This window comes from Drosophila erecta, unplaced genomic scaffold (genome assembly GCF_003286155.1).
Source record: "Drosophila erecta strain 14021-0224.00,06,07 unplaced genomic scaffold, DereRS2 tig00000126-arrow-pilon, whole genome shotgun sequence".
Classification (NCBI taxonomy): domain Eukaryota; kingdom Metazoa; phylum Arthropoda; class Insecta; order Diptera; family Drosophilidae; genus Drosophila; species Drosophila erecta.
The window spans coordinates 10239900-10293599 of record NW_020825209.1 but is presented as its reverse complement, the minus strand read 5'-3'; the positions used below and the strand labels follow the sequence as shown (position 1 = coordinate 10293599).

At 42.8% G+C, this 53700-nt stretch overlaps 1 long non-coding RNA gene across 1 annotated transcript; it reads left to right on the top strand.

Moving 5' to 3' along the window:
* The first annotated feature begins 16202 nt into the window (after positions 1–16202).
* LOC113564511 lies at positions 16203–48823 on the top strand. The gene is made up of 3 exons (XR_003408056.1): positions 16203–16930; positions 18652–18783; positions 48753–48823. It is a non-coding gene; the product is annotated as an uncharacterized LOC113564511 (long non-coding RNA).
* The last annotated feature ends 4877 nt before the right edge of the window (positions 48824–53700 follow it).

The window sequence follows — 53700 nt, the reverse complement described above, 5'->3', positions numbered from 1 at the left end:
AAGCGGACTTACGGTTGCCGGTGGAAATTATTATTATATTACTATAGCTTAGAGTTGTGTGCTCGCGGCAAGCAACAATAAATAAGTTTATACATAAGCCCACTGCCCATTCAACACGTTAGCAACATTGTATTCCGTTTTGATTTCCGTTTTACTGTGCCATTACGCGCCCAATGACTTTTATTTTCCCACAACTGTCGAGTGTTTAACGAAAGTCCGTTGACTTGAGCACATCCTGATTGCATGGCGTAAATAGTGCGGCGGCAAGGAGCAAATGTCCTGGATATTCTTATTCTCCTTTTTCAGCTCCTTGCTTAAGCCGGGCACATCATAACGTAATCACTATACGTAGCCGCGTAATGCGGACAGCAAACACCCATACATTCCTACGGCATTTCCATATGCAATTGGGCGCATTAATTCAATTGACCCGATGACGATAAGGACGCGGATGCCAGGATGTCAGGATGGCAGGATGTCAGGATGTCAGAAGGTCTGGCTGCCCGAATGCCAAGCTACTAACGTTAATGAACCGGGTGGAAAAGTTCCGGACAGAACAATGCGCGAATGGCATCAAATAAATAAGCATAATTAATGCAGTCCTTCGACAAGTTCTCCGTTGTCCTTGACGGGAGGCGATGCCTATCTGTACATCCTTTGCCTAATTTATCCTGATGCCGGACCTGATACGCTTCGCTGTGCGCAAGGAGACTTGGCCAAGTGGCACCCGATTCCCGGATACTTTATAAATATGACTGTGCGTCATAAAAATGTATGAGGCTGAGTTGTCGAAGTGCATGAATTTTATGCGGGCCTGGCTGTGTTTTTCCCCATGCACTGGGCAAAAAACTAAATCCATGTACTAAAAATAATCTCATCGACAGATGTTTGTACACTTTTTGAAATAATTATGCCAGCTGTAAACGGATAAAAACCCAAAGTAGTAACAAGTACTAGTGCTAGAAGCATATTTTCAAAGCCATGTCTTTCCGCTGCTCTTTTCTCCATGTGTATGTGGCAAGGACAGTCATTACGCGTTGGTGTTGTGAAGCAGCTGGGACAACACATCGTCCCCTGTCTCCCCCGCCTCCATCACCATCTCCATCACCATCTTCATCCCTGTCCTCGTTTCCGTCCACCTCCGCTTGTCTACATCTCTCATTCCAGATCCTCCAGTCTCCAGTCCCCAGTCCCCCAATCCCCATGCCTTATAGGTGGATTCCGGATTGGCAAGTAGCCCCATCGCCACGTGGCCACGTGTTTACATGCGTTCCGGCCATAAAGTAACGCCAAGAAACGCACTTTACAGCCTCCAAAAAGTGGCGGCTGGAATATGGGAACATGACTGGGACGACAACCAGCGATTGGCGAACTCCTGGCGAAGGTGGCTTCAGCTAAATTTTTAATGAAACGTCGCATAGGAAACGGAAGAAGTTGAAAAGTGGAATTTATGGCTAGCACATGAATACATGGACATGCGGAAGCTGGGTCTCAAATCAAATTTTCAGTTTAAACAACATTTAATTTAACCATATACATATAACAAGCAGTTTATCAGATTGATTTTAAAGAAATACCTATGATCTATTCTACAAATACTCTAAAATATATTTGTACATTTAGTTTAATTAGAGTCTATAGTTGGAAACCCTTTTTTCACTATATATATGTTAATATAATAATAGGTATCATTTAGTCGGTTCATATGTCCCACCTATCTCCTTCTGTCCCTTTGGCCTTGAAACCTTTTTTTTTTTTCTTTTTTTTCTTTTTTTTCTTTTTTTCTTTTTTTCTTTTTTTTCTTTTTTTTCTTTTTTTCTTTTTTTTCTTTTTTTCTAGACGGTCACGACTGGTTTTTGATTAGCTGCGATTGGTCGCAGTTGCTGACGGCTGCTTGATGGCTCAGAAAAAAGTGACATGGGATATACCCTTTTCGATTAAGAGGTGAAAGAAGTGAAGCCTTTGTGAAAGGAGGCAATGTGATTTTTTATTACGAATATTTTTACTATTAATTAGTGTTATACAAATGTAACAGCTTGTATTTCTTTCCATAATGACCCACCAATTCAATTCAATTTCTGTTAAGTGGTGAAGAGCTCGAAACTTTCTTAAACAATACAGTAAACAATAAGCCCATGAATTATAATTAAGTGAAATTACGTGCTGATATATTGGCTGCAGTGGGTAATTAACCCTAATTGGAAGCGGAACTCAAACGTCGACTTACTTTCCGTCACAATCAATTTTAATCGAGAGCATTCAAGGTTGAGTCATATTTCGAAGGTTTATAAGTGGCAAGTGCCGCTGAAAAATCGCTGCGATGACAGGTCAGATCAGCGAAAATGGAGCCTATATAAGTGGGCACGCCCAAGTTGCTCGTTTAATTGTATTTTATGTGTATTTGAATTTTAATTTTGTTTTTTTTTTTGTAAACAATGTGCAAGTCGATGGAGATTCCTAATTAATGTTAATATATTGGAACTTCTCTCTTTTGCCGTTCGTAAAACTTTTAATTGCTTTTAATCCATGAGTACTTATAATTGTCATGGTCGTCGTTTATTGTTTTTTTTTTATACTCCTAAAGTTTATAGTTCTTCTGCTTGAACTATTGTATAAGACTTTAGAATTGTGTTGAACATTTTTACGAACGGAAAATGGCTTTTTCTAACTTTTTTAAACAATTTTTTTTTATTTTTTTTCCCAATTTCTGCCGATGGACCAGAAAATGTTGAAAAATGTGGAAATTTCCGCTAGCTGAGTAACGGGTATCTGATAGTCGGGCAACTCGACTGTAGCATTCAATCTTGTTTTTATATTGTTTTCAGTTTGTGCACAAAATGCAAAATTATGGGCTCCAAATTCGAGCTTACAATCGATGAGTCCGTGCAAATGGACTCGAGAATGTTCAGCAGCCCTTAAAGCGGGTAAATTAGATTTGGTAATCCGACCATATAATTCACTTATCTGTCTCTTCCACAGCTCGACCACGCCCCCTTTCTGGGCCGCCCCTTCATCGGAATGCTCCATTGTAGATTAAGGCCTTTCGTAAACAAGCATATGTATATATACGGATTTGCACAGATATATGTATGTATGTGTGCAGATGTACGAGTGTTTCGGCAATCCCCAAACGATTCAATAATAAATGCCTTTTGCATTGTTTTCCCAAATGTGCCGCAAATTGCGAACATTTTATGCACTTCGAGCTACTCATTAATACGCCGGCACACAATTCGCACGGATGTGTTTGTTTGGTATAGTTGGGTTTCACATACTGCCAGCTTGATTGAATTTGACAGTAAAATATTTTATCCTAAATCATTTGCCCATTTCCTTCACTGCTGTTCTTTGGGGCTTGCATTTTGAGTGCCTCGCAAATCAATGGGAAATTTGCTTAGCCAATTTGTTAAATGCGTCAACACGCATACACACAAGCACACACTCATATGGTCGGAAAACTGAAAACAACAACCATATATATATGTATCTTTGAATATCAGTATATCTGCCTACACAGACGAGCCGGCGTATCGGTCAAAATACCAAAAAGTGAACAGACACTGCGTCCTGTCATGTCCTGGTGTCCTGGTGTCCAGATGTCCCGATGTCCTGGCTGTTAAGTGCAGCACGCCAAATAAATCATAAAATATTTAGCCAAAAATGGCATACAACATGCTAAAGAGTGTGGCATGCAACGGCGCCAAGCATTCAAGCTACTGGCAATCAGCCAAGAAATCTTCACCTACCACCGATCTATCGCAAAGCAATTAAGTGCAACTTCTTCTTGGGGCCTTAAAACGTGGCAAGGATGAAATTTACTCGAAATCGGCAGCCGCATCTTTGTGGTGAAATGCAAATTATCAAGATGCTTGTTGGAAAAACGTATCAAAATACGTTGACAAACGGTGGGTAAGAAAAAAAAATAATACACAGAAAAAATCTATGATTCAGAAAGAAAAAAATACACTTAAAACTTATTTTGCTTAAAATTACTCATGTGCTAACTAAAAGTTATTACAAAGTTATGTGTTTCGTGAAGCATTCAGGCGGGATTGGGAAATATATTCAAAACTACCTATTTCGTTCAGTGTAGGCTGCACCTGGAGAAGACTGCCGCTTGTGCTTATCAGCTACATTCCAGTGAAGAAACCTCCAGTGAAGAGCATTCAGCTGTGCGGCTATCGCCCATCCTTTTGGCCATAAACAGACATAAAGAGGCCAACGAGAGCTTAGAAACGCAGCTAAATAATGCAGCAACTCAATCAAAAGGGCAGCTGCCAAGCAAATTAAAGGAAATTAAATGAAACTCCAGATAGATGTCAGTGCTTAGTTTTTATCAGATTTATATTGTAAGAAAGCAAATGTTGTGGGAGCAAAGAACATTTGGTTCTTGCTGCCTAATTCCTCACACACTTTCCTTAAAAACTGTGCGGATTTTAATAAACAAATTGTATGTGCAGCCAGCAACAACACGCTCGTCCCTGTTGTTGTTTTAATTTGTTGATTGAAAACAGTGGGTGGCGAGGGGAGGAGAGGTGGGGCAAAAAAAGAAAAAAATTCCAAAGTGGCAAAAATGAAACATCTAGAATATCAGGGCAGACCACCATCAATGCCACATCAATGATGCACCCACAAACTCCATTTACAACGGGGCACAACATTGTGGTGGACTTTCTTTTTAACTAAACAAATGCAGAACGTAAATGGATCTACCTATAAAAATAAAATATATTTCAAAGCTTGCTCTTGTGTAATATAGTACAGTTGTAGTTCTTTATTATGTCACTATGGGAACATACCACCTATACTCGCAAATGCTGTATTATTTACTTTTTAATTAATTAAAAAGTTGCATTTGCTTGGCCCAAAAAACATTGTAAATTAATCATGACTACTATTTAATTGGGAATATAATATACTAGTAGTAATGAGACTAGGACGCAAAACACTTCTCTGTTTCAGGGCCATTTAAAATATATATTATAAAACTATTTTCTACTACTAATAATACTACCACTATTTTTTTGACCGCAGCTGTGCGTGCAAGTTCGTGCGAGTGTTTGTGAGGGAATGGTCAATACCGACTAATTGCGCTTAACAAGCCAAAAAAGGAGGAGCTCTCGAGCGAAGAACGTAGTGTAAAATGCAGCTGGGGAAAAAAGAATCCAAAGGCAGACGAAGAAATGGGAAGAATCGTTGCTCCTGCGGTGGCTGCAAAAGGGATGTCGCTGCATGCGCTGCTGGGGTGTTGGGTTGGATGATAACATGCTCCTAATGGACTTGACATGCAAATTGTCGTCATCAAGAGTGACCCAAACGAGCGGCGACAACACCCCCCACAGCCCCCCCCCCCCAAGTCCCAAAAAAAGGGCACGCTTGGCCACGCCCACACGGCCAACGGCTTTGGACTTTGATTGTTGATTACCTTGGCTCAAACAGCAGCATCTCCACCTCCATCTGCATCTCCATCTCCATCTGCTTCCGCATTCGCATCCCTATTCGCATCCGCATCCGCATCCGCATCTGCATCTGGTGCAGAGTAAATTGCATTAGGCAAACAATTGATTCGGGTCCCGTTGGGAAAATCGGTCGGTTAACAAATTTTTAATGCATACATTTAGGGGCAGTCGTTGGAATCGAGCCGGCCACATTGGATTCGTTGGCCTAACGAAGTTACCTCCGTTTCCAGTCGTTCATCAGGAGCAGCATAATCCAACGATGGGAACGAAATTTAATTATAATTGCAGTGGGGCAGAAGATGCCGAAAGTGAGTACAAGTTTTATTTATTTACAATTGCAGGCAGAGGCAAAGTTGCATGTTCAAGTATTAGAAAATGCAGTTGAACTTTGGTAAATGGCAATTTTTCAGGCATAGAACATGGTTTTAAAGCACATAAATCCGTGCGAAATGTAGATACGGATTGAGCTTGAATGCTGAGCTATTAGCACATAATTTATAATAAATTTCATGGATTTATTAAGTGTTGGTTTCCTACATTTAGTACCAAAACTGGACTGATGGGCGTTGAGTGTTGGAAAACGCTGAACTTGCCACCTCGAAAAGCCCAACCCCGCGTGACTGTGAACTTCCCGAAAAACGCTATTCACTTCGCTTTGTTCTAATTGAAAACGAAAATGTAATTAGTTCGCCTCAAGCGACAATGTCGGAGGTGGCACTTCAAACGAAAAACGCACGCAAATGTCGCAGAGTTTGTTTAAAAATTACCAAGGCAGTTTGAGAAGGCAGCCGGCCCAAGTCTGTGGCAACAATTAGCGGCAAACAGGCTCAAGGAATTGGCACGGCAGCTTATTAGAGAGGACTCCCTCAGATTCCGGCAAGCATACTTTATGCATATGGTGGCAAACATTTGAACGGCTGAGCCGCGAAGCCAACCTAACCAACTGGCAAAGGAAAAGCCAGTGGCACTGCTGAAAATCCAGTGGGCCAATGTGCCAGCCATTGACATTCAGCTGACTACACAGAAAACAAGTGAGGTGCAAACTATGAGTAATATCTAGCAATGCCTGATTAACAAGCATTCAATTTATAAGGCTTTTACCTTAAGTATAGCTGCATTTTTCATTATACTTTATATATCAAACGTAAATGGAATGCAGATCCCGCGTAAGCAAATCTTTGATTTTTTGGGCAGTGACTCCTTCTTTTCGGCATGTGGCTGGGATCTGGGCGGATTTGGATGACCTGGCAGAGGGAGAACTGGGAGCCAGGCAGCTTAGGTCTTCATGGAAGCCGGGGACACAAAAGTGGTATCATGTTTAAAGAAGCTTTCGAAGCGATGCCGAAAAACAATTGCAAAGTGGTAAGTAGCAACTCTGAATGTCGCGCTTTGACACGGGAGAAGTTTTTCGGCAGCTCGTTTGCCGCCCCCACCAAATTGTGAATGGAAATATAGCTGCTGGTTTTAATCACAATTAAATGGCAGTCGGGGTAATGAATGAATGGAATGGAATGGAATGGAAATGCTCTTTGCGCTCGCCTTGCTGCCTCACGCTCATTTCCAGTAAGCCAGGCCAAAACAACGACGACTGACTAACTTGACAGACAGCTTTACTCCACAAACAGCAATAATATGGCAATGGGTATGTTGATTAAGTAATTACAAATTAGTCATCAGCTAAGGCACTGCTTACTGGAGTATACAGTTTCAATAACTACTACTCTTTTCCAACTTCTTGAGCAACATTTATTTTCTTTTGTAGTTGAAAATGTATGTTTACCAGCATTTTAAAAGTGTAAAATTTGAAAGTAGTCAATGTTCGTATTTTTGTGCTCATTATGCATATGGTTATCCAACAAGGAACGAATTGTAGGTGTAATAATATTACACATAGGTAAACGCAAAGTTTGAATACTCACTTTCCAATTTATTACGCTTTAATGTACAAAAGTGGCAGCTCCGCGTTCAAAAACTTCAGTTTTCAAAACCGAAACAAGCGGCTGCTGCATAATGTGTTCGCCAACTAGACCGTTTTGGGATTTGGCCCTGAACTGCACTGAACCGAGCTGAAATGAACTGTGAACTGTGGCAAAGTCGCACTCGAGCGGAGAGGTCAGAGTTCAGCCTGTGCGCCTAGGTATTGGAACGCGGATGGCAAAATGGCAGGACGTAGGTGGTCGGAGGAGCAGCAGGATGGAGGTGGTCATGTGGCGCGGCGAAGTGACCATAATTGGTCAGCAGGCGGCAGAATCGCATCGCACATGGACTTAGCTGCTTTTGCGGGACCCAGTTGCAAAATGTCTGAATGGCTGAATGCATATTGCACATTGCACACTGCACACTGCACACTGCACACTGCATGTTGCACATTGCACGTTGCACGTTGCACGTTGCACGTTGCACGTTGCATGTTCCATGCAGCATGATGGTTCGCATTGAACCAACGCAATGGCAATTAGCAGAAATATCAATTGGTGGACACATTATGCTCGCAGCGGCGCTCGGGCCAGAAACTAAAACGACACCATTGCAATGGTCATGGGGAATCTACTATTTTTGGATAACTAGGATAACTATCTGTATCTATATAATTACATACTCGTTCGCCTCACAGTTTTCTCTTGCTACTGAACTGATGAAGTCCTGTTAAAGATGGAGATTGAATAATAATTTTGGTTTGCAAATTAAAGCGTTTTCCCCCTCTGAGTTACGAGGACTCCAGTCCTTTGTATGTTAAATGCAGTAACGCAGTGCATCTATAATATTACTGCTATGGCACAGAAATTCAACACTCTAAGAACTGAAAGTTCGTCTAATTATGGCACAGAAATTCGACACTCCAAGAACCGAAACTTTGACTTGGTTCCAACGAATCCAATTCAATTCAATTCAATCCCATCCGGTCTGATCTCTCGCCACTCGACTGTACGCCCACTTATTAACGTCGCATGGGGCGTGGCATGTCCTGGTCAACGTCGCTGACCGCAGAACGCGCCGCTGCGTAAATGTAACAGCAATGAGCGGTTTTACAGTTGAGTGAATTAATCTGCGCTCGTGTGAGCCCCGCAATCGTTCACAATCCCATAAACATATGCATGTGCGGCATGCAAGCATACAAGCGCGCTGTGCACTGCGCAAAAAGGGCTGCAACTTGTTTTACATAATAGTAATTTAATACAAGTTCGATTTCTGCATCGAGCTTGTCTCTTTAATTTATAAATCAATACCAAAGTTTCTGGGAGAATGTCTTTTAAAACTAAATATACAAATAAAAATACAAATAAATATAAAAAAAAAAATAAATAAATAAATATAAATATACATATATTATATATAGTAAATTTAATGTTTAGTATGTGTATTTTCGCAGTGCACAGTGTGCATAAAATGAGCAATTAAATAGTGTTTACTTTAATGCTTAGAAGACTTTAATGCAAAATAATCAGTCACCTTTTTTCAGCTGATTGGCGAAGTGGTTGCCATCGCTGAAAAATAATTAAAATAATGCATGCGTATTTGTTCAAGTTCTGGCGAGCAGTGTAGTGAGCTCGATGGATTTGTAGACAAAAGTGCTCAATTTGTTGTCTTGTGTTGACTGTTGGCATTATAGGAACAGCGCAGTTCTGCTCGGTGGTTTTCGGTGGTTTTCGATTTTATTTGCAGTGCACAGATTTTTCGCACTCACTCGCACAGCGACACCCACACACAGGTGAGACCAATTATCATGTTTCAATTTGCATTTGTAAGCACTGCAGTTGAGTTCAGGTTTCGCATGGAGCCGTTGAGCCGATTGCCACTGATGTCGTTCGCTGCTCCCGCCTGCTTTTGGGGCATTTCGCATTTATTGCAAATGGCCGACACCGTTTGCCCCCCCCACCCCCCCACACCCCTTTCCAGGCGCACCGCCCACCTGCCACTCCCCCAGGGACATGTACACCGAAAATGGCGTCATTTCCGCACCTGACGCGTTTTACAAATCAACGCAAATTTCTCAAAAACCTTTCAACACACCCGGCAAAAAGCGAACACAATAAATAGTTTTAGAAGGGTTACCTCGACTAACTGATACCCTGCGAAGTGTCCCTACTGCTGCTGTTTGTGCACATTTTGTGACAAGTTCAAGATCCTTCTTCGAGCTTCATGTTTTACCTGAGCAGTCCGAGAAAGTCCTGAAGTCTGCGATTCTGTATCGAATATCGTGTACCCAGGAAAGCTCCGATTAGCGGTTGCAAAAATAAGACGAATCGCGTGTATATTCTGTGATTTTGTGCTGTTGTGCGGGTATTATTGTTGCTGCTTTCTGCTCGTTTAGCATTTTGGCCGTGCTTTGCCGTTTTTGTTTGCCATTGTCGGCCGCTGTTGCCGCTTAGTTGTTGTTGCTGCTGTTGGCCGCCGCTTCTGGCACTGCCATTGTGGTTTGTTATTGGCCATTGATAAAATCATCAATAAATTAAAAATGAAACTAGGCGCTGGCCGGCTGGGCGGCTGGGCGGCTGTTCGGGCCACGCCCCCTGTCACTCACTCGACCATAACATCCGTTGGCAGTTAAATGGCAGGACGTTGGCGGCGTCTGTGGCCGGCGCCTGTGTGTATGCAACGGTATTTTTTATTCCTGTTTGCAGCATACTCTTCTCGCAAACGGGTAACTAACTTGCTTTTCTGACTATTGCGAGGTACTCGAAAATGCAGCAATCAGCTGAATGTTGTGTCGCTTTTCTGTGTATTCCCAAACATTTTCAAAGGCTGATGCCAAACAATGTTTCCAGGTCATAATGCCAGCTTCCTAGGGGAAGCTCGGCGATTCATTTTACGAAACACCGAATTTTCACGCACTTAGGCTTTCTCAAAATGGTAATTGGTAAATGGAGTAACTTGCTGATTTCATTTACAACGATTTCCACTCGACCACGTATCTGCATTAACCATATTCTTTTTGGAACTCCGAGTGTAGCCTACTCTCGTTTTCCTGCCGCCGTTTGGCTCAATGGAGGACCATATTTCTTTGTTTGCTCACATTTTCACACTCAGGTGTGTGTGCGTGTAGCTGATGTCCCTGTTTTGTCTGTTTCTGTGTGTTCTGTGTGTTCTGTGTGCTTTGTGTGTTTTGTCTGTTGCAACCCGGCAACCCGGCAACCCAGAAACCCAGCGACGCCATCCACAATAACTGTGGGCCAGGCCTGTACCACAATGGACAGTTTTGCATAACGCATTAGAGTTGCATTCAAATAGGCAGGCAACATCGCGTATACGCCGCGTGGTCGTCGACACGCGTTCAATGGATTTTCGCCCATACTTTTTGGGTTTAGTTGAGGTTGAGGTGGAGGTGGCTGCTGCTGCTGCTGCTGCTGCTGCTGCTGCTTTTGGCACGTAATAATAATGGAGGCAACAAACAATGCAAAATTTGTCGAATTCTGATTATTTTATAATAAATAGTGGATGGCGCACACATGGCATTGATGATGAAGACGATTCTGCCTATGATAGATAGATGGATGGGCAGATGTGCGGATGGATTGTTCCAGCGGTCATTGTTTTAGCCCTTTTGTGGCTTAAACCGATTGAATGAACTCGGCTGCTAACACTGCGCTTATGTGCATGTATGTTTATATATTTTCCAGTGTTATCCCCACGCTAGAGTGATGGATATTAATTGTAATGGCCTTTGCTGCAAGTGCTGCTGTTCAACAATTATGCACTTCATTCTCATTTGTCTTCTGCTTAATTAACTTGCTGCCGAGGTCCTTTTGTTGGTTTTGTTTGCTTTGAAACTGCATTGTTCCACTCACCATAAACCAAGAATTTCGGTGTGGTATCTGATGTTCAATGTATTATCGGAAGCTTAGTAATTAAGTAATCGCATCGAATTGATTTTTGAATATTTGTGAAACGCTTATTGTTCTTGGCTTTAATTTCAGTCGGATCTTGCCATTTTCCATGTCATTTGCAATGATTGATTACCCAAGTGGCAAAAAAAGGCTGTGAAAATTTACATTTCTGAATTTTGAATTTCACCAAAGCCCTGGCTTAAAGCGTTGATTAGTTTGCAAAATATGCTCCTGTTTGCAATCAATTTTATACTCACATAATTATCTTACCATTTACGTTATGTAATTACGTAATTTACCTTATGTATGCGCGAAACACTAATTATTTTTGCACACTACAATCAAGTTTGATATTTGATATCGTATGTATTAAATTACAGTTCGTAAAATCATTTAGTTGCAAATCAGGCCTTTCTTAAAGTAGTAGTGCAAGAACTTTGGAATCCTTGTATTAAAATTGAGTATTATATGTGCATATGCCACGCATACTGTTGTTTCATAACGCCCTTTGGAACACAACTAGCTTCTTTTTTGTATCATAATGACAGCTATTTTCCGTACACACATTTGTTTGGACAATGCATAGAAAGTGTGGCCTACTTTCCGCAAAGAATGCCACTGCTTTCTGTTTAATCAAACCCGAAACGCTATTAAAAGCGCACATCGTCACGTCGTCCAGTTGCCACTTGGGTGGCAATCCAAGACAATGGGCGCCCGTCCGAAAATGTAGCACTAATGAGGCACATGCCACACGCACAACCAGCCATCCACCCACTGGCAGCCATTAGGAACACCCAATTTTAAACACCCACAACCCCTTAGCGCCTCTCGCGAAGAAGTTGCGCTCTGTAGTCGCGCAATTGTCAACAGCAAAACAATATACAAATAAATTGTATTTTATTTCACTTAAGTTGAAAGGCAGCAACGCAAAGAGCCACGCGCAGCGCTGTCTTTTGGCAGCTGCACTGAGAGAAAACTCGTTGGTAGTCATGCAAGTTTTTCAAGCGAAATGTATATTCTTCGTTGCCGAGCTTGATTCATTCGAATTCTATTTTCTATTACTATTTATTACAAATATAAAGAAGCCACGGAATTTTCCGCTTTTCTGTAGTATTAATTTGTTAACTAGTAACTAGTAACTAGTAGCTAGTAACTAGTAACTAGTAACTAGTAGCTTGGTATGACAGTCTCAGCTGTATTTGCTGCAACCATGATTTAAGCATTAATGTAAATTGTATTTCTCCCGAACACAGTTTGTTTCATCAAAACATTGGCAGCAACTACGATGAATACCCGTAATTGTGTGCCGTGTAGTCGAACAAGTCGGCAGTGGGACGAAACGAAGATGTTGCAGATGCGGGACTTGGGACTCGCAGGATTCTCAAATGCGGAGCAGTGGGGCAGTGGCAGTGGCGGTGGCAGCGGGGAAGGACCTTGAGGAGGCGACAGGAGGCGTTCAGGTGAACGTCGGCACTGACAATGCCCCGTCTTCGTCGTCTTAGTTGCATTTCGTGGCTGTTGCACTAAAACAAAGGGGGCTGCCAGGACAATGGCGGCAGGATAAGCAACAACCAGAAACTGCACAAAAGCCAGGACGAAAATAAGAGGGGTGCTGAAAGCCAGTGGCGCCTGAAAAGGGGTATACGTTTAACCCATTGGTGGACGCCGATTAGTAAATCGATGCTTAAGCTAGTATAATTGCACATTTCTAATTAATCGACATTTTAAGCGAATTATAATGGACTTCCTTTTGCAAAGCGCCCGCAGGATATTTTCCATGTTTGTCTGCCTACAATTTTTAAGTTAATAAGCCATTGAGCTGTGTGCTTTGCGTTTGAAAATTAAGCAGTTATTGAACACTATTATGGCTAAGGGCAATGTTTAAAATCTGTTAATTTGTGTAATTCTCAGGACTATACATTATACATTTAGGGTCTTGCAAACGAGACTCCATATAAATTCAAGTTGTTTAATGCACATTCAATTCAACGTGTTTCTCTCTTTCACTTTCCTTGGCATGAATAATAATCGAACTTATTGAAAAGTCAGGCCTCCATGGGGATGGCAAAAGTTCAGGGACAACTTCAGCCTATACATTCAGATATGTATATTTTGAAATACGCCGCTTTCCATTTTTGCGAGAACCTCAAAATACAAGTATTTTGCTTATTGAAGAACCGATTCCACGGGGGATACAAAAGTTCATGGACATGCCACATCCCACCCCTGAAAGGCAAAATAGATAAATATAAATATATAAAAAGAAATTTACATTTAAGAGTGAAGGGCAAATGCGTGGTGGTAGTCTACATAAAACGCTTAGCAGACTGCTCTTGATTTAAATGAGACCTTAATGGCTCATAGACTGCCAGTTTCGCAGGGGTCTGTGTTCTACGTCCTAGCCATATCTTAAGCCCCTCAAGACAGAGGATTTTTGTGGCAAGGTGGCAAGGTGGCAAAGGATGGAAGGATGAATTCATTGCAGCTGCTGCTACTGTTGCTGCTGCGGCGTTTCGCATAAATGCAGAAAGTTTCCTCCAAGGTAGCCTTGATGTTGCCACTGCACTTTTTGTGCCGCATGCCGCAGCAAATTCCCCTCGCCTCGCCACGTCCAAGCAACCCGCAACTTTTGCCCACCTGCATGCAACAGAGTTGCAACAACGCTTTTTGGCTCGCTGAGTGCAATTTTTTAATGACAACTTTCGCCGGGGACTGGGTGAGTGGGTGAGTGGGTGGTTGGGTGGGTTTGGGTTGGTTGGTCGAAAATCAACTTGATGCTGCTCGACGATGCGCAAACCGAGTGAAGTGAGTGCAAAGGGCTTAGGACTCTGGCTGCCAAAAGCAGCAAAAACATGGCAAAAATCAGGGGAAAACCATCAGCAGCAACAACAAGGACAACAACAACGGCGAAAACCGTTCAAGTGAGCAGCCATAAGAGACTTCCCCGCCGCACCAGCCAAGAAATTCGAATCCGAGTGGCAAGTCAGTGCAAAAGTAAAGCAAAGTCAGCAAAGTGCAACGCGCAGGGAAAACAACCTGAAAGCAGGATGCACCGGAAGAAAACCACACCATAAAATATATTCAATCAAGCAAAATGTGTGACAAATGTGTAACAGTTAAGAATGAATCATTCCTAGAAGGAAGCAATCCTATGATATTCATATTTTTTGCCCAATTCAATGAAGAAGTACCAAGAAAATAAATACAAATATTCAAAAAAGGCCCTTTCGAATACGTTTCTGCAATATATAGTAGAAAAATCTGTTCTTCCGAGCGAATACATAGAGTGCGTAATCATTAATGTTAATGGTTGTTTAGCAATTCGGTTATTATAATTTTCTTTTACTTGTAACTGCAGCTTAGAAATTTATGCTGAAAATTCAGCTGATATGCAATAATCATGCATAACATGCATAATTTGAAGAAGGAAGATGGTGGCAGTCGGATCCGCAGGCGGGGTGACACACTGGCCGAGTTCAAATGCCTCGAGTATCTGATGGCGAAGCTGAAGTCGAAGTTGAAGTTGAAGCTGAAGTCGAGGAAGTGCAGGAAGCGGGTGCGTAATTTATTTGTCGCGCGAACGGAATTCCCTTGAACTTGTCCGCTGGCATCAGCATCAGCATCAGCATCAAAAGCAGCAGTAGCAGCAGCGGGCGAAGCAGGAGGACTTGCAGCGTGCAGCATGCAACATGAGCAGCAGTCATCAGTCCGTCCCGTGTCCTGCGTCCTGTGTCTGTGCCACATCGTGCGTCTGCCGACGACGCTGCGCTGGGCTCTTCGTGCCTCCCGCTGCAGTTGCAGCGCTGCCTGCCTCTCGGCCACGACTGTCGCTCGGAGGCGCCACACGAGCGGAGTCAGCTAAATGGAGTCCACACAGCGGACCGCCAGCGATGCCCCGCCCCTTCGATAACAAGTGGGCGAGGTTGCCTATTTGCAATACTGTGAGTATGGAAAATAAGTAGTAAACATCTTATTTGATTCATTATATTCACATTGTACATTGTATCACAACTATAAATTGGCGTCAAATGTTGAAATGGTGCATTGTTTTTAGCTCAAAGCAAATGTGCAGTTCTTCAATAAGTAAATCCTCAATAAAGTAGTACCACAAGAAGTTTTAAAAGATCACCGAACACAAACTATGTACATATACACGATTCGCATGTTTACGAATACACAGATGTGCACAATAACGGAGAACAAGAATTGAAATGAAATTGACAGAAGAACGAATAAAACGAAGAACGAATGGAAGTAAAATGTGGGTACCAAATCGCTTTCGTTATCAGCTAAAATCAGTGGGCGAAGCGAAAGAGACGTGCAAGACTAACAGTTTACAGTTCTTAGGTAAATTACTTTGAATTTACCCTGCTTTGTGGAAATGTTAAAACTTTCGAGAGTGACATACATACATATATCGGTAGATAATGGGCTGATGCTACATACATACATATGTAGGATCTGTAGGATTAATGTATCTTCTCATTGAAGCAGTGGGTGTGTTTGTTTTCCACCAACCCCCCTGCAATTGTTTATAACATTTCGAGTGCGAAACCACATTACACGTGCTTATAAATTTTGGGGTGGTTCGACCCCTGGCGACCTCTGGCCGGCATTTATCGAACTTTTGCTCATCTCCCGTGCGAATGCAGTCCACAGTCGCGTTCCTCACGCGCCTGCGCATCGACCGAAAACGGCACACGAAGCGGATGGCATTGTGGTGGAGCGGGGAGCGGGTTTGGAGCAGCATCGACGAACGCACACCGACGCACGCACACACCCACACGCATCCGTGTTTACGGTGCCAAAGGTAAGTGCGCGCGTGTATGCAAGTGTGGAACTCGTGGGCCGAGACGCTGACGAACGGCCACGAGGCGACACGAAGCGTTGGCCGAGTTTTGAGCTTCGAGTGCTTCGGCGATTCAGTTTCGTTTAGGTTATCGAACGCAACGGTTTGTGTCGCGCTACTGAAGGCGGGATATTCACTGCATTTGACTCGACTCGACTCGACTCGATTCGATTTCTTTCGTTTCGTCTCGTTTCGGATCGTCTTGCCTCACAACTCGAACTCGAATGCGAATCCTCGAAATATGAATTCGCTCCGATATCAGAACTGAAAAGCACGAGTAATTCAAACGCTGCAGGAACGGCAGTGAAACGGTCGCGATCGCGATCGCCAAATTGCAATTGTGGCTGGCTCGTCCTGAACGCCCCGCGTCCCGCGTCCCACGCCCCCGTCCGCCACCCACGGAACGTCGACCCCCCACCGCGCCGCCCAGCAAGTTAACCCCCTCAACCGCCGGCAAATTCAAAACGCGTCGCGTCGGGAAGCGCGTGCCGTCGCCGCCGCCGCCGCCGCCAATTGCATCTGTTGTTTGTTGTTTTTTTCGGTTGAGTGTGTGAGAGTGTGCCATCTATATTGCATTGTTGTTGTTTCTCTTTTTGGGGTTCTCCTCAATTGACAAGAAAAACACGAAAACAAGGAAGGCGAGAGACGTACAAGTGAAACGTAAACAATGAAAAGTGAGACGACGGCAGGCGGAAAAGTGAAATCCAGTTGATTGCAATTCGCTGGCAGCAGCTGCAGCTGCAGAGCGAAAGCGAAAAGCTTAGCATACTTTTGGGCCTGCCCCAATAACTCAAGCCGTAAGTGTCCTGTGTGTGCTTGCACTTGTGTGTGTGTGCGGGTGTTGTGCGTTGCTATTGTCGTGTGTGTGTGTGTGTGCGTGTGTGTTTCTGTGTGGGGATGAGCCTTTTAAAGTCCCGAGGCTGTTGCTGCACAGCCTAACCCAATTGAAGAGGAAATTCATTCAAGAAGCGCCAAAAACGTTTCAAAAATAAATAACACTACTAAAAATCATACTTAAACTTTTGAATTAGTGGGAATTTTGCATATTTTAAAGCCCGCTGGCGTAGCAGGATACTAATTATTACATAAATATTATTATAGACAATAAAACTCATATGTCCCAAAGCTCCTGGTAAAAGTTTAAAATTTTGTAAGGGCAATTATTGCAGAGTTCTAACAACAAACTTAAAACGTCCTCAGAAGCTCAAGAAAATTAAAAATTTAAGGAAACGCCAAAAGTGTCAAAAAGTTTGATCTGCGATCTCAAACTTGCACCAATAAATATATGCTGCCACACATTAAATTTCTTTTTTTGTATCTTGAGCTGCCAGCGTGCAAACTTGTACCAAGAAATTTTCAGATCCTGAAAAGAAAAGGACGAACAAAAAATCCACACCTGCGAGCTGAAAATTTCAAGTTGCTTCCATGTGCCGTCGCCAGAGAAGATGGCAAAAATGTTTAAGGCGAATTGCGAACTTTCACTCAATTTATTCGAACTTTTCTCGCCTACTTACGGATTTGCTTTCATTTTTTTTTTATGCCTATACACATATTTTGTTGTTGCTGCTTTTCTTCATTTTGGGTAGCAAAAATCGAATCAACGAGCCAGGAGCAACAGCAGCGGGCCAAAATAAAAATATATGTATACAAAGAAAAGGCGATAATTTAATCTGGTTAAAACTGCGAAGGCTATGGCCAAGCTATATAGCTCGATTTTCCCAGGAGTAAAGCTGCTATGCAGCACACTTTTGGTCGCGTCTAAGCAAATTAAAAACTTTTGCTCCCGGGTTCCCGCTTCCACATGCTCATTTCCCTTAGCTTTTCTTTTTTCGGTCACGTCTTTTCGGGCTCTTTTCATTTTTCATTTTTTTTGTTTTTTTTTTGTATTTCAAGTCATGTTTAGTATATTGTATACGCATAAATTGTGTTTATGCAAAAAAATCCAGCCGGCAATAAAGTATGCCTTCAATTTTGCGCAATAAAACGGGCAAATGCGAAACAAATGTGACGCAGCTGACGGATACGAAAAAGATCTTTTGGCTATTGGAAGGTTGCAAGATGTCAATTGAAGTGGCTCCTTGGCATGAAGTGCAAATGGTATTGTATTGGGGCTCAATACAATCCATGTGAGTTGGGATAATACACGAGTATATAGGTATGTGCTACACGTATGTACTGACTGGGTCATAAAAAGGTGGCATAAAGCAGCGCCTAGATGGAAATCGAGAGAGACAGGCGAGGCTTATAAATATGCGCGACTTTATGGCCTTTTGGAAGTGTTATGTGCGAATTTCCCTTCGCATTCGCATTCGCATTCACATTTTCCCTTTTCCTGGTTTCTGGTTTCTGGCCAAGTAGCGGCAGCAACACCTGCCCCCTTTTTACACGCAGGAAAAGCCGGAAAATCGACAAAGAAGCAGCTGGCATTGCTGATTAAAGTGCCAGTCGCACACACCCACACACACAGAATACATACAATATATATATATTTATATAGTATATATAATCATACATAAAGCAGGCACCACACACCACGCACCGCGCAAAAGTCAAAACTCAAACTCAAACTCAAAAGTTTCCTGTGTCGTCGCGTAGTGAGCGGCCACGCCCACGTGCTCTCGAAAAGAAGGCGGCAGGCGCTAAGTAGCAGGTAAGTGCGGCAATAAAAATAAATGGCAATCGCGAGCCGCGCATCAACTTTTTCGCACATTTTATTGGCTACGCCACGAAAAAAGTGCACAGGGAGAAAACTAGATCGATTTCAGCTAGACTTTTGCATCAAACTCTTAATTAACTTCTATGATAAGCCAGCAAAGTACATATGAATACAGGGTATAACTAATTTCTAAAGCTCCACCTAACATATATCTGAAACAGAAATACCCTTGCGTTAATAGCAGGATTTACTCAAAAACGCAAAGGTTCCTTAAAGTTGCTTTGTTTTGCATGCGCCGTAATAATAAAAAAATAATATTACTTAGGCCCAACTTACATGGTAATGTATATTTTTTACTGTGTGGGCATAAACGGGAAATCTTCAGAGCCGTAGAGAGCTATTGAATGCGGAGTATAGACACTCCTAGAAATGGAATAGTAAGCCGAATTTTTGATAGAGGCTTGTAAATTCACATGCTAACTCTTTAAGTTTGATCTTCAGTCAGGAAGTACATGTAATTGAAGAAGTTATGGAGATTATGGTTATGGAGATTATTTAAGATTTTAAAGCCTTCAAGTTTGGAAATAATCTATACTAGTTTGTAATTCTTGGATTATATTTAGCGGGGATTTCCTTTTTCCAATTTCCTTTTAAGAAATTAGTACGACCTGTAGTTTAATCTAGCTAATGAAGCAGAGCACTTCGTTGAGAAGATATGCGCTTTAAAACTCGGAAAATCTACAATAATGTTCGCATGAAAGCGCGGTCCACTGAAATACTCAGCGAAAGTGCGTTTTCTCCATCGATTGAATGTGCTCCTAAATATTTCAGAAAGGCGAATAGCATTTTTCCATAGTTCCCTGGCCCCCAAGGCTAGTTTAATTTATTTCGCTATTTTATTTCGAGCCGAGCCACTTGTACTTGTATACCTTTAAAACTTTCTGTCTGTCTGTCTCCCAGGAAACGTTGTTTGGCGCGCTTATAAATGCCATAAAAAAAAGAGTCCATTACGGGCTAAATGTGTTTGCCGTATGTATTCCGTTACGTCGAGTGGGTTACGAGTTGCCAACTCCGGCGGCCATATGGGCAATAACCCGCAATAGCCCGCACTTCCGACCTCCGAACTCTCCGACATATTTGCATTGTAATGCGAGCCGGGAGCGGTGATCACTTATGGCAGGTGTCGACAGTTTGTTTTTGGACGGCCATACAGCAAGGAGTCAGCCGCCGGAGTCCTTCGAGTGATGAAGATGAGGACTTAATGTTTCGGTCTCTGTTTCTGTTCCTGTTTCTGGTCTTGTTTCCCCACCTCGTTTCGGCCTGTCGTCATTCGCCGTAATGTGTTATGTTATGCGTTGCAATCCACGATTTGATTGCCCCAGATTATGATGGTCTCTTTGTTTCGGTTTTTGGGTAGTGCTGCTGGTGGAGGATACGGATAAGAATCCACATGCCACAGCTGGATTTGAGTTCGCTTCCGCAGGGTAATTGGTCATTACAAATGCATTTAAGCAAAGACGGAATTCACTGGACACGTTTCAAGTTAAAGAGATATTTACAGAAATGATACAATAAAATATTTTTTTGTTAGCATTTTGTATGTTCTTAAGCAAACTATTAGATATTTATTGCAATTTTATAAGAATGTGATGCGCTGCCCTTTCAGATAATATTTTATCATAAGTTACTTGGTGTAAAATCGAATTTGAAACACCGCACAAATAATATATTCAATATTAGCAAGAGCCTATTTTATAGTTCGGACAGATTAAAAGCTAATTTGTTGGATTTAATGCAGTTGTGCGTGATTGGCTATGCACTCCATCCATTTTATCCACTCGCTATCCATCTGTATGGTATCATCTATCAATATGCTTGCCCATTATTTGACACTACGGGGGGTCTTATCCATTTGCCATCTTTCAGGCTTTTAGTCAAGTGGAATCCATAAATCTGCCGGCCATCCAGCTAGCTACCTACCCCGCATTAAATTTGAATTTGCCACGCTAAATCTTTAAAAGTGCAGATGCTGCATATCGGATCGAATAACCGACATATATCATGCCAGTAAAAAGTGCGCCAATCGGACACTTTGGACATACTGCTGCTCCATTCAGGCATCTCATTTCGTTTTCAATCCCTCTGGCATGCCACGCCCTGCCTCTAAGCCCGCCCCCGCATCCATTTAGAAGGCTTCCTGACCGGAAAGACCGCGAGGACAACGGGAAAAGCAATAAACTTGTTTGTATTTGTATTGCACTTATGCGCTGATTGCTTTTCAGCGCAATTTGCTTTTAAGCGATTCCTAGTGAGGACTGTCGGTTTTCCCCTTTTCTGCCACGCCCCCAGCTCGACGCCCACCTGCTCATGCCCGCCGCACCACCCGATTTTGGTTAGTTAAGACGCAGCTCATCAGCGTTCTCCATTTTCCATTCGCCGGCTCATTACAAGATGAGGAGCACAGTTTTCAAGACAAGAAAGGAAAAGCGGAAAAAACACAAACCATTGAGTCACCTTCCACACACACACGTACAGGAGCATACACACACTTTTCCAATCTGCCCACACACACACACCCACTCACATTGACTCTTACATCCTGGCACTCAGCGGTGTTTGCTAACGCCTCCAACGCTTCGAAGTGCACACAATCCCATACATTCCATGTTAGGTTCGCAAACCATATCCACACTGGAAAAACACTCCACTGCGTTTGGGGCAGCAACATAAATCTCGTTGGTCTTGGAATTATTTGGTAAAGTATGCCAAACTCTATTAGCTACAACGGTGTGAGTAATTTAATAGTATTATTTAGCATATAATAGATTTTGATTTGCATCAAAGTCATCGTAAACCGGATTTAATATGGAAATACTTATTGTTTTAATTCACTTATAGTCATATGTCATATGTGACTTTAATGGTTTCTTAATATAATTATTAATGGAAGCAAAGCTAAAAGTGCAGGGAATATATCTTTCACAAGACACAAGTGCTTGGATGTATACTTTCCGGCCGTAGAGCCATCAAAAAGCGGATGCTTCTTGTTGGAAATCCGGCAATTAGAGGAAATTCGTTTGTGTATTAATTGGTATGGTTCCTTTTGTTTACTTTTTATCGCTCTGCCACCCCGATCCATTTAAGACTGTTTACTTTTCGCTCAGTGCAGGTGAAGGTCCGGGTTCGGGTCCGGGTCCGGGGTCTCCGTCCGGGTGCCGGTCATGTCCGTATCCGTGTCCGTGTCCTTGTCCGTGTTGGTGTTGGTGTTGGTGTTGGTGCTGGTGTCTCTGTGTCCATGTCCGCTTCCCATGTCCATGTCCGTGTTCGCTCCGCTTGTTCATTTTCAATTTCGTTTACAGCATAGAAAATTTGAGTTTTTTCTCTGTTTGTGCTTTCCATTTTATTTCATCTTCATTTTCATTTCAACGACTTTGATAGCGTTGGTACTGGCTCGCCCCCTTTTTTCCCCCTCAGGAATTCCACTTGTTGTTGTTGTTGTTTTCTGTGGGGTGTTTTGAGTGTTTGGGTGATTTTGATTGTGGGCTGATGGGCGGATAGGTGGATAGCTGGATAGCTGGCCGACTGGCAAGGAACCTCGCCTAGTTACTTACTTTAAAACACATCTATCTCGCAGATACGGGACTCAACGAAATCGAGCTGCTCCGTTGTTATCTCGTTGCCGTGGTTGTATTTTTAGACCCCGGCCATTGTCATCGTCATCTGATTTGCCGTAATTGTTTTTGCTGCAACCAGACCAGAGCAACGAAAGCAAATCGGTTATCTTTCCATTCCGAGCCGTAATGGTCCAGTCATCTGGATTCGGTATTCGGGTTGCAGGTTACGGGATTCTTGATTCAGGATTCCAACTACAACACAGACAGCAAAACAAACCGACTAAATGCTGGCAGGACATTGTTGTTTCAGATCCGCACTGGAACACGGTTTAAATGGTGGAATGTCATTTAAAAGGATTAGGCATCCTGGTGGCTTGTAATCTCATCGCATGCAATGTTTTCTGGTTCTTTTGGGTCACTGATATCACCACTTGGTGGAGCAAAGTATTTGGTTTTAATGGAAGTGAACATCTATTTAAAGATTTTGAAAAAATATTTTTCGATTGGTTATTTATTATTATAAAGTGTGATTTATTGAGTATCGCAAACTAAAAAGCCTATTGCTAGTGCAAAGTTATTGGCAGTTTCGTATTCTGTTTGAAGTGCCCTATCAACGGATTTCATTACATTGCAAAATAAATCCGAACAATTGAAAATCCTTGAACCTTGACCGATTTTCATCGGAATCCGAATGCATTGTAAATGGCATGCACATCGATGATATTTTAATAGTTGGCCGTAATCTATTTGCTGTCTTGCATAGTTTATAATGATTTGTTGCCAGGGCTAATCTGTTGCCCGCTGTTCACCACATTGTTTTTATAATTCGTTGGCCCTGGATTTCCTGAAGTGGGCGATTTCAGCTGGTGGTGGTTGTTAGCTCACAGAGTTGCTCTGAAAAGTATGCAACAGAAATTGTTGCCATTGTTGCCATGCTGCGAATTCAATAAACGAAAAACGCAAGCGAAACGAAGAAATGAAAAGGCCAAGCAACGAGAACAGAATTTCAGCATTTCAGCCATACCAAATTGCCATTCTCGGCCATTCCAGCTCTGCGACCATCTTTCCATTTCACCATTTCACCATCTTACCAGCTTTCAGTTTTTCAGTTTTTCCAGCTCTTTCGGTTTCTTTTGGTTTTCGCCCAGTTCAACAGTTGTGGCTGCTGTATTTTTGTTTATTGTCATTTCAGTTGTGCCGTGCTGCTTAGTGTAGCAAGGAATCCCGTCGCGGGGTTGCAATTCCTGCTGCATTATCCTTTATTATATTGCCGGCATTAACGTTTCCGTTTGTTCCTGCCACATGGAGAACACCACAAGAGCCTCGTTCTGGTGCAGCGAGAAAAACGGGTTTGTTTTCGAAATCAATGCAAGAATGCAATACAAATAATATATTGTGTAACCACTTTTGAGTAACACACACAATTATGAAATGCCTAAAGTGTTCTTATCATAATTTCTAAATCATAAACTCATTGATGGTTTATCGCAGTGCATTTGGATAAAATATGCATGTCGTTGTCGAAGCTGCAGCTCAGATTCTGGTTTTCATTCCGTTTCTGTTTCTGGTCCTGAGACGGCCAATAAGCCCAACGATCCTTGGCCCTGTTTATTTGTTGCTGCTTCTTTTGCACCGCTCAGCGCTGCTTATTGCCCCTCATTTGGTTTACTCTTAACTGATTTCTGTGTGTTATTTTTAAAAAGGAATTTCAACAATTGCACACGCAATCCAGCCCTTAAATAATAAATAAGCCACGCCACGCACACGCACACGCACACAGCTCAGTGGGGTGAAGACGGGGAAAGCGGCACATGGCCAAAGCCGCAGGACGATTGTCCTTTTGGCCAACTCAGCTGGAGTCTGGGTTAAGTGCGGCATTAACAATCAATTACAAGCATTACGAGCCGTAAAACTGACGCATTGACCAAATACCAACTCCTCATGTCCGGCGAATGCTTGCTCGCTGGACATGAGAAGTTGCTATTCGTATGGCCATGGACATGGGACATGGGGCATGGGTATGGGAACGGGTATCCTTTGCTGAGCGAACGAGGATGGCATTACTCACACACACCCATACACCGAAAATAGCGTTCGCTGTGAAAAATGTTGCGTGCGAAGTAAGCCCGGCGGGCAAAAGGGAATCAAGAAATGGAAATGGAAATGGAACTGGAACTGGAGATGGAGATGGAGATGGCAATGGAGCAGGAGCTGCAACCTCAGTCTCAGCGGTGTCTGAGTTACGGTTTGTTGGCTCCTTGTATAATAAGCCAAGGGATATGGCCACGAGGAGAAATGGGAGCTATTGTCTTACAGACGGCAGCCGCATTCGTGCAGGGATATATTTTCTGGATCACTCCCCAGAAAGTCTTGGAAAAAGGTTTAAAAATGCAATAACATGTAGCTCGAATTGTTTGCGAATTATAAATGTATAATGCTATCTAACTAGCAAATAACAAGGCAGTTAAAGAAGAAAATATGCAACAGTACGTATACGTAATCTTGGTCGCTTTCTATGATTATTTCCAGCGCCTCTGCTATTTTATTTTGTTTCATCTGTGGAAGATATTGTCAATTGGCCCTGAAAATAAGGTGCTAATGAAAACGGGTTAAGTTAAGCTAGATAGCCCCAATGCACCCAACTCATGTGCTTACCCAAACTAGATGAACAGATGAGCCAATACAATACAATAGCCAATCCTATTAAGTTCGTTTTCGCAGGATTGGGTCTGCAATTTAATTAGCTCAAATGACACGGGACACATGGCCCAAATGAACCTGCTCCAGCCTTGGGATTTTCCGCTCATTAGTTGATGACATTTTAAAGCGGGTCACAGACACTTTTTTCCTTTGAAGTGCATCTGACAATCGTTTCGTTTTGTCTTGGTCCTGTCAAAAAAAAAAACGACAAAAATAAACCTCCTGAAAATGTGTCTGGGCGCCCTTGCTGCTTTGTCTTGTCGTTTCTTTTAATTTTTATTTCGGGTTTATTATTATTTTTATTTGTTTTTTGTTCTAGTTCCATGTTGTTGCGTTCGCACTTGAGCGACAAAACAAACGATGTCGACGCCGGCAAAATAATACAAATAAATTTTATTGTGGTCAAGTTATACACGCACACTTGCCCATTACTAACTCGCACAGTTGCAGATGTATAGATACAAGCACGGATACAGATGCACTGCGAGAAATTGCAGTTGTGTGAATACATCTACAATGTAATGCAAATTATGCATTAATCACATTATCTTGATTACATTATTTCATTTAACCTGCATCTTGTCTTTACTTGACCATATTTTCCTGTCACTTGCGGAGTAATTTTTATTTATTTTTTTTTTTGACTGCAAGGATATAGAGAGTGAAACAGAGGCGACCATCAAGCAAATGCCAGACGCATTGTGCACAGATTTATGCCGCCTGTCTCCCCGCCCAATTTTCCCACCCACTGTTGGCCATAAAAAATGAGTTGCCGCTGGTGGTCGTCAGCTGCTCGACTCGACCTGCCCCAGTGGTCTTACTCCCCCTCCCCCGCCTTGCCAGCCGACTTTTCCCGCCCCCGCAGCACTTTAATGGCCATTGTTATGACCGTTATGTTGATTATAAGCTTCTCATACAAACGGGGCTCCCCTTCTCCCCCTGCCCTACCCATGCCCAACCGACCACTCCGAACTTAAACAAGCTAACTGCATAGAAGCGTGTAAGCCTCTGACATTTTTGGGTCTAAACCGGAGCCCACTCACCTCCGCCCGCCCCCTTTGAAAATAGAAAAACAACAAGAGAAATGAAAATAAAAAATTTACTAAATTTGAATTTTCCAACTGCGCCGAAAGGTGTAAAGCCTGATGAGGGTTAAGCGGTGTCCGACTCTGTGCGTGTGCGAGTGTGTGTGTGTGAGCGGCGGTGCACTGAGAGAAATGCCTTTATAAATTTATAAATTAATAAGATATTAACTAACAAGTTGCTTAGGCAATCTCTTTGTTGAATAAAAACTATTATTCATGATCTTGCCCATATTGTATGTATGTATTTAGACTTTTATAGTTATACATTATGCTTTTATGCTTTTTTCGTCGCTTCGGACTCTGACAATAATGTCAGTATCGAAAATATTTAGTTCGCCACACCGATTTCGGGCAGTGCATCCGAGTGTGCTGCGCCAGCGGAAATGTTTTTGCCTTGTCCGCTGACGGAGCACAAACCAAAAAGGGGCAAAGCTAATGGAATGGGCACTGGGTGGCTGAACAGGGGAGAAGATTAAAAAAGTGTATATAAACAACATTTCATTGCCGGCAACGTTCAGCCTTCCCCGCCACTAGCCCCTTAGCTCACCCAACCCACTGAACCCACTGAACCCCCTTTTCCCCATACCATGTTCCCCCCCTCTCCACCCGACGACCCACCTGCCCGCTTTATATTGAAATATTTCTGTGGCCATGCAAATTTAATTCGCCATATGAGGAAAACAAGCGAAAACCGAAACCGAAACCGAAACTGAAGCCAAAGCCAAAGCCTCTTGGCCCCATGTGTGCTAATTGGCGGTGCCGCCAAAACCAGCGGTTCCAGGGGCGCTGGTTGAGGGGGGCGGCGGGGTGGGGTGCACATGGTGCAGTGGTGCGGTGGTGCGGTGGCGAAAGGGAGCGTCACACAAACAAACGCAAACAAACACGGCCGAGTTAGTTAATTTTTTAAAATGCCGCTAAGCTGCAAAACCGTTCAGACGGCATGCATGCACTGCAAATAAATCTATATTCCCAATAATCACAAGCTAAATATGTTCTCTCGACTCTGAAAAGGTATTCTTATACCTATAATACTTTATTAGGCCTAGCAATGATAAAATTGATATTGAACTATATATTTCATTGATCAATTTCAAATGCGAGCATGAAGATCCATTTATCAAAAATATACAAAAACGGATCTTCAATGGCCAAATCCTTCATCATCTGCTAGCTGTTCTCTTGTCGAAACTTCAACAGTTTCGTTTTTTCCCTCCTAATGCCTTGATTCTTGTCCTGAAAGGCTGTCACACCTTTTGGGGGCTGGCATTTTTTGCGAGCTGGAACATTTTTGGGCTGGTTTGCTTACTCAAGGCGGCCACGCCCCCAACCCCGTTGCCGTCCATCTGCGGTCGACAAAAGGACGTCGGGGTAAGGGATGCCTAAGGCTTTGCGGTTTGGACTGTTGTTTCTGTTGCTGTGTTGGCTCCTGTCATTCCCAGAATGAAGCCGAAAAAGCCACTGGATCAGGAGCAGAATTTCGCAAGGGGCAGCGGCGGACCGGAAGCGCTGCACTGCGTTCACTTCCGGCCGTCTGGCCATCTTTCTTGCCATGCTTAGGATGGCCAAACCATATCCAGCCCGCCAGCCAACTCAGCCTTCATTTAGTTATTCCCTCTTGCCACACCGTAGCCCTGTTTCCAGTTCATTTAACATGCCATTTGTTGGGCCATATCAAAATGGATTTATTGTTGTAGTTGCTGCATAAATTATGGCGCTTTTACGCACTTTTCACCACGGTGACCGGCTAAAAGAGATTGGCTTACCGAGAAAGCCAGCCTATTTTCCCGGCTCTTTGTCTCAGTGCCCAAGTAAATTGGCTTTGGATGGCGGAGTGGATTCGATTCGAGCCACTTAGGCCGGGAATGCAAATGGGGAGTAGGAAATCTCCTTGCACCACTTGCAGAGTAGAAAAAGTCCAGAAGACCCGACTTATGTTCCCCTTTAATGCGATTCGGTTTTCTTGGTCTTTTTCAGTCATTTTTTATTATATTTGCTTGCCAATTGTCAAAATGATATGGGGAATCTACTGGATCATTCCAATAAACGAATTTGTTTATACAAATGTATGCCAGAGAACGGTTTATTAATTTTAAAAAATAATCCTTTTTTTGGCTACAACAACACATATATTGGCCCAAATATGGCTTCTTATTAACTTTCCAGTAAATTGGTGTTCATATATGATCATTTTTTTAGTTGTCTTTTTTTTCCAAAATTTAATGCGAAAATTAAAGAAGGAAATATTTTACCCTAGGCTGTCACAAAGTGACACTATTATTATATTAGCTGTATATCAATTTTTAGCCAAGTTGCGATCAAAGAACTGATCAGCCTGTCTGCCCAAAAATTTGAAATAATTAACCAAAGAAAATATATATTTCCCTTGAATTAATTGGTAATTAGCAACATAAATCAGTTATTTGTTGTAGCTGTAAGGACACTTTTACTTAGCTTTGCTGTAAGATCTTTATTAACCCAATTATGATACAAGCAAATGTCTATTTTGTAATACTCATTTTACTGGCTAACCAAACTAATCCAGTTGCATGGTTTGCATTATAAAGATGCCCCAGTTTGCCTGCTTCTTTATCTAAGCCAGTTTGGCTCTCCGTTGCCGTCGATCAAACTCGTGGCCATATCTAAAGTACGGCCTTTGTCAGCCATCTAGTTCTATCGCAAAATCATTGCCTGAAAATCCCCATTTCCCCATTTTCGGGGTAAACAAAGCCCATTTTTCGGTGCATGCTATTCGCTTCCGTTGAACGTTGAACTTTCCCCAGCTTTCGAAGGCAGAATGCAAATTGCTTTCGAAATAATTGCACTGACAGGGGTAGCAAGAACAAAAAAAGAGAAAAAAAATGAAATTAGAGGCTGGGATTTTACGGATTGAGTTTAGATTTGGGGCTAGTCACCTGCAAAGAGCTCAAATATTTTCTGGCCATTTCCTTTTGCTGACAAAATACATACCTACATACTTGTGTGTATGGATAGTCAACTTCTGTACCCTGTAATATCAAAGAAATAAAATATATAAAACCACTAAGCGAAGGGTGGGGAGAGAAAATTCGAAACAGATTTCAAATCTATTTAAAAGTTATGGCCGCAACTATTTGCGTCCTGCAATGTTGATGCTTTTGGGCTAGAGGGACGCAAGGACAAAGGATGGCAGGTGTATATAGTATATAATATATGTATATAAATGTATATATAAATGTATATAAATGACCAGAGGCCAGAATGCAAAGTGCGACATGCAAAATTGCGCAAACCCTTTTTGCCCCAAAATATCTTTCGATGGCCACTGAAAGTGGAGCTGTTGATGATGCCGGGTGACGTTGCCCAAACTTTTTGACACTTTAAAAACTTTGCCCACACACTCACACAGACACACACACTGAGATACAAACACCACCTCACACATACTAACACTGACACGCTCACACATATTTGGCAAGCCTGGCTTTGAAAGTTACGTTAAATGGTTTTAAAGGTTTCGGTTTTAGAAATATGCCAGGGTTGCCAACTTGTGGCTGCCTCTAAAGTTGTCCATGTCCCAATGATCCTGGGATGCGAATCCCTTTGCAGGTGTCGGTGGCTCTCTCTAATGAAATTCTGTATTTTTCTACTTGCTTCAAATGTGAATTAGTTTTCTGCTCTCACGCCTATTTCTGCCAGCTTTTCCCATTTTATTTGCTGACATTTTGCTAATTTTGCTGCTTGTCCCCTGTGTTTGAATTCACATTTGTCAATAACTTTCGTTTTGCAGCCACATTTTTCTATTAGCCCAACACTTGTGAGCCCCAAAACGAAGGTGGCTGTTATATTTACATACACATTTTGCCATCGTAATGAGAGTTTGCTGGTTGATGAATAAAGTTTGCTCTACAAATGTTGAATGACAGGCGAGTAGTGTTTGTTTTACTAGTTATCCACGCTTTCAGCGATGATTTCAGTATTTATTCATAGTAATTGTCGAAATAGCAGCCAATGATGATGAAATTGACAAAGCTTCTCAAATTCAGGAAATACTTTTGTGGTTTTTGGTTTTGTGAAGATATTTGTGCAATAAAAACAAGCTATCGTGTTTATGGACTCTTTAATGCCAAAGTGAAGGCTGAACAACATAATTTTTTTACTTGTGAATTATTTAAAACCTTCTGAGCAAATTATTGCCGCGCCTTTTGTTTGAATTATCCTTTTGGCACAGAGGAAAAACCCTTTGTCCTTTATCTGCGTCTCACCTATAATAAAAACATGAGTTCCTTTTGCTCTTGCATATTCATAGCTTTACTTTTGCGGCACAGATCTTCTATTACTCCTTTTAAATACGGCTCTTTGACTGGCTTACATTCCATTTATTTTTTTTATTTTTGCCAGCTTATTCCAGTTTGCTCCTTTGGGTTTTTTTGATTAATGAATCTATTTCGGCAATGGGGAATTGTGAAAGGAGTCTGTGAGTCCTGGAAGTCCTGCGACTGCTCGGCTGCATTTTGCCTCAATTTGTCAGAGACGACTGCGATTATGGGGTCTCAAATAAAGCGAAAAAAATGTAACGATGTGCACAAAGCGACAATTTGGTGCTTTTCTTGGCCAGAACAGAACTCATTAAGGCTAGAGCTTACAATCTCGATGAACACTTGCCACTTCTTTTTTTGGGGTTCGACGCACTCTTTTCTTTTCATTTTTTTGTATTCCCATTTTTGACGCCTGACGAAATTTTACACTTTTGACATTTTTCAGCATAATGAAAAGCAATAACATTTTTATAATATTCCGCCTCGCACCCAGCCAGCAGTCCATTTTGTTTGAACATCATTCAAATATTTGCCCGAATGATTCGTTTCTTTATTCTTTGTGGTGTTTTATTTATGCTTTATGTTTTTGTTCATGTTTTTTGCTCGTTTTTCGAATGTACAATAAATAAAATGTGGAGTGAGGGAGAAATCTGCAAATGAATCGCTCTATTATGGTTGTGTCCTGTGATGTCCTGTCACACACACACCCAAACGTATTCGCATGATGGGAGATGTGAGACTGAGGAACAACTACAAGCGATGCCATTTTTTATCGACTGTCATTTATTTATTATTTATTTGATATGTTCAACTCGATTTTTTCACTCGCCAAACGATTTCGCCTTACAGCTTTATCCTGTCCCGTCACTCTCATTTCATAATTTTTTGTGTTTGTTTTATTATTGTTTTTGTTTTTGTTCTTGTGGCTGGTTGTTTGAATTTATGCTCAATAATTTAATAGGACATCAGTTTTATGGCTTTGCTGTGGCATTAAATTGGAAAGGGGTTCTTTTGGCCACAGAATCCATGCTCCATACATCATATACCCCCCCTCCTTCCCATAAACAGAACACCCCCTACTTTTGCCGCATGGCCTACGCACTAGCATAAAATTTTATGACTGAGGCGATGCCAATTTGCGAAACGCAATCAAACAAATAAACAAAAAAAATAAATAAGGCCGGCAAAGGCGAATGCGAAGTGGTTGCGGAAGTGTGAGAGATGTGACCCCGGCAAGTTGTAAATTTCCGTAATTTACTTGATTGCCCCGACAAGCTCGACAACCCTGGCCACCTGTCGTCGCCCCCCTCATCGTTCTGCCGGAGCCCTCAGCAGCCCCATCATCAAGGTCCTTGTGCTCCTTTTGGTCCTCAAACTCCCCGGCAGGCCGACAATGGCACATAATCAACGAAATCGCGCATATTAAAATTGTGAATGAACGCGCATTACGACTTCACACGTCTCGAGGACAGCGAAAGGTTCACAGGATCATAAATCCTCTGATAGCCAAAGTCGAAGGGTCTTGAAAATGCAATAAAACAGAAAATGTCAGCCAAAACAGCCGTTCAATTATTTAATTCAATAATGGTGGAATAAATAAAATATAAACTTGTTCACGAAACAACTCACCTACAAATACGATAATAATAATGAAAATCAATGCCAAGCCGTGATGATTAGAGCGATTTTTTCTGAGCGGTAAATTTAAGAAATCAAAAAAGAGGCAATCCGCTTCAGCCCGATTAGAGCCAGTCAAAATCCCCCAAAAGGCGCTACCAACATCGTATCGCTGGCAATAAACTCGGGTAATTGGAAATGCTATTTCTATACCAGAAGCACTCATATCGCGTATACGCCACCGTCGCCGGTCTTTTGTCAGTGGATTGCTGTTGATATTCCGACGGCTTGTTTGCCGCCCTCAAAAACGGCGGAGGGAGGCAGGGAGGCAGCGGGGCTTTGATTACAAACACATCAACATTTAACACAATTTGCATTTTCATAGGTTCTAAAAAGCAGCAAAACAAACACACACACACTCAGCGAATTGGCGATGGCAGTGAAATAAGAAATGAGCCGAAAGTGAAACAAAAACCCAACCAAATGTGGGCCAAGTTCGGGGCGGCAGGAGCGGAACGAAACGAAACGGAAGCGGAGCCAGAACCCGAGCGTTAAAGAGCTTTCCTTCAGCGGGCGGACGGGTGCAGAGGGGAATGCGGAAACGGAAGCGGGCGCTTGCATTAGCGGAAGTTGTCTTACAAGCGACAGGCGGTATTTCTGGTCTGGCTCTTCTGGCTTCGGGGATATTACGAAAATAATTCACGAAATGAGAGAAGAACCCAGGCAGCAGCCAAAAAAAACTGCTCCAGAGCATTTCGCACTTCACCTCCTTGGAGACTCATGCGGTTGATTTGGCAGCGCCACGCCCACCTCCGCAGCCGCCCCCTCGGCTGTCATATTCATAACAACATTTAAACATGCGCGCAATTCGAAACCAACTTTTAGTCACGGCTCGTGATGTGGGCAAGGCATTTTGGGCATTCTGTCCAGAAAACCCAATCAAAAACTTATTTTGAGAAAACATCTTAATCAGTTCAAGTTAATTTGATTTTTGCCAGATATATATATTTGTTGATATTGAAAAATGTATTAATGCAAGTATTTAAAAGTAAAGTTTCCTTAATAGCAAAAAATGTTGAAGTTACAGCCCATTTCATATTAATGGGTACCACCCATTCGATCCCTCGTCATGCCAGACTGTTGTGTCATGTTTTTTGAGTTAAAGTTTACGTTCTTTGGTGTTGCTCGACATTGTCTTCTGGCTCCCTTTGACACGTGCGTATCGGCGGTGCTGCCAGCCAACACCACCCACCCTATAGGGTATGCTACCCCTAGCCTACCCTACCCCAGCATAGCCCTCCTTTTGCCAGGACCCTTATTTATGATGTTCATTTGCAGAGCTTAGCATAACTGCCAGCGAGTGAGTGGGAAATGGAAAAGTGGAAAAGCGCGAGGCAGCGGGAGCGCGCGGCTCATAACTCAGGACATGAGCTGGGAAATGGGTGGCTTTTCCTAGGGGGTGGGGGATAGAGGGATGCCGTCTATGCTTGGACCAGGTAGTGCTATAAAAAGAAGTTACAATGCCAAAGAACGGAGCCAAACGGAACGCTTGCTGGCCGTAAACAAAGGCGAATTGTCGCTGCCTGTCGCCGTTTTGTCATCGCCTTCTAAATTATGTCACGTAATTAAGCTGCATTAATGTGATAGTCCACAGACAGCACATATATATATTGTATATATAAATATGTGTATATAGATGCAGGGGAACATATCTATCCATCTCTGTCAGCGAGTGCGGCCCCAGTTAAATGCGAAAAGTATTTTAATGCCGAGGCATTTAATTAAAATATGCTCGTGGATCTCTAATAGCCTGACAGCCTTGGCCCAAAATCATCATCATCATCATCATCATCATCCGGCTCGACTGTCGTTCTGATCCATGAATCCTTGGCCGAATCCGTTGTTCATTCAATTCCAGTTGCCAGCTTTAAATTCGCTTTTACTTGTCCCCGCTTTTCGTGCACAGCGACAAACTATGATTAAATATCTGGGACTCAGTTGAAGATGTTTCATATTAGTTGATCTATATAAATTTGCAAAAATATTGAGGGCAATTTATAATTGATTGAGAACAAAATTGAAATCAGTTGATCAGTAGGTTCTATATTACACATTTATTAATTTAAGTTAAAGTTTATTTAATTTAGGTTCCAGTTTACATCATTGTGCTTTCCCAATAGCAGTAGCTAACAAAATATAATATATAATATTCACGGAATAATTTTTCTCTCTGCACCGACAGTGCTTATCTCATTCCATAATGTTTCCAATTCATTGCCTTTCCAAATTTTGATTCATAGCAACAACAGCAACAACTGCAAGAGCAACACGAATACAGGACTTTGAAAATTTTCATTAAATTTTTAACCTAAGCTGGCCATAACAGGCGGCAAGGCAAAACAAACCACAAATTGCTAGCAGCCGACAGCAAATAGCGACTACTGCTACAAATTGTTATACAAAATGGCCAATTAAACTGCCAATCGCCGCCAAACGCCGCGGGTATGAAAAATTCGAGCGGAATGTAGATGTTTCACTCCCCCCCCCCCCCTGAAAAAGAGCGACATTCGGCGACCAACCAAAAGCCAAATTCTAATTTCAATTGCATTTAATGCACAGGCAACGCAGGGCAAACACTCCTGGCAAACAAACAAAGTAGCGGGCTGCCAAACAGAAATAGAAACAAAGCGAAGAGCGGAAAGCAAAAAGGAGATGGGGGAACGGCAAATAGCAAATAAATAAACAAACAGTGTGGCAAGAGCCTAATGCAAAATTTAAAACAATCAAATGACGAAAATTGTCTCTCGGTTGTTATTGTTTAAATTTCGGTTTCAGTTTCCCTCCTCTTGTTGCTGCAAATGCCAACTAAAGTGTCCACAAGTCACAAGCCTGTCAGCCCCACACACACACATACACACACACACACACACGCACACACACATACACACGCATGCATAAGTGCCGTGCTCGCAATTTGACATTGCGTATACGCCGCGTCGGCTGGTTAAATATAAAAACGGATTTCCATGGAAAGTGGGTAAGAATCCTAATAAGTCTGGCGCGTAATTAGACATTTGATGGTCAGAAAGGCAACCCCCAAATGCCTTACCCATTTACCCATTTAAATGGGTAATTTTTAATTGTTGTGCATGTTTTTTTGGGTATATATGTATGTACCGGTTATTTTTGGAGCGCCTTTCAACCCCTAAAAGAGCTGCTGACGTTATTCCCATTAATTATGTGCTATTTTCGTTTAATATTCCGCTTTAAATAGTTGCCACAACCTGGAGGGCTGTGCCGAAAATGAGGTCAATATCTATTGATTTTGAGTCTTGGATTCGTGTTGCCCAAAAAGAAAGCAGTTGCGTTGTGAATTATTTATGAGCTCGCAATCCGGCGCAACAATAGATACTTCATTACCCACTTAATACCTGCCTGGCAGCCAAACTCATACTCCGTCTGAGTATGAGCACAACTCAGAACTCCAGACAAAGGACGAACTAATTTTTGCACCCCCACTTACGGGGCGTGGAGCGTAAACTAAACATGGAAGTTCGTTTTCAAATTTGTAGTGGTGGGGATAACTCACCCCTGCCCCTTTTCGCAGAGACTTTGTTTTTGAGATGTGTGTGAACATTTCACTTGGCGCACAGCTGAGTCAACGCTGCGTGTGTGTGGGTGTGGGTGTCCACTTGGCACCAGGGAAAATATCCCTTAACCACCCACTTGCAGCCCATTTGATGGTGGCATTGTATTTTGATTGTAGCCAGCGTTTGTTATTTCAGCCCTGCTCGCTCTATTCTTATTTCACAGTTGCATATTTTATTAACTTTTCTTCGCGTGCAGCGGCAAAATAGAAGTATATCTCTTGCTGTGTTTTTTATTTAAACGCAAAAAGTGTTTTAATTCCATTTTAATTTCCATATTTCTATGCGCCGCGCTAAAAAAATATTATCATTGTTGATTTGCTGCTTTTGCTCCCCCCTTTGCACGAAATGAAAAATATCTCTAAATTGCGTTTGCGACTGAAAATTAAATGCTGCTTGAAAGCGCCTTTCCCTTGAAAAAGAAAAAAAACATGAAAATATAGCAAGCAAACATGGGCCAAGGACCCCTCAACTCACCTGAGCCGCGGGCAGAATTTTGTTTTTTTTTTTTTTTTTTGGGGGGGGGGGGTGCTATCCAAACAGGACGCCCTGCAGCTGTTTATTTGTCAGAGTCTAAATGATTTTTAATAGCGCAATTGAAAGAGTCGCCAAGTCGACTCAACTCAAGTCACTGCCCGCGGCTCAGCTGCAGGTGAAGGGGGAGCATTGGGGATCGCAGGCTGGGGGTTGGGTCGATTTTTGGCCACGGGGGCGACGTCTTCGCATACCCCGTACTCATGCGAGAGGTGGGTGTGCAGGTACTACGTCTAACACAATGAAAACTGCAAAAGTATTTGGACGCTTTTTACTAAAATCTGAATATATCTTTAGAGTCAACACTACTTAAAATAAAAAATGTATGTTTACTTTACTGTAAAATCAAACGAAATCAAACGAAAAAATTCCCGTCATGCCAAAAAACAAACAAATATTTGTAATCGACATTTCCGTTTGTTAGTGATTGGTTTAAGAGATTTCCATTAAGCCGAATAGCTTGCTGTACACCATAGAACTTTTAAACAACATTTAAACTATCCGAACATAACAAAACGCATATAGTAAGAGGTTGTTTTTTGGAAGCGCAGATCATGGAGTAGACTGGATATTTTGACACAATTCCTAGTGGCTTATAAAGCTTAGAGAACTCAATCCATTGAGCAACTAAGCACCTGGGCAATAGCAATTTCTGGTCAGCAGCTCGAGATGCAAGAAGTCAGGTATCTTGAGGTCGGAACTCTGAGTACCTTTGTGTTCACTTGTTCTGCCTGGCGTTGTTGTTGTGCAGCACTCGTCCTGTGTTGTTTGCCCTTGAATATGAAATGGAAAACTCAATGGCGCAGGCAAACAAGCTGGCAAACAAACAGACGAACAGCAGCCCGCTGGGGGCAACACTGGCAGGAGGAGAGGAGGAGAGGAGGTTGAGAAGGAGGAGCAGGAGGAGGAACAGGATCAGGATGTGCCCAACAAGGATGCGAAGGAGCAGGGCAGAGCAGCAGACAGGACACACCTCAGGGTTGTCAGGTAGCCGTCGTTGTCGTCGCCAATTCAGCCGCTCGTTCAGCCGGTCGTCGTTGTCGTCGTTGTCGTCGTTGTTGTCTCATTGTTTTTAGCCCTGAATGACTGACTCCTTCAAGGCGATGGAATGATGTCCCGGCGCGCTGGCCCAGTCAAGCGGAGGAGCAAGTAGCTGTCATGAGCTCGAAATGCTTGGGGGCCCAGGATTCATTACATCCCAAGCCAACCCGACGAGCAGTGTCGATACCATGACATGGAGAACAAATAATCGAAGGCGACATCTTCACGCTCCTAGTTATTGGAGTGGACCACACGATGATGTGGTTCCCCAGCTGAAACTGGCACCGGAAAAATAATAGATTTGTGGAAAGGCAACTTGGTTCCTATTGAAATGATTTTATCACGTGGCGAGCGCTTTAGAAATCATATATTTGTTTTTGAATAAATATGTATCCTTAATGCGTAGGGGATTTAGTGAAAATCATCGACACATCGACTTTAGCGCATTTTAGCACTTGTCTTATCAATTTACATTCCCCCGATTTTCCCCCACCCCCAAGCACTTAGTCATCGCTTTCCCCTCGATTGCACACCCTAATATACACACACAACGCACACACACCATTTTCCATCCGCACTTTTCCGCGGGCACTTTTCCGCACTCTAATGAGCTTTGATGAGCGATAGGGTGTGTGTGATTACGAGACTCCCTTTTTTCCCCTGCCCCAAAGCCCTAGGCCCCAAAAACCAGATGAATGATGAATTTCAATTGATTGTGCCTGCATTTGGGCAGAGCATGAAAATTAAATCTACGTAAACAGCGGAGATACGAGGAATAATAGCAAAATGCTAAATTTCGCATTCGGGATTAAGACGCATGGCGACAATCAGTGGAATGGAAAAAAATATAAATACAAGTATACATGACTAGACAAAGGAAAGGGGCCTCCACGGAAAGCAGCTGGCTTGATTGATTGATGGATGATTGGCAAGCTTGATTGATGCTCTCTGCTACCCGCGCTGCTGCCCAATTTGATTGACAAGTCGCGTGGGATTCGTGGAATGGGTTCGCCTCCAAGACGAGGTCCAAGTTGAATGGAATGGAGAAGTCCTAGCAATCTTAAGTCTAGACTCATAAGCCAGCTGACTGAGCCCAAGGTGAATGAGTTGCTCGATTGGGAAAGCGGGAAAAGCGGGGAAAGCTGAGAAAGCAGGGTGGCAAATCGATTGTTTGAACACCGCCAAGTGCGGTGCTGCAAAGGTCCACAAACAAGTCTTTGACTTTCTTGGCCAACACGACAGCAAATAGACTGGGCCAAAATGCCAAGCAAACAGTTAACAGCCGTGAGACGCGAGGCTCCGAGTTAAGCGGGCAAAGTGACATCCGATATCGGTTCTCAGTAAAAGGTTAACATCCTGGTTTAACCCACAGCCACATGATAATGAAGCCATGTTTGGCAGTGCAGTGGATAGTTAATGACTTTGGGGCAAACTGAGCACACAGCCAATTTGTTGCCAAACATGTGAATGGTCATATTATAAATATTAGATATTCATAGTAAAACTACAGCACTTATAAAATGGTTTACTCCTTATCAATTGGCCATGTGGCGCTTGGTTGAGGGATATGTGAGCCGCAGAAACCTCTGCAGCCTCTACAGAAATGGAAAACTCTGGGAAAATCCGGCAAATAATCGTATTATGCGACAGGCCACACTCGCAGATAAACTGGCTGTGCTGTCGGTTTGTTTGTGGCAAAGACAAACACAATCTTGCATCCAAATAAAAATTTAAGGGGGGCGCGCACAGAAGAATAAAAATAGGATAAAAAATAATAAGTCGACTGTTAAATACCCTCTACACGGCTGAAGGGAGTGCGATGATAATTGGTGTTTCGCTGGATATTGAACGAAAAGATATGTTATACATTTTAGAGATTGAACGAAAAAATATGTTATAAATTTAAGTGATCCAGATCAAGATATATGTGCTTTATAGGGTCAGCATCCTTCTACTTAGTATGGGATTTTCCTCTACGAGTAACGGGCTTAAAAAAAGGAGGGAAGATAAATAATAAAAGCGGGGAAAGGCAGCTGGGCAAACAATAATGGAAAACGATGCCCCAAACGCGAAGGAAAATCGCTAAGGGCCTGTGGCAATTACCACATGCAGGCCCTTCTCTCAGCCGCTTTCCCCTCTTTGCCCTTCCTCCCATTACTTTTTCTCTGGGCCTTTCGCCGGCACTTTCTCCCCCGCGCTTAATGGCTAGCAAAGTGTTAAAAATGCTTTAAATCGAATGGGAGCAAAGAGGGTTGCAGGGAAAAGGCCATACTAACAAAGCCAATCTCGTTTCGCGAATGTTTTGGCCCAAAATCAAAACCGATGACAACTCGTAAAGGACATTCCGCTGCAGTATCAGTATGTGTGTGTGTGAGTTTTTTTTTTTTTTTTTAATTCGCCAACAGCTTTTTAGATGCTATAGTAAGATCTCAAATTCGATAGTGGCTGAACAAGGAGTTCTCCAGGAGACTGGAAGACCCCTGCGATCGTCTGTGGGCACACATCCTTCCTCAGTTGCGAGTGTGCGAGTATTGGTGCGTACTCGCAGATTGGAACACTTGTTAAGTCATACGCTCGATTCGGTCGTAACAAGCCACAGAAAGAGGGGAAAAAACGAGAAGATGGAAGAGGGGGAGGCCCACTCAGCCACCCAATCTTCTTATGGGTTCTCAGGTTTTCAAGACCTCAGGACCTCGTCCTTTGCCTCGCCCCATTGCGTTTAAAGTGTTAATTTGAGATCCCATCCCTGTGGCATAACCAGCACACACACACACATACGCATCCTGGAGGGGCGATATGTGCCTCCATTGTGAGGATGGAAAAGGAGGCAGAGAAGAAAGCCATACAAAGAAAGGAAACGTGGAAACGAGTTGAGTCTACTGGAGCCCAGAGTTGATTCCTTTGGCTCAAATGCTGTCAACGCTTCGCTTGCCAGGACACTCACACCCCGAAATCCCACTACTTCCCGCATGCTTTTTGTTCGGACGGGTTCTTCGAGTGCTCCATCACTTCCATCTACCATTCCATAGCATGCCACCGTCCTCATCTCGGGTGTCTATCTTATTCTGTGAAGTTTGAAGTAGTTTAAAAGCTTCAAGTTTTCAACGACATGATTTGACCACGTCAGAATCGATGGAATGGGCTGTTTTGAGGGTCCTGTTGGCCTTTGGGCGATGGAGAGCTGTTGCCTGTAATTAGGTAATATAATGTATTGAAGTTATTGTGATGACCAATTGGTTTAAGTGCGGTGCATGGCCAGTCGAGTGTGAGAACCGATTGTTGTTGCTTCTGATGGCTAAGGGCATGTGTGCTGCAGTTTACTGTAGTGCTCCTGCCACTGATATGTAATCGATATTGGGCTGTGCTTCGATTAAATATAAATGGGCATGTGTATTGCTGGGCAAGACACGAGGGTCTTCATTTAATTATGTTTTCAAATTGCAGTTTTGAGGTGCCCAAGAGTACGCAGCAAATCGGGTTCCATGCAGGAGCTTAATGGATTCCTCTGAACAGACGTCTATTTGATTTTCAGCGCATAATTTGTGGCACCTACTGAAATGATTTCAGATTACAGAAGATTATGATAGATTAGCGGCACCATCTACGAGTCTTTTATATTGTAATGTATTTGAATCTGTATATAGTTTAAAGAATACATGTTAGAGCACCATTTTTGGCCATTGAATGTACACTTAACTCATATTTAAGGGAAATACCAAGCCCATTGTATGGGAATGTATTGCCCTAAATGACAGACCAAGCCGTAATGAGCCCCTGCGCAAATCCCGTCAGGCTTTTCTCGTCAGATTCAAAGATTTTCAAGGCGGATCCGTGAGTTTTTCAGTGACATTGCAGTACCTGAAAATCAGCACCTGGCTGATTTTCTCCCTTTAAACTGTCGACAGGTGTATTGTCGCAGTTTCATGACAAACGTTTGTCAACATTCTTTAAATTGAATTTCAATGGATTTTCCTTTCGCTTGTCAACGCACGCAAACAATGGCACACACACACACATTCTGGGTGGGTAGGTGGAGAGCGTGTGTGTGTGTGTGGGTGTGGGTGCTGAAAAGGTCACGGGTTAGAAGGGTTAGCCAGCTGCCTCCCACAAATACGTCTGATCCTGCTCCATCCCCTCCCCAACAGGCCCATTCCTTTAGCTGACATCCGAGCCCGCAAACAAAAAGATCTCACGCAACGACCCCTCTTTCATCTGGAGCGCACCTGATGTTTCAGTGCACTTGGGAAAACAGGGGAAACTTCGAAAATGCTAAGAAATACTTCTATAATACTTCTATACTTTTATGGAAAGTCTAAAGTACATATATTAGTTTTTCATAGTCCAATATTATACAATTTTGTTCTTCAAACTCATGGGAATCTATTAGCTTACTGTGAAACTAGATTCATTCGTATTTAACGAAATATATTATAATGTGAAAGTATAACATAAAATGAAGAAAGTAAGCTAAAACTAAGGTTGTAATACCAATACCAATCGCACTTAAGCGAGTTCATGGCTTCAAACGTTAGTGCTTTGTTCGCTTTACTCCAGAAACAGTTTGTATTTTTCGCAGTGTGTCCGCATAATTCGACGTTTGAATTTGTTTCGGTCAGTGGTCGGGAGTGGTTCTTGTAGTATTTTTGTTGCTGGCCCGCGATATTGTTTTGTATAACGGAATACACTTTGAAGTGCATTAGCGCGTAATTGATTGAATTGAAGTTCCAGTTTCAGCGGCTAACACGCACACAGCGGCTAACACATACACATACACATGCGCTCTCGCACACACACACACACACGCACACATAGTCAGGGGACGGCCATTTTCGTTTATGGCACTCTTTGTATGTGCGTCGCATAGTAAAACAGCTTGGTTGGCGACCAAAAAGCGAAACAGGCATGGAATTTAAATTATGTGAACAAGCTGGAGGAAAAAAACAAGTAGGGGGTTAAAGCAGTTGGCTAACATCGGTAACAAAGCGTTAACATTAAACGCCATTTGATGTTTTCGTATTCGCTTCTTGCACAACTTGGTGAAAATGGCGAAAATGTCAAACGAAATTGTGTAGACATACTTGCCACGCCCCCTTGATTCATGTGATTTCTCGGCGACCATCGCACCACAATGCAATCATCTTGCGTCATGCGAAAGTTTAATAGACCTTCAAAGAGAAATTTAAAATATTTCCAAGAGCCAGCCGGAAATTCAAGTGAAAAGAATATTGATAAGCCTAGTTAAAATTTTAATTCAATCAAGAATCCAGCTACAGAGCGCTATTTTGCTACAAATGCTTTCGGCGAAACTCCAAGTCCATTGAAATTTAAAGCTTTTCACAGGTGGAAAATAACGAAAGTTTAAAAATCTATTTTCCCACAACTTGAAGCCTTAAACCATTCGGTTTTTGATTGGACATCGGGCTGTTTTCCATTTTCAACAAGCTAATTCTAAAGTTTAACCAGTTGTTCTTTTTGAACGTAACTGAAATAAAAACAATTTCAATTTACTTTCGCAATTACTCAAAAAAAGAATTCTTAAATAAAAGCCCTTGGCTGCAATTCAGGCCTTTGTAAACAAGCCCTCGGGCAACTTTTCTTCTCAAGTTTTTGGATTTAGCAGAGCAATTTCTCGAATTCAGCGCATTTTTCGCATATCGAATTCCCACTGATTTGCCAGAAATGCCAGCAAATCGCCACAAATGTTGCCACATGTCTAGGCACATACTCACATGTATAGCTTAAGTAATTAAATGGTGGGGCGATTTGATCCAGTATCTCCTATTCTGCATTCGCATTTGGTAATCCATAGAATGCGTAGACCCAAAAGCAAAAGTCAGCTGTCACGCATAAATAGTTTAAAATACGAAAATAAGAAAATTGCACAAAAATGCCAAGCGAAGGAGGCGAAATGAACTGCAACAGTTTTCACAGCAAATAAATAAATAAACAAACTTCATAACAATTTCCACTTGGGCTGAGATTGAAAATCGATCGATGCGGTTGATTGAGTGGTCGACTGAGTGGAGGGGGCAGGTGTTTCTCCTGTCTGTCATCAAATCTGAATATTTTACTAGTTCATCATTTCCACTTTTGTGGGGAAAAATGGTGGAAGGCCAACAAAAAACACAAAAACACACACACAGGCTGGGCAAAACCTAAATATAAATAATTAAGGTAATTCCTCTGCCTGGATGTGCGAGTTTGTCTACGGACGAAAGACTCTTAAAATGTCATCAGAAAGGTGAAATCCGCAGCACTTGCAAGCATATCCAGTGTCGCAATGGAAAAACCCAAGTAAACTCAATTAAAAACCCATTGATAGCGAGGAGGAGCAGCCAATGCCTGCGTTTCTATAGTACGTAATATATTATGTGAGTGCATATAAGACGGCAGCCCATTGAGGGCGATCCAACCAACCGACCATATGCTCCATGGTATTATATATAACTGAGCAGATTGACGAAGCTTCATCCATATGGTGGCCCTGGAGTCCTCGGGGGTAGAGGGCCAGGCGGGGGAGCTACTGTGGGAGGATTTGCGAATGCAAAGTTGATAATAATTAGATTGATTACAATGGGATGGGTTCGGATAGGGATAGGGATAGGGATAGGAATGGGGATTGGGGTAGGGATGGTGTGGCATGGTGCGGCATAGAATGGTGTCTATCTATCCATTTGCTGGGCAGCAAAGAGGATTATTCGGTATACACTCGACCGACTGAAGAAGGAACCAACTAAGCTGCACTTGGGATTACGCCCAAATGCACCATATTTACTTCAGCTTACATTTCAGACATGGCAAAAAGTTCAGTTCCCCTGCGAAAAGTTTGGTGTCGGAAATTGTGTTAATAATTTATATGCAGCTTTTGTTTTTGCAAATATTTTATTTAAGTGCAGGGTGGGAAACAAATTTATCCATAAGCCAGATTGGTTAGTGGATTGCTTAATTCAAGCAAAGCAAATTGCTTTTTCCAGGAATGTAAGTAAGTTAACAATTAGATTATTAAAATTGGCTCACTTGTATAAATATATTATGAGGAAATGGACATCATTTTATTTTTTCTTGAACAAGAAATTATGAGATAGCCCTTTGTAAATATTGATAATTTGCAATAAGACGTTTTCCTGTTTTTCCGCCCAAAAATAATATGTTTTTTGAAATAGCATTGAAATAATAATAATAATTCAATTTTCAGTCTATAAATTTTTTCATTTTTTTTTGGTAAAATTTGATGATAAATTTATCTTATAAAAAATGTAAAAAATAATTATTTTAGCTATATGACCACTTTTAGTCAAGTTGTAAAGAAAAAGGCCTTGGTAAATGTCGAATTTTTGGCCGAAATCGTTTTCTGATTTTTGGCCAATCAAAATTGAAAGTTTAAATTTTTTAATCATTAGTTTCATTATCAATGGTTCATTGTTTGATATATGTTTAACTTAGTTTTTTGCAGTTTTACATATTTTTAAGAATTTAAAGTTTAGAAAGGTCTTAGCGTTTTAAAGTGTACTTAAAGTGCATTTGAACCAGGATAACCAGCGCCAACTCCTGATGGCCCGACCCGAATGACCTCCGGCTGAAATGCAATGGCATTCGAGGGGCACGATGACAGCGGAGGATGTCAGGGACTCAGATGCAGGCGCCGTGGCAAGTGATGCGTGTGGTAAATGCTCCAGGACACCCCTGCACATCCTGCATGCATCCTGGCCACTTTTCCAGCACTGTTCGTTTATTTTGTTCTTTTTTTTGCCGTTGCAACGGCATCGGGCCTCAGACGGACACGCCATCGCTCGTTACAAATCATTTTAATGCGGTTACACGACGCCACTGAAAATGCCTCACCTCCGCAGTCCACCGACCGACCATCCTTGGTCCTTGCTGGCGGCAGGACCTCTGCAGCCACCGCACAACCGCCCACAACCGCATCATGTAAATAAAAATTATGAAAAGTTGTCGCGGCAGCGCGTGGCAAAATTCCACATAAGTATGCATTTAAAAATAATTTATGGCAAACGAGAAGGAATGAATCAGCGGAGGATTGCGATGCCGGGCGGCTGGCGGTTGGATCGACGGAGTTTCCTTTAAATGGACACAGTCGGCAGGACAAAGTGCGCTTAATGAGGCTCAACGCAAAAACATGCCGCAATATGCTGAGCGAAAAGGACGTGATGTAAAACACACACACACACACACACACACACAATGCAAAAGGCAGGAGCAAAGTAGCAGAAGCCTTAGCATTTTCCAGCTGGTGTCCGCTTATTTTCCCTTCATAATTCCAGTGAAGAATTTTCCTACCAGCAGCAGCACTTAAAGCCCAAAGCAGCAGCCTGTCAACCGGTGTGTGCGAAACGCCATGGGCTTTCTGGGTTTCTGCGGTCCATCAGGATCAACGTTTTGGGATTAATTAATGATGCCAAACGTCCTGCAGTCCTGTTGTCCACCATCCGCCAGCCGCCATCCTCTGGCCCTCTGCTCCATTTGTCCGTTGTCCGCTCAAGCTGGTCCGTATGAAAAATGCGCATAAAATATGAGCGTTAAATATTTATAAAATCCCACTACACATGCGTGTCCAGCAACGTTAACTGTCATTGCAGTTTTGCGGCTTTTTAAAAAAATATGACCACCAACGCTCTTTAAGCGGCTCTCCTGTTACAGCAAAGTAGGTGGTGGGGCGGAAATCCTTCCTACTGCAAACTGAATATGGCATACGGAACACCGAGTACACCGAGTCCTGTTTGTCCTGGCAACGTCCGTGGCCTAGACCCGCCAGCGTAGAAATTACATTACATTTTACAAGCGACAAGGGAAAGGGCCGTTGTGCCCGGAACACCGAGGCCATCCCCATTCTGGCCAATAACAAACAACTGGGGGCGTTCAGTTTCGCTTCAGCCAGCTCGCCGCCTGGCAGCATAAAAATTTAAAATATTAACATAAATTTTTACAATGAGGCAACAATTTGCAGTCGGGACGAGCGAGCGGTGGACAGTGGGCGTGGCTGTTGGATGGGCTGGTGTTAAATATTTTGTAATAAGCACAGTAAACCAAAGGCAAAAACAAGCTCGAAATTTATTCACCAAGGCAAGGATATACTGGCCCGGCTTGGCTAGCGGCCTATGATAGTGTGTGTGTGTGTGAGTGTGTGTGTGAGTGTGTGTATGAGTGTGCGGTTCTGGGTACGTCAGACTGCCTGATAATGGTTCAATTATTTTTCCGCCCTATTTAACTGCAAGTAAAACGGTCTGCCCCTTCTACTTCCCCTCCCCCTCCCCCTGCCCCTGCCCCTGCCCACGCCTCTTTTCCACCTCCTCGGACGACCGATTTTCCACAATGGGCAGCCAACCTCAACGCTCCCGGATATGTTGGACAATTTTCCGGCCATAGACGAGAGCGAATCGACGTGCTGCACATACCCACACACACACATTTAGCATTTGCCACCTCCGATTCTCGGACCCTCGGAACCGCAAAAATTTGTCACACGTCATATATGCCCGGCCACGCCCCCTGCCTTCACGGGACAACGCCCCACCGCCGCACCGCCCACAATCGCCGGCGATGTGGAACAAAGCGCTTTATATGCGCCATTGTCAGCCCGTTAAATGCGACTGCTGAATTGGTTTGCCACTGCTCGTTCAAAGGACATGCCATCCGTCGTCGCTCCCGAAAGAGGACTTAGGTGAGACCAGAGGAAGTCCATCATAACTGACCTTTCAAACAAAAATCACCTGGGTATTTATGCAATGCTTGCGGTGGAACATCGATGATGTGCTGGATTTGGCCATCGGATTATTTCAATTTATTAATGGCTTGAATGCCTGAATACCAAAGACGTATTCTTTGCTTCACGACATTTAATTTGCATGTTGAAAAGCCTTAACTACTAATACTACGATTACAAACTTCGATACCATCAGCAGTTCTATATATCGAAATTATCGATAGCGCAATGAGCTTGACAACCCGAACTAATTACCAAATTATTCATGATTTTGATGGGCAATCGAAGGCTTCCAGGACACACTCACTCCCAAACAAATGATTTTGAAACGCCTAGGCATTTAACATTAATTAACATTAATATAGCCATCCTGTCATGCTGTGTGAGCAGTGCCACTTGAGTCCTGGCAACCGAGGCTGGAGGCCTTCGAGGCCGCCTCCTTGATAACTCAGTTAAACAGCTTATGGGCCAATTTAAGGGCCGCAAAGTGTCGAAACGAAAGGACTCCGCAGGACTCCACAGTCCTGCCCCCGCAGGATTCGCTGTCGTTTCCTGTGTGCACTTTTGAAATTCTTTGCGGATACAGAAATTTAATTTCCTTTGTAGCATTTTTATTGCTATTTATTATTATGATTATTATGTAGCACTATGGACATTTTGTCCGGACCGTGTTTGCCGAACTCGACTCGACTCCACTTCGACCAGGCCCGGCCGTTATGATGGTCATAAATTTGTTTGCTCGCCCAGCTCATTGTGCTGCGATGCCGATGGTGGATTCGATGGCGATGGTGGATGTGGATGTGGACGGATAGTCGATGGCGATGGCGATGGGGAGACGGGTTCGATATGCAAACAACAATATTTGCGCAAATTGTTTGGATCCCCGCCTGGGGGGCTGTAAAATTGATGCCCACTGTTGCTTCACCTGATTATGTTGGGCATTGTGTGTCCAACTGCTTGTAAAACTATAAAGTTTCATGATTTATCTCAGTTCGACACAAGAGCCATGAAAAATGTTGAGCCCTGTGAAAGCAGAAGCGGCTTCGCTACCAACAAATTTTGACAAACTTAAAACCCTTCATTACGTTGCATTTATTTAAATACAAGTATATGTAGGTGTCCCAAATTCATGGGCAAACAAGTACCATAATTACACTTTCAGCGCTTGGAACTAATTGCATCCATATTATGATTTAATTCCCCAATAATTTACATTTAATTAACAATTTGCGGATTCATTTGCTGGCCCATTTTCATGTTGGCTTTTGCCAATTGCCCAAATTTGATTTTGCTAAGTACAAAGGTATCATTTTTTCCATTACGCAGACTGTTATTCATGTTGCTTATATGGTAAAAAGAGCTTTGCAACAAATCAACAGCGTAAAGCTAAATAAACATTCAGTTTTCGCAGTGCAACTGAGTTTCGCAGTTCGTGCCGAGGGGAATAACTTGAATTATTCAAGGGATTTTTCGAGTGTGTTTTCCTTGCCGCCGGCTGCCAAGTTGGGTGCGTGATTGCAAATCTTTTTGGTAGCCAAAACCCTTCACTCATCTCGGAGTCGCCGCAGGCACTCCAAATTAAACCACAAAATAATATATTTCGCATATGAATATTCCTGGACGGACATTTTTGGGATCTCGCAGCCTGAGCCGGGTCATAATAATTCCCTTTCTAATTTTATATTTTGTTTTTTTCTTCTTCTTTTCAGGACGCCCAGGGACGGGCTCGAGCCCAAAAATCGGGCATACGGAAAAACGTGAAAACCGCAACAGCTCTGCAGTCGGGTGAGTTTCAGGCCAGCGGGGAGCGGCCTTTTTTTTTGGCTCGATAATGAAGTTGAATGTGTTGACAAGTTTATTTGCTTAATTTTGGTTCGGCACGCCATTTTAGAGATTCCTTTGCCGGCATCGACGGCGATGTCGCTGGCGCTGGCGCTTCGGGCTCCTGGGGCTCCTGGGGCCCGTTTCCCGAAAGAGGCCGCCGGGAGCGGCCTCGGTCCACGTTCTTAGTTACCAGAGTTCCCAGTTAGCAGTTGCCAGTTGCCAGTTACCAGTTACCAGGTCCCAGGTTCTCCGCTCCCCGGGGTGGCGGCATAATACACACTCGACGCGGGGCGTGGCCCGCTGACAAGCGCCCTCCATCACAATGATGAGTCGTTGATAAATACGAAACGAGGTTAGGTACACTTTGCTCGGGGCGTCGTCTGAAAACAAGTTCAATGTGAAATATCCGCAGGCTTGGTCCTTGAACTCGCTCATTTCACTCATTTCACTCATTTCACCCACACGTGAAAGCGCAAAAAGTCATAGGGATCGGCTTACGCAGCCCACCTTCAAAGCATTTGTTTTCGTTGAACTAATTAATGTGCTGATTGCTTGTGTAAAGTGTAGTCGGTTTTAAATTTACCCAATGATGGAAGTAACTGATTTGGCTGTGTGCTAAGCCAGGTTTATGCAACGCAGGAGCCCCACTCACTACCACTACCTTCCGCCACACCCAATCGCCACACCCACTCGGCCGCCCCTTCCCAGAATCTGAAAAACCAACTCATCGCGCCATCTACATCTCAGCCTCAGACCTTCAGCCCTTCAGCCCTGTCGTTGGCTTTGTGTGGCCAATTAGAGCGTTTTGACGCCGCCTCGGGTCACTTTGCGTGCCATTTGCTTATTTTGCTTTATGCATTTCATTTCCCAAATTGCGGTCATAATTTTGTAGCTCACGGCCTGCCCTTTGTGGTGAACGGGTCTGCTGATTCGCTCTTCGCGTTTGTCAATCCAAAGCTACAATGAAGTTTTGACTTGTGCTACCTGACTGTGCGATTTCGTTGACTGAAACTGAATAGCTGCTTATGCAAGCCATTAGTGGCTGTCAGCGAACTTTGGAAATTTGTCAAAATATTTAAGTATGTAAAGAAGTTTATAATTTATAATTTTAAAATAGAGCACTCAGTAGGCTCAGTGCTTTGCCTATTTGAGTTCGTCCCTTTTGCTCCGTTTGTTTGTGAAAGTAATAAAATAATTATTAATTATGAACTGGCATAACTGGCACACACTCACATACATGAAGGCTCTATTTGCGGCGTGTGTAAATATTTAATTTAACCATTGCGAAAACCATTGTGACCGGGCAATGGCCAACGAGCAGGTTCGCTTATCGATTGAAAGAGCTCCTTACCTAGGAGGCCAAAATCAAAATGCCTGTGCGTACGGGCTGGGCATCACGTATACGCCCCGATGTACCGCACTTTTTCTACTGACTAAACGAGTGGTTAGGGGAAAGCCGACGGGCCAATTACTTATGCCAGTGGTAAAGGAATCCAGGGGCGCATTAAGTACATAATGCACTTGGTGCTGCTGTACTTCTGTTCCTGTCACACAAGCTGGCAGGATCATCTGAGGTCCTGGCGAGGGCGGACGTAACTGGCAACTGGCAACTGGCAACTGGCAACTGGCAGCCGCATATATTAGCCAAGTTTCGCCTTGCTCTGGGCCCCATGCTCACGTTTTCCCGCGCAGTTCGTTACACTTTTTCCTGGCATGTACGTACACTTTTTGCTGGCATGTACGAGCAGCTAGAAACTAGGAATCCGAATCCGAATCCGAATCAGTATCAGAATCAGAAATAGGAGCAGTCTGGGCACGAGAGCTCCATTTCCAGCGTGGCCTAGTGGCAGGCACACCCACATCAGCACGCCTCAAAGTTCGCTCAACGGAAACGGAAATAATTTGTCATTTTATTTCTATTTTATGATTATTTATTTTATGCTGGCCCTGGCCATGCTGCCCCACAAGGACATTTGCTACCGCAGGGAGACACTTGCTCACACATACATTAGCATTAGTTTTTGGCCACGCTAACGGACTTCCGTCAACCGTCAACCGTCAAGCGTCGGGCGTTGGGGGCGACTTGCCTTTCAAGTGCCACAAATTGTTGCATGCTTTGCAGGGCCTGTCCGTTCTTGATGTCCTCTTTGCGCCGGTGTCGGCACAGTGGGGCCAATTGGCTGATTTCAGTGCATAAATCGGGTAGTCCGGCGGGCCAAAGAAGTCACTTTTGAATGTCCTTACTTTGAATTTACTGCATGCAAAACCTTTAAAGTTGTATTGAATAACCGAAACATGTTGTTTGTGCATAACACAAATCAATATAGTAAACATTCGTTTTTATCTCCTAACTATAAAATCAATTCAGCAAATTTAATGTACGCGTGAAAGAGCAAATTGAAAAAGCAAAATAAAATCGAGCCTTAGGGCTTAACGTTTAAACTTGTAAATTCACTATGTGTAAACTGTGTACGAGTATACATTTACCATCTTTTCCATTTAGCATTTACATTTCCTTTATTGGTTCGACACACAAATAATATTTGCAAGTAGCTTTTTAAACAATTATTATTTTTTCTCTGTCAGTAAATATCTGGCACACAAAATGAATGCATATCTGTATATATTCTGCATACGAGTATTCTACGTATTCGAGCCATGGAATGTGCAAAAGGGAATGATTGAATCGCTCTTTATCTTTGCTGGCCACATGTGTAAATGTGTTTCAAAAAGGAATTTTTTCTTACATTTTTGTGATATTTTATGTGATTTCATATAAGGAACAATTGAGTTTACACAGTCAGGCGATTGATTAATCGTTCAATTACTTCTGGCTTAACTTCAGCCAATGGGACTATGTGAATTTCGGTCACTGTGCGGAATGCTATATATATGTATATATATCTGGCTTATCTGCAAGTTGCTGAGCCCCAAATCTCCCCACTTTGGGACACTTTTCATAGGCTATCGCTTACTTGCGCATACTTAGTGGGCAGCCGCCAGTCGCCTTGTTGTTCATGTCACATTCCCCCATTTTTTCACGTTTTTTTTTTTTTTTTTTCAATTTTTTATGTAGCTCTGTTTTGACCACATTTTGCTGTCGTCGTCGTCGTCCTTGTTGTTTGTTGGCTTGTTCAACAATCTCGTGCGTAATTTTCACAGCAGTTCGTGTGTGTTTGTTGTCACTTTATTTATGGGCTCGCTTAGGCCCCAAGTTTCAGTTGTGGTTCAGGTTTAGTTTCGCCTCCAGTTACACACACTGAACACTCCACATCCGCATCCTCATCCTCATCCACAACCGCATCCACATCCACATCCACGTCCTGCGATTCTGTTGCTGACCACTGATACAGTGATTTTTCATGCGATGATTAATTAACTAAAGTCCTGGCCAGTCCAGTCCAGTCCGCTCAGACCATCCTCAACGGTTCTGGCCATTATTTAGGCCGCCCATAAATATTTAGGCCAGGTCTGAAGTGGGTGACTGGGCGCCTAGGTGAAAAGTGCGCGTACTGGCGTCGTGTTTAATTTCCACTCGAGCACCTTTAACACGCCGCTGAAAAACGCAAAGCAAATTGAAAAAAGCTGAACCAAATTGGAAGAAGACTGGCAAAAAAACCAAAAAACCAAAAAAAAAAATGAAAATACATAACGAAGAGCAAAGCGAATTACTCTTAATGAGTTGGAAAATGCAAACAAAGAGCTGCATAATGTTGGCAGAAATCGCACAGCCGCCAAGCAAAGTCGGCTGTGTGGTGGCCAAAAGTGGCGCTGAATAAAAAATAAACGCCTCCTATATTTTTCCTCTTTTTTTCACTTCTATTTTGTCGACTTTTTTTTTTTTTTTGAGGCAGGAAACGCGGCCAAAGCGGCCGGATATTACAATACAAAACGAGCCATAAGAGCGGCGACGGCGACGGACCAAAGAGGAATCAAATTAATGCAAACAGTTGAGTGAAAACTATGAGCGATGTCGTTGGGATGGGGGCGTGGCTCCGCCTCCCCCTGCCCCCAGTGGGGCGACAACTTTGCGTGGACTTTCTGGCACATTGTTTGCATTATATTTGAATATTATTAACAGAAGAAAGAGCGTAAAAAGAGCGTAACTGACTGAAGAAATTCATAGAGTGCAGAAGTCAATTGCGAAGCGCAGCATACCCTGGATGTCAAAGGAATTCCTTTGGATTTGGATCAACGGAATTTTGCCACTTTGTCGACTGCAAAATGCCATGAAATCAGTAGATACTCGAAGGTGAAAAGACAACAATGCAGCCACTTCTGATCTCTGACCTCTGACCCTCAAATCCGGACGAGGAATCGGAATCGCAATCGGAATCGGAATCGGAATCGGACTCTGCTCCTCTTTGTGAGTCCAGTTGCGTCCAGTTGACAAATGCCATTGTGCCCTCTGTTAGAGTATACATAATGGATGCCTTCATTTCCGCTTCCGAATGCTGTTGCTCCACGGACCCAGTTTCATGGTCTTCCATGGTCCACAAGTACATGGAGAAAAAGGCATTATTAGGTCATGATTTTGCCACTCAAGATGCGAGCAGCGATCATGTGGATGGCATCTACTTCAAAGATAGCGTATGCCCGCTGAGATACTCGTACTTAAAAGTAAGAGATCTTGGCAAATGCTAAATAAATGGTTTCCCTACAATTTAATAAACAAAAAGCGCGCTAAGCCTTGCATTAGTTACAAAACATTTTATGGAAACTGGAAACTTATGGAAAATGGCTTAAAAGGAGCTTGTGATCTTTTTTCGCTGTGTATTTCAGCGTATGTGGCAGGGCAATCAAATCGCAACTCATGCTGCCGCTGACCAGTTC